At 44.3% G+C, this 60948-nt stretch overlaps 1 protein-coding gene across 2 annotated transcripts; it reads left to right on the top strand.

Moving 5' to 3' along the window:
- Window positions 1–22103: 22103 nt before the first annotated feature.
- On the top strand, window positions 22104–33939 carry LOC142564683 (uncharacterized). 2 transcript variants are annotated; one of them, XM_075675804.1, is made up of 4 exons: window positions 22104–22358; window positions 23955–24079; window positions 28813–29125; window positions 31548–33939. In XM_075675804.1, the coding sequence occupies exons 1-4, from the start codon at window positions 22165–22167 to the stop codon at window positions 33571–33573; spliced, it is 2658 nt and encodes an 885-aa protein (XP_075531919.1). In that variant the 5' UTR covers window positions 22104–22164; the 3' UTR covers window positions 33574–33939. The 2 variants fall into 2 exon arrangements, with proteins under 2 accessions (XP_075531919.1, XP_075531920.1); XM_075675805.1 differs by lacking the exon at window positions 23955–24079 and having other exon boundaries at window positions 22110–22358.
- The last annotated feature ends 27009 nt before the right edge of the window (window positions 33940–60948 follow it).

Here is a 60948-nt window from a genome sequence, read left to right as displayed (position 1 = left end):
CTCCCGTCTTGAACAGATACGTTGACGTAGCGAAAAGAAAAGCCAAGTCCGCTTTAATCAGTCCCTCTTCATTGCTCAATGCCTGTTCTTGGCATCGATCTCCGCGCAGTGTGGATCATTCGTTCGTAGTAGGTTTCACGGCACTAATGTCACGGCACGTGAGCTCAAAAGTTAGTCAATAATTGTCTGTATCTAGTTACCCAACCTCATCGTAAACAGACTTGCAGTTGCTTACGAGAACAGTTAACATTACTAAGGTGGTTGCGTTCCCATAAGCTGCACATGAATTTTATCATTTACGGTACCAGTGTCAAAATGGGGAAAAGTGTGTTTGAAGTGTGGGAAGCCGGCCACCTGGAAGAGATATATTCAGAGTGTTGCATATCGCAATTCAAGCTCTTGATCTAAATGACTCGGTGAGGCGGCTATTACTTCTAAGAAGAATGAAAATTCATAATCGAATAATTACAAGTATGCTAATTACATTTTTCAAATATTTCTTCAATTCACATATGTGAATTAAGGAATTGTAGCTAGTAATTATGCAAGAAACATCGACTTACATAGAATTTTCAGTACTACACTAGCTGTGAGATAATATTCAAATGCGTTCGTTCCAGCACTTTCGTGCTTTAATGCGTACTTTAGCGTTTTCTTAAAGGCAAGGGGATCAACAATACATTTTTACCAGAACTCTGGCGGCGCATATCTCCAAGCCGTACCATTCTCAGAATTCTAGGTACTGCAGAATGCCATGCATAGCCCCTAGCTACCATTTGTAGCTTGAAGTATGTGCCACAAAGTAAATAATTTATTCTTGAATTAGTCTAATTAGGTTATTATTTCAATCAGACATTTGGATTTCTCGTGCAAGTAATGCTCACATTATCGAGTGTTGTGATTAAGGACTAGAATTGTACTATCTGCCACAGGGGCTTTTCAATACTTTGGGGCTGCTAAAAGCACACACACACACACACACACACACACACACACACACATATATATATATATATATATATATATATATATATATATATATATATATATATATATATATATATATATATATATACATATATATATATATGTATATATATATCTTTGCGTGTGTGTGTGTGTTCAAGAGCTTGCGTGACACCCTCAAGAACATCTTGAAATGTGGCTAACGTGATATGAAAAAGCTGCGGCATAGTGCCGACAGAATTTTTCCCTTATTTGCTGCTAAATCGCCCGTTCTTTTATAGCCTCCAACGAGTTAGCTTAAAAACCCCGCCAATAGACAACATGGACCGCTTCTTATATGCTGGCTGCAGCCTTGAGAAGTTGAAAGCTCTGGCCTCTGGGTGTGGGCTGGAAGATACAACTTCTATTGCCCCTGGGTACGCGTCGCAGGGTGCACCCATTCCTGGCCAATCATCGAGAAAGAAGTTCGTCCCTGACACAAAGAGTATGACTCTCTAAATGCATTTAGCTCTGTGGTGGACTTCCCTGTGCTTAGCCATGTCCTCAACATTTTTCCGTCGACAAGTATCACACATCGCCTTCGCCCTTGCAACGGTGGCAGCTAACTGCTACAGGCGACGAAGCTGTGCTAGTTTTATACTGTTCTGCTGCTCCATCTCAACTCATACAAGGTTTTTTTATTCAGATATAGATTTAGATTCCTACATTGCGTTGGTAGTGTTAGTTTTCTTTTTACTTTAGGTTTCTATTGTTCTGCTAAACTCGGTCTTGCTTCGGAGTCCCTCGACTGAAGGTGGTGAGTGTATTCGTTATAATCCCACCATATTTCAGTTATATGGGAGTGAGTTATACAAACGCTGCCATGGGTAGTAGTTGTCCTGACGATCGAGAGGTCCTGTTGATAAAACATTGTCTTTAGTTTCAGAGATCTGTTATTTTGAATGTTTGTTGGTCACATCAACGACGCAGGATGTCGAATCAAAATTATTTCAGTTTCTATTTGGGTTGTGCTTCAAGCTTTTAATTTCGGTGCGGTTTCAGCTCAAGGGACAAAATAGTAACTGTTGCGGCTGCTTTGAGCCTTTGCAAGACGGTTGATTTGGGTTGAAACTGGTTACGAAAAAAACAATTGGGTGGCACCAATTCTCGGGAAAACGCGCGAGGGTCTTGTTGCAATATTCAAGTTCGCCTAGGTATTCTGGTATTCTGTAGAACTACTGTGAACCGGCTTCGTTTGTACAGGCATTGAATTGAAAAAAGAATGTAGATCGCGCGCACTTTGGAAATAGGGTTGAGCAAATCTTTCATTCGTGTGTGCAAAGAAGGGTGCTCTTATTTAGCGACAAAGTTGGACTTGTTTTCATCAGAAAATGCATAGCTCAACATATTTTTCCCGCTTCGAACACACGAATCCCATGCATGACGACGATTTATTAAAGATGATAACATCACAATGAAAGCGCGACGATGATGGCTTGAAGACAGTATGATGACAACAAAGTAATAATGACGATGAAAAGATTGCTACGGCATGACTATGACTATATGACGATGACGGCAAGAGAGCGGTTGCATGATGACGCAGAAAAAAGCTAGGACTGAATCAGGACGTTTCAACTACCATGAGGGTATGACGAGGACTGGATGTCGTAGACACCACGACGACGATGAGATGGCGAAGAAGAAATGACAAAAAATGGCATGACGATGAAGGTGTTCTTTCGGTGTTCTGCCTCGTAAAAAAAAAATCCGCTAAATACTTTCTTACTTTACAGCCAAGCGGCATATGGTTAGGGTTCCATGCGCTTTTGTCCTCCGTGTACAAAAACTAGCATCATCAATTGCTCAGACCCAGGTAAACATTCATGCCCCCATAAGCAAGCAAAAAATGCAGTGACCATAGCCCCGTGAGGCAGAGGCTACAAGCACTCAGCAAAGTGAAGGGAGCAGTGCTTAAATTCTTTCTAATCACTCATACAAGATACAGAACAGCATGTCGAAAACTATCATTATTATTGGCTCATAATTCCGTGAGCAATGGTTCAAGCCCCCATAAGCAATCAAAAATTTCAATGACTCATATTCCCGTAATGTTCATGACTGCTCACTTTGCGTGGATTAACGGCCATGACACTGCCCCTGCTTTCATTCTCGGTGATTTCAATACGAATGTGTCGGTACCGAGAAAGGAGTGTTTTACGCGTTCCGTGTTGCAGACAAATCTCTTGCAATGTCAGACGGATGCGGGCCAACTGACAATCCAGCGGAGTACATGTATCGATTTGACATCATCAAAGAATGTGATTGCAGTTGCAATTGAAAGAATGACCACTGACGAAGACAATAAATGAGTGTGCGTACCTCCGTCCCGATGACCACCCATCAAGACAATGAACGATTTGTATGTACCTTTGTTCAAAGTTTACTGTCAGCACCGTGTCATGTGCAGAACAGCTTCGCTGGTCAACCACATTCACAGAGTAGAATGGCTCAAACCTTTTTGTTCATTTTCGCTATTCTCAAAGTATTTTGCGCATTTCGAAGAAAAGAAATATTTCTGTGGGTATTGCCTTGTCGGCCTGGTGTCAGGACAAGACCTTCCGATACTAAAACACAATTCGCGTTCTTAACTTCATGGGAAACGCCTAGAAAGATAATTAATACAGGAATATTTGTTCACTTGCTTATGTCTAACAGAAATAAACATCTACACACCTGTGAATTTGTATTGTAAAGTGGTGGAGTAGGAAAATAAAAATAAAGAAATTTTACTGGACACACATTGCATTGCTTCCCGCAGTTTCATGCAAAAAGTTTTCTCTTTGTTGATTTACACAAACTTGATTTCAAACTTAAATATGATGTGGCTTACATGGGGTGAAATAGCATGAAAATACTTCGACCAATGTCAGCACAGATACGTACTTCCCAAAATTATAACGTGCCAAATCTCCTGGGAGCAACCAGGCTTACAGCATCGTCTCACATGCTTGGTGTCATCTTTTATAGTAAAAAAAATCGTGTTTTCAACGTTCGGGCTATTGTACTTGAAAGCGCCTATACAATATTTCTGCGGACGCCAGAACCGCCACCTTAATCACAGTTGTATATCAACCGAGTGACGATTTGAGAAGGCACTCAGCTATACACGCAAAAATGAGATTCACTCACAGTAGCTTAAATTGAAGCCATGTGCACCAAATTTATAAAATTCTTCTGCTTAATTTTATTATTGGCCAGTTAAAAACATCTTCAACGACTAGACCAATTGAAATGTCAGTCTGCGCCTTTCAATCTACCTTCCTTTTCTTTATGTGCTTAGTGAACAGTGGTGTTCACAAATATGCCCACCGTAAGCAGCAGCAGATGTTTTGGTGACGAAACCCGAAGATTTCGTCGGTTTCTTATCAGCGCAGGTTGCGGTAGTATTCTCGTCTATACTAAAACAGTTTTTTTGGTTGTTTGAGCAAACGTTTATGTTTTTTTTTGTCTGCTTAGAGGTGCATCTCAGAAACAGACATTGACTTTGTCAAAGAAGTTGCCAAAATACACTTTTGTATCATAGATTTACCTTTAACCAGCAGGTAAATAATATTCTTTGTTTTCTATTTTGCCTCGCTTGTGTTTTTTTAGAAAACCATTTTATTATATTCAGCGGTATGTATCTCAGCAACATAAATAAAGAAGGCAATAGATACGCCGCATTAAATATGCTGCAATAAATACCAAACATTTCTTATCGTGCCGTTAAAAAAAATTTAGGAGACGCTATGGTACAGTGCCAGTGTCCACCATTGCGCACTCATAGTTACCTTGTAGTAAATAGAAATGACGCAGTTGTGTCATGTACCTGCGATGGCCTTCGACTGTGACTCATTTGCATCAAGAACATATTGCAATGCATTAGGTTTTTCTGCGATGCGCCTGCAAAATATACTAGGTGCCATTCATGTCAGTTTCTGCCGTAAAACATGTTCATGTACCAGGATTTCTTTTCGGAATGACATCAGAAAGTTCTGCTACATCTTATTTAGCCCAAATTAAATCATGTAGCTGCACAGAGAGAGACAACAAGAAGTTAGAAGGAGGATAACGTAGGTCTCGCTGCTTTGACTACTCTAAGCGTGGTTAAGGGGAGAAGGGGAAAGAAACGTAAGAAGAAAGAAGGTGGGAATGCGAGTCATTGTGTGCGCACCTGCAAATGAGTGTTCCTGGCGTATGTGTTCAGCCACGCTGAATCTCACAAGCGCTTGTCTAGTCAAATTGCCTTCAAAAGGCGCATTAGCACTTTGGCAGTATCATGCATACTAGAGGTCTGCGGCTGATGGCCCCGAAACGTAGCTTCCGAGAACGGCCTGCCGTCTAAGTAGTTCAGACTCATACACAGAAGTTGTTGAGAGTTGTAAGTTGAGGAATAGACAACAATGTGTTTTAAAGTCGCATTCTGTCTGCAAGGGTTCTATAGGGGTCTCGTGGCCATTCGGATGAGGAGTCTATAAGCGTTCTTGAATGCAACGCCGAATAGAAGGCGGTGCACAACATACGAAGGAAATCTCGGGTGGCAGGCGAAGTTGCATGTACGGGTCCAGTGAATATATTCCTGAGCTAGTGAAATAAGGCGAATTGCACTGACGAAGCTTAATGCTACGTGCAAATCAATAAAGTTGCCATGCCGCATTGGCTCTCAACACCAATATTGGTACAAGTTGATAATCTTGGGGCTCAGTTGACCTCGCTGTTTAGTCTGTCCTGCCCTTGCCGACAGTTCCGCAGTGATTCGACAGAAACTGAAATATAACGTTGTTCTGTTTTTGTAAGAGTGGGTGTTGAGTATGACTAATTTCATATACCATCTGGCGGCAGCACAGCCTTCCCGAGAGCCATAAATTAGGCATTTATGGTGCTGAGCAGCGCTTTCTGCTGTCTGAAACTGTTTATAATATGTAGGATGGTGGACGCCGGTTCTCCGGAGGTTATGCTTCATCCTCAAAGAGAAAATCCCCGTGGAGCGACCACTGCCATTCTACTGCGATTGCTGAAGAAAAAGCTCGAAGCAAGAATAGCTGTGCCTATCTATACGTAGGTAGCTTCCGCTAAGTTGCCGCCGTTTGCACGTACTGATGTACTGATTGGATATGCCCCATATTTCCATGTTGTCTTGAGTATAGTTATATTTCTTGGGGAGAAGGAGCAAAAAAGGGCGGTATGCCAGTGCCTCAATAAAAGAAAAAATCCCCCGTAGTTCAGAAGGTGACATGACGCTACCAAGACGAGTTCGTCATTATAAGGTAAGCTATGATGTAACCGACCAGGTGATAAGTGGCACTACGTAGTCGTTGCTGTCCTGCTTTGAGTGCGTAGGCTATCGCGTATTAGAGGAAGGAAACGGCTTCCAGCCTCTAAGCTACTGACAACGTAATTGCAAACGAAGGAAAGGAAGATGTATGTACGTCACCCTTCTCTGAGGGTGACGTCTTTCACGAACCCTATTTTTATGGTTGTCATAATTGTTATAATAATAGATTCACAGTAGAGAGCTCCCTGGTGATATGCATAAGAGACGCTTAGCTCATGCACGCTTGTTCAAATGCTTGCAAACAAGAGAGGTTCGTGCCCACCTTAAACTTTATGCCATCTGTTTTCTATTTATGTCGAGGAAAAGATCTGTCATGTGAGTGGCAAGGTCGCGAATGACGAGTGTCTCCCTTGGAACAATGGGTATTTCAATCGAGTAAGTAAACCTACAATGCTCAGCCCTCTATGGATTTAGGCACGTTTGAAGTACTGTCCGGCTCAAATTATCTTTACCTGCATTATGGGGAGCTGTACGCGCGGTATTGGAATCGTTATTGCCGCGATTTGCATAGTTGCGGTAAACGGTCAGGAACAATGTAAGTGATTTTCTTGCAATGTTTATTATTCTTCGGCTTAAGCATTGACCACATGTACTATGTGAGTCTCGTGTTACGCGAAGATGATCAGAAAGTTGAACAATATAGATCTTTTACGGTGAAATGCTCGTCTGCGTAAAGGGGACTGAGCTTTGTAAACCACCTTCTAAACCCCTTGCAGTCTTTCCATATATGGCAGTCTTTCCATTACGCGGAGAATGCCTCATATAAACCTAACCTAAATATTCTGTAATTTAAGGAAGCCTCAGGAGAACGATGTGACGCTAATATTAATAGAATATTGGTTTCATATCAATAAATGAAAAAACAAATTATTTCGCATAAAAAGTTGTAAACATCGCATTATGCGCGATTGAACAAGTAGCCCAACTAAAAACGACGTTCTATAAGTTTTTCGCATCACTAAAAAAAGTCACAGGTGGTCCCGCTACATCTAAATGACTCTGACGTGAAAGTGTAAATGCCGAGCTGGTGTTAAGTGATGGTCGGAAACAACATGCCATGCGATATGCAATGTGAACCCGTGGTAGCTGTAGCCGTGGTGGCCGAAGATGTAGACAAATCAGTAAGGTGGCGTAGACCACACGCAAGGGACGCGTCAATTCTACGAGGTTCCAGTAAATGTGTTCAAAGGGCGTCTCAGTTATCGTGTCTGCCTCGACCTGTCAGAGCCAAAGTGGTGTGGAGAGCCTGCTTTGACCGCGCTTACTCAGATACCCGTCTTGTGCCGCCGCGTTGTGGTGGCTGTTGTTACCTGACCTATGTAGACCATTTAACTCGTTGGCCTGACGCAGATATCACTGATCATACCATCGCTTGGGGTTTCAAGCTTTCCTGAAATACCCAAAGCGGCATATCCGGAACTACAAGTGTTCTCGCTTACGATTTTCTCTGGCTATAATGGGAGAATGCTATGGGCGAATAACGCACAATTATATATGAGGGCTTCTGAGCAAATTCTAGCGTTTTACTTAGGGTGAGTTTAGGCGTGGAAAGAAAAAAGTCGCAGTTTCGCCCGAAAGGCGCTGCATCGATTGCAATAGGAAGCTAGTAGACCGCTATACGAAGCAAGGATAGTAGCTCTATCGGCAGTAGCAATTTGGAAACATTCTCTTAATGACTGAATTAACAAGCATGGTGTCAGCGTCCACAAGTAAACATGAACACGTCACGCTCGATGAGCGCTGACCCTCACTGTCAAAACGCTGGTGTGAGCAAGTGGAGCAGCAGCAGTGAGTGAAGTGACCTTCGTGCTGTCTATCCCTTCAGTGCAAGAGCGGCTAGAACACAGTGCAAGAAAAGGTATGAGCCGTCTCTGATCCTTTTCAAGATATGACGCGTGCGACTGCGCGAAGCCGTGCAAACTAAGCATATGGTGGAGTCGAAGCCTCCCCCCCCCCGCCCCTGTCCTTCGCAGCACTGTCTTTCCGGTTTCCTCCATATATGGCACGCGAGATTGAGCCGCGATCGTCAGTTCCCCTTGCGCCCGGTACCGAAATGCGCGTTTGCTTGTGTCTACGTGTTTTCCTTCTTGTGTTCGTCTGTTTTCGCTGTTACCTATATGCTTCGAGATGCACCAACTTCCCCAAAAAGAAGTATTGACGAAAAAAGCTGTTGCCCCTGTGACAAACAGAAGCCCTCTTCTCGAAATAGTGGCTCCATCAGGTAACCAGATGTTCGCCTACGGTTTCTAATATAGTCTCCATTCTTATGTGAAGCTCTTTGCCTTGTTTGTCCTTACATTGTGTTTTGTTATAGCTGCCATAAAGGAGCTACGCAATGGAGACCTGGCTTTGTAGAGAGAGTGATATCAGTAGCCACATATTTCTGTTATTGGGAATAAACCGCTGCTAAAAGACGCTAACCAAATTGATTACGTAGAGGAATCAGTAGGAAGGCATTGTTTTCAATAAAGCTTATTACAACGCTTGTGCATTTAAGAAATTTTGACGTTCGCCATACAGCATGCGCCGTACTGCCCCCAAATAAGAGAAGGTGCGTGCTAGTCATGCACCAGCGCGATAGCTTAGTGTAACAGAAATATTAAATCTGTCACGAATTCTGTGCAGTCGGGCCTCGGCAATGCGGCTGCCTTGAAGAACCAGTGAACGGCGCTCCAAGACGAGATAGGTTCTGCAGACCTAAGTGGACGCTGCCCTCAGAACTCAACAGAATTCGCCACTGCTTGTGCAGGCCGGGTCTTATTCGAAACTCCTGGGGTGACTGCATCACTGAGCAAGAGTGCAAGAGGTGCAAATGCTTCTGGGACAGAGACTTCAATGTATGCACTCGCGCGTGCCCCTTGATTTGCAACGAACCGATACGGTCGACATGTCCCCAACATTGTGTCTTCGGATGCGACTGCCCTCCTGGGTACATAAGGTGAGTAGCTCTACATGCCTTGGTTGTTACTTCCAGCACCTTCACCTCGTGCGTTAAGTCGTACTCAAGCTACGATCTCAATCTCAGCTTCACCTCTTACACGGGTCAGCCAGAAATAATCAGTACATGTGAACTTCAACCCTTTCCACTGATATGCACAGCTTTTTGCTAAGTATTCCTCCAACCTGGCCAAACGTAGATTGAGAAATTGAAATTTATCTCAAACCTAGGCAAATTGTAATTATTGAATTGCATGCTCTACAGCTTACAAAATGCGAACAGCTGACTCCTCTGGCGTCCCTACATTTTCCGTCCGCTAGAACTTCATTTAAACATAGTACGTCAGCAAACTATCGCATTCAAATGTAAATTACATTTGATAAAGCTTCTTCTTCGATGCCAATCATGGCTCCGGGACAGCAACGTGTCGGCGTAAACTATGTGCCTACATTTCTTTCCGAGCATTCATAGGAGCTAGGCGCTTTCTTTCAAAAACCTGCCATCGGGAAATCATGGCTGAAAAAGATACTAAGGGGCAGCAACGCTTGGCCATCATAAACAGAAATTTTCATCAAGCCCTGTATTTAAGTTAGCATGCAAACTAAAATTTGAAAAAATTCGAAGCACCTGATAACGGCCGCTAGCGAAAGTTTTCAATGACTTGTAAACGTTCAAACACCCATGATAAGAAATACGTTCTGCTTGAACCCGAAACGCAGACATATCCGTAAGGACTCGCACTGTGAAAGAACATCGTATTTTCCAACGCAGAAATGCGTTCAGTTCTTGTCTCGGTGTATAAAAGATACCCACCTGCAGTGAATGGATGGATGGAAAAACGTTATAGAGTCTTGAAACTATAAAAGCGTACAGAGACAACAAAAAAGATAGTATACAGAAAGAAGCGCTTACTTACAATCGAAACATTTTACTTAAACGAAACGAATATATGCGCACAAAGACGGAGTAGGATGGCTGAGCATGCGTTACAAGGCTTTCGTCTTAAATCATTTGAAAGGCAAGGTTAAAATTAAAGAAGTAACAAAGTTCTTACTATAAAGGGGTGGCTGACGCAGTTATCTCCTTTCTTCTTTATGTGGAAGGCCTCTGCCATTTCACGGGTTAACTGCTTAGTGCTTTTGAAGATAATCTGAGTATCTTCGAAGACAAGATAACAGCCGCAGTCTGTACAGTGGGCAGCTAGATGTGTCGTTCCTGATTAATTATATGCCGCCAGGTTCCTTCTTAACCTCTCGTTGATGGAATGCACAGACTGGCCTACGTGAACTTTACGGCACCTAAACGAGATCATATATACTATGCCCATCACACAATCTACATATTTTGTGGTATGTTTAATATTGCATTGCGATGGCTGCCTGCGAATATGCGAATAAATTGTTTGAAGTGTGTTTTTCGCTGAAAAAAAGAACCTCAAAACTTTTGCCTAGTGCCCATATGTCTTAATTCTTGTGATGTTCTATGTAGGTACAGGACGACAGTAATTTTATTATTTTTAGGACTGTGTTACCGGGTTATCTGACTGTTTCTTTCATTTTTATTTCTTTAACAGTGTTAGCGCACACTGATTTAATGACCGACTCAGGATAGCCTGCTTGTTTAAGCTTGCCGATCTGGTTGAGAAAACTCGCTTCTATCACGTGTAAACATGATTGTTTCAATGCGGAACCTAAGCTGGTCTTTATTATTATTTTTGTTACAATTTTTGAATGGTCTGACCTGTAGGTAAGTAACACGCTTAATAGACCTGGGTCGGTAGTACCAGTAGACATGGAGCGGTTCCAAGATTAGTCTTTGATCAAGAAACTTTAACTGGTTTTGTTGGGGCAATTCAAAAGAAAACCTTAATTTCGTGCAGTTTTCTTTGAAATCCTTTAAAATGTTTACAGCATCCCGGCTTAGATTACTGGAATTAGTTAAGATCAGAAAATCGTCTACGTATCTGAACACCTTTGTCACTAGTCCTGAAAGATGAGGCTGTAGCTCTCAATCGAGTTTGCTCAAAAATATTTCGCTTAATATTGGAGCAACTCGCGATCCATGTATATTCCTGAACGCCGAACAGAAAATTCTCCCTTTCTCCACGACACAAACGTAGAATTTAGGTAAAAGCTCAGCAACTCGAGAAAACTTGCAGCCGAGGTTCCACTTTTTAGACTAGAAGAAAGTTCGACATTATCGACTCAGATACATTCTTTCACGCAAGCCATTAAATCGTCATGAGGCATAGAGTAATACAGATCTTCAATGTCGATACTTAATGCACTGGAGCTATTGGTATTACCTGTTTTGAAATACTTTACCGCAGCTTAGGAATTGCTTACACGACAGGGATCAGGGATAGTTACACTCTCCACGCTTTTTTGGAGATACCTAGAGATTACTTTTTGCCAAGTTATGCCAATCTAGTAATCCTTGATGGCGGGGGGGGGCAGTCACCCGGTCGGAAACCACCGCTAGGTACGTGTTCACCAGCTTCCCTAGGACTTCGTCGTCCGAGGGTTCTTGCCTGGCTGCGTGAAAATTAAAACTGCAACAATAAAACTATTACTCGTCAACGGCGTTGGCGATACACGATGAACTCGTTCTGTCCAACACCCTATGAAAATGCGAGGTAATCACACGGTCGGGACTACACGGCAGGAAGTCGGCATGATGCAGGCGTTTTTTATCCGACTTCAAAAGAAGGCGTTTTCTATTCGTTCCTGCTTTTGGATCTTTCAGCTTCTGCGCGGTTTCTATGAGTTTCTATGCATGTTTTGGCTTTAAGCCTATTTTCAGGAAGAAATAGTGGTGATGTGAAAATTTTATTCCCTGGGGGAACAGTATAATTTATGCTCACTTTGCGTTTCTCGCAGGAGCTCAAGTGGAAGAAGGAAATCTTGCGTCAAGATCGATCGGTGCCCTCCAAGGTGCCCGCCAAACTCGATCTTTCAAACCTGCGTATCGACCTGTGCGCCAAAGTGCGGGAAACCTAGGCCAAATAACTGTGTCACCCTCTGTCAAAGGGGTGGCTGCGTCTGTAACCAGGGTTACGCCGAGGTAGAGCAGGACGGACAGACAATATGCGTGCCGGAACAAGAATGTGCGAGGTACGGTACGATGCCGACGCCGTTCCAACCTACAGGGCCTGGAAGTGTGGGCGACAGCGGTGGTTCCTTTGGCACATCATACCGTCCGGGTGGTGACACGGCACCACAAATTCCAGCGCCCATACCTGGTGCTGGAGTTCCCCCACGTGGAGCTGAAGGAATTTTCCCACAGGGTGGGCCGACGTATGGTTCCACCGGATATAGCCCGGGAGGGATTTCTATGTACCCACAGGGAACACCCCCGCAAGGTACTACGGCAAACAAGCCTGGTGGAGTGGTAACGTTCCCACAAACCGTGCCTTCAATGGGTGCAACGCAAGATCAGCCGTCCGGTAGTGTAACATACCAAGGTGGTTCAATCTCACCGATTAACACTGAGTATTTACCAATCGGTACTGCAGGAACAATATTATATCCCCCGATCAGCGTGGAAACTCGACCAGTTGCTTTGCCAGGCTCAAATTCGGGTTACCAAACAGGTAGCCCTTGCTTTAGCCAAGGTTCGCCATGTAATCAATTCTCCACAATTGGCGTCGGAGGATGCCGGCAGTGCCAGTGAGTTGCAGCGCTTAGAGTTGTGTTTCAACTTTCTACGATATTTGCTTTTAACCCGTTCTGGTATAAAGACATATAAAATAAACACAGGCCGTGGTCCACTTTTAAGATGCGTGGAACATTCCCTCGGGGCGGTGGCAACACCTATGTTTGAACCTCCACATGCGAAATTAAAGAAAAGGACTGCTATGTTTGATCGACATTTCGCAACGTACATCAAGCTCTCTACCATAAGCCAGAGCGTAGCAAGTGTTTTAATTTTCAGTTTTTTTTATTTCTGTTTGTCTGTTCCTAAAAAGTGATTATGGAGATTACTGATGCACGAAGGTGTTCGGAACTTGATGAAGGGTGATAATGCTGAAAAACTAAGCAAATTATTGTCGTGTACAACCAACGTTAACGCATTTAAGGGCCTTTGGTTTTACTGTTATTTGTGTAGTGTTGTTTTTTGTTTGTTCTCGAGCGGTACTGAAAGCCATCTTTGTTCGAATAAAACGCTGCGTCTCATTGCGCACCTGTTTGCGTCGAGTGTGTTGCTTTCTTCACCACCGTGCTCTCATTAGCGTGTTTGGAACTTTATGATGTGCAACGAGTGAGCAAGTGGCCCTTAGAAGACCAGAACGGCCCACAACGTATATTTCGGTAATTTTAATGACCAAGGAGAGGAGCTACGCAAAACATTATTGGTTCTCTGCAGGTAACAAATGTGGGAGCAAGGCGTAAACTTGAAAGAACCGTTGCTGCCTCTATTCTGATCGGCCCAACATACGACGACATTAACTCGAACATATCATCTATAGTCCTCATGTATGGCGTAGGCGGTGGGGACAAGTGTTTGAAACAGGAAAAAAAAAACATTGATATGTGCCTGTCGAGAAGCAAGAGCAAAGTCTTTCATGAAAAATGTCGCTACGAACCAAACTGGCTCTTCTGAGATCTGTCAGTCGTTTGGTGAACGCTGAATTTCCTCATGCGTATCTACAATTAAGTAGTATTGTTCTTTTCCGGCCTATTATTTCTAAAATACAAGTTCGTTGCAACAACAATCAAGAGAACCGATAAAGTAAGATATAGCGCACCGGGATTCCCTACGGGTAATTATAATTTAATTCGAGGTTAGGCAATGATTTCGCGCTTAGTAAGTGCATCCTTGAGGTTGCCTGCTGTCCTCAGGGACAGTTGCTTACTACTGGCACAAATGGACTTCGAATTTCTTCACCTCTTTATAAAGCGCGGAAGAGAACCACAGTGCCCGGAGATGCATTATATTTTAGCAATACCAAAGCCCACCTTCAATTCGACTTTGTAGAGTCATGAGAAGTTGGGACCATTATGCTGCCAGTGTGCGCTATGAGTGCCAACCACACCGACCACCTCAATTCGAAAAGATTGGAGGTGGGAGAAAAAGAGGGGGCAGCTTAGGGCACCAACGCCAAGGACAGAAATGACATTTTGCCAGTGCCTTCTTGCACGGCTGCCAACACGATACGTCCTGCGTTCGACAAAAAGTTCGTGACAAATAGCGGCAAACGCAATGTTTTTTTTTTCATTGCGATAGAAATTGTATGAGAATTCCAGGCGTATATCGGCCATCGTCGCCGTCGGTTTCGCCGTTAAGTTGCTACGCGGCGTATGCAGTGCGTGCAACTGAATGCGAGGAGGAGTGAGCGGAGGATGGTGACTCGATCTCGCGTGCACAAGGGAGAAAGGCGGACACTAAGCGAGCTGTCTTTCACCATGCGCAAGCCGAAGGGAGGTTGTACTCTTGTGTCGGTTGCTTATGGAGCGGCAGAGTGCGGCACTGTCTTCAAAGCGATGTGCAATAGGGACATATGTACCGAGGGCCTATAGCTTCGTGTGCGTGCTGTTCACGCCGCTTAGTTCGGGGTAAAGGGAGAGGCAGCGCAAAGGCCACGTCGCTCGATGCTGCTGCCGCGGTTCCTCACGCCAGTGTTTTGAAGCGAGCGTCCACGTTCATCGAATTAGGTGTGTTCATCTTTCCCCGTGCGCGCGTGACACCATGCTCGCTAATTTAGTTAGTAAGTGAATGTTTACATGTTTACACGGTCGATAAAATTACTATTCTTAATTTGCCGTCGTAATCGATGATTCAGCTGTCGGGCGAAACTGCGACCTTTGGTTGAAATCACAACGCTTCATAAGATTCGTTTAGGGAATTTAGGTCAGCGCAGAATTAAACAAGAAGCACATTATTGCATGATAGACATCGGCCGCACTGAGTGTTTACAGTTCAACGGTGCGTACCCAGGTGCGTGGAAACGCGAGGCAGTCCAAGCCAGATATGTCTCTGCAGCAGATATCGGTGGTCGCGCCTCGCTTCGACGCTTAAATTCTGTCCCGCAGATTCAGCGCATGCGTAAGCGCGCGTGTGGCTCAGCTTAAAGCCTGCAGCTCTCAAATTTACGCTTGCGACGCAGCTTTCTCGCACTGGTGAGCGCACGTGCGGTTTGGACATTACGTGCACCTTTTCGACGAATGCAAACCATTGAGAAAATCCCATGTTGCACAGTTTTGCTGGAATAAATTTTGTAGTTTTCCAATGCCCATGTCTCTGGATCTTTGCTCGCGAATGTACACTTTCCATTTGCTCGCGTGCAGTAAAGAAAGTACCGGAGCAGGAGAGACCACCAGTAGGTTTGCTCTAGAGTGCCTTAATTGCTGACGGTGTAATGTGGAAGTCATTTGCCTCGATTTCTTTGTGGGAACCAAAGACGAGGAAAATGCACGATCCTCCTCTTCAGTACCCTGTGGTGAGCACGCAAAGAGTGATGGAAAAAGTTACTTATTTATTTCTTTGTCTATTTATTGGGACTCATTCTAATGTACCCTATGTATTATAAGTGTGATAGTTTGGCGTGGTCCAGCATCAACACAAGACGTACATGGTTGTAAGCGAGAGCTCAAATGTTCCGTCAATCTGATAATACAAGAAAAATTGAAACTCTTGGTCCTTGCGTGCAGTCCGCTGCGTAGTGTGCCGTCTTACCAGTGAAAAGTATATACTGATGCACAAAATAAAACACCGCATTGCAATCACGCGCCATTAGGCAGGCACTCTCTCTTACATGCGGGCGTTTCCGAGCTCGAGGATAACTTTGTTGATTGAGTATATACTATTGCGCAAACATCGAGGTACCTACCTCGACCTTTCCCTCTGTGCCTTAGAAAGGTATTCTCAAAAGGTGGTAAATATCGGTACGTTGTTTACAGAATATTCGACATCAATTCAGAGGAAAGTGATAAAAACTAACCTCTTAACAAGGCAAGCTATGCTCATGCTGTGTATTTTTTTAGTGTATTTACTCTCGAACATCTTAAAACTGGTGCTAGTCGTACGCAAAGACTGCCAGCATCACCACTCACAATCTCGCCGCTGCATGAGGGATGCTCAAGTAGCACCTGTAAAGTGGCCTTCCGATCACGTGAGTCAATTATAAACGCTAGAAAGTGGCGCCAACTCCAACCAAGGCCAAGAATGTATAAAATAACATATACACCCAAAATCTCTACCTTTTGAATGAAGTCGCTTGCCACTTGCGGGATGACACTGATATGGACATGGGGTCGTACGCTTCAGTAGAAACATACTTGCAGCTGTGCTCTCCTTCAAGTTTCATCTTACCCTTCTTAACCCGCCGTGGTTGCTCAGTGGCTATGGTGTTGGGCTGCTGAGCACGAGGTCGCGGGATCGAATCCCGGCCACGGCGGCCGCATTTCGATGGGGGCGAAATGCGAAAACACCGGTGTGCTTAGATTTAGGTGCACGTTAAAGAACCCCAGGTGGTCAAAATTTCCGGAGTCCTCCACTACGGCGTGCCTCATAATCAGAAAGTGGTTTTGGCACGTAAAACCCCAAATATTATTATTATCTTACCCTTCTTACCCAGCATTTACGACGACTCCGTGCCTAGCCTAAAATTAATGATATAAAATGGCACTTCCATGATTGCTTAACGTATACTTCAAGTTCTCACACCACGAAGGAGCATCGCTAAAGAACAATATTTTTGTGACATGAACTACGATCTTTACCAAGTGTAGCATTCACGCAGGTATTAGGCCGGTTAGTTCCGATTGAAGGAAATGTTTTTCTCACAGCGAATGTTACATTTTATGGAGTGGGAGAAGAACATCAATGGTACAGCGGTGAAACCAAAGATGGGGTCCTCAAATTTTACCGCAATTGGCTATGCCAAATGCCAACTAATAGCTGATGCTCAAACTACCCTTCTGGTCAAAGCCAGTGGCGTTCCTGAATAAGGGATTTTGGAAAATGTGGTTTTGTTGGATTTTATCGAAAAATAAGAGACGTAGGCCAGAAGCATTAAGGCTCTGGCAACAATTACTCATACGCTAGCGCTTGCAAGCCCTGACAGGCAAACAAAAAATCGCTTCTGCCGCTCTGATCTTCTTGAAGCACTGCTTTTCAACGTAAATGTGAACTCAGTTGATGCACTGTGCGCTGTCAAACCAGACAGCGGACAATGCGATTATGCTTTTTCGAGCATGTGTCAAGCTTAAGAATAATTCCGAAGAATGCCATTTTATTCCGACGAAAGTTTTGAACTCTGCTTTAAATAACGATAAACAAACTTTTAGTGCACATTAACGTTCCATGAGCACGTCTTCTGTAGCCTAGCTCTGAAAGGTAAGGCAGAACTGACTTCTTTGATGGCGTGTGCAGGTCTCAATTTTTTTCATTTCATAGAAAGCCTCTTAAATACCATCATTCATGCTGCGTACTCACTTCCCAACGGCTTTGACGCTTTTACTAACCATACCTTTACAACTTATTTGGCTTGAAAGGACACTAACCAAGACATATCAGTTTAACGTGATGAAATATTTTTGGAAATCCGTAAGTTTGTCAAGTTCGTGATAAGAGGCTTAATACTAGAAGATAAAGTCACTGTCTTAGTTCCGTCCTGAAATTTTCGCCGATATTGCAACGCCGGCACATCAGTGTGACGTCCCGGATGTGAAAAGATTTCGTCGTGTTTCACTTGCATCGGCTCAATAAAACTCGAGGAAAGATTTCACGTTTTTTTTTTGCTTTGGCTTTTGCAGGACACGCGTCGTCATTGTCATGTTGCGCCTAAACCGAAGTCCGATAACATTACTGTCGAGCGCCGTAACGCTGTAGGTGCTAGGAAAAGCACGAGAGGTCTGAGCAGAGAAGAATGGTGGCTTGTATGGTGGCTTGGTTGAGCAGAGAAGAATGAGAAGCGGCGGCGTCTTCTCGAGCGCGCAAGGGAGGTGGGAGGATACGGTGCGTGCAAGGTTGGGGGAGAGATGCAAGAGCAGGGTGGGGGGCGCGTCTCTGCTTCTACGCTTGGTGCGTGTGAGCGAGGCCACGCGTGTCCCATCTTGAAAGTAATATGCAATGGGACGAACGCTGACATACCTGAGGGCTGCATAAGCGCTCTCTTCTCGCAAGCCAGGTTACACCTGGAGCGAGAGGCAGCGCGAAAAAAAAAATTCGCTCGCCTCTGCTGCCGGTGTTCATCATGGTCGTGTTCTGACAGCGTGTGTATGCGGTCGTTGAGTGAGATGCGTTTATGCTTACTTGTGCGCGCGTTACACCGTGCATGTTAATTTAGTTAGTAAGCGAATGTTTAGAGCAGTTTATACAGTAGTTAATGCTACGAACACTGCCGAGTACAGCTGTCTAATAATTTGCCAAAGCGTGTCGTTTCACTGAAATTAGGAGACTTGGATATAATGACGGATTCTGGGTTTTAAACACTTATAAATGTTTCGCCATTGATTATGCAGAATAATTTAATGAGCAAATAAGAAGTAAAGAAAGCCTTGGGAGTTATGAAAAGGGGGAAGGCAGCTGGGGAGGATCAGGTAACAGCAGATTTGTTGAAGGATGGTTGGCTGATTGTTCTAGAGAAACTCGCCACCCTGTATACGCAATGCCTCATGACCTCGAGCGTTCCGGAACCTTGGGAGAACGCTAACATAATCCTAATACAAAAGAAAGGGGACGCCAAAGACATGAAAAATTATGGACCGATCAGCTTACTGTCCGTTGCCTACAAAGTATTTACTAGGGTAATCGCAAATAGGATCAGGAACACTCTAGACTTCTGTCAACCAAAGGACCAGGCAGGATTCCGTAAAGGCTACTCAACAATAGACCATATTCACACTATCAATCAGGTGATAGAGAACTGTGAGGAATATAAGCAACCCTTACATATAGCTTTCATTGATTATGAGAAAGCATTTGATTCTGTCAAAATCTCAGCAATCATGGAGGCATTACGGAATCAGTCTGTAGACGAGCCGTATGTGAAAATACTGAAAGATATCCATAGCGGCTTCACCACCACCGTAGTCCTCCATAAGGAAAGCAACGAAATCCCAATAAAGAAAGGCGTCAGGCAGGGAGATACGATCTCTCCAATGCTATTCACCGCGTGTTTACAGGAGGTATTCAGAGACATGGACTGGGAAGAATTGGGGATAAAAGTTAATGGAGAATACCTTACTAACTTGCGATTCGCTGATGATATTGCCTTGCTTAGTAACTCAGGGGACCGATTGCAATGCATGCTCACTGACCTGGAGAGGCAAAGCAGAAGAAAGAATGGGTCTAAAAATTAATCTGCAGAAAACTAAAGTAATGTTTAACAGCCTCGGAAGAGAACAGCAATTTACAACAGGTAGCGAGGCACTGGAAGTGGAAAGGGAATACATCTATTTAGGGAAGGTAGTTACGGCGGATCCGGATCATGACACGGAAATAATCAGAATAAGAATGGGCTGCAGTGCATTTGGCAGGCATTTTCAGATCATGAACAGCAGGTTGCTATTATCCCTCAAGAGAAAAGTGTATAATAGCTGTGTCTTACCAGTACTCACCTATGGGGCAGAAACCTGGAGGCTTACGAAAAGGGTTATACTTAAATTGAGGACGACGCGACGAGCGATGGAAAGAAGAATGATGGGTGTAACGTTAAGCGATAAGAAAAGAGCAGATTGGGTGAGGGAACAAACGCGCGCTAATGACACCTTAGTTGAAATCAAGAGAAAGAAATGGGCATGGGCAGGACATGTAATGAGGAGGGAAGATAACCGATGGTCAATTAAGGGTTACGGAATGGATCCCAAGGGAAGGGAAGCGTAGCAGTTTGCAAGGACGACATGGCCACAATTAGTACATGACCGGGGTTGTTGGATCAGTATGGGAGAGGCCTTTGCCCTGCAGTGGGCGTAACCAGGCTTATGATGGTGATGATGAGGATGATTTTCTTAAGGTAAGATGCTGGTGATTATTGTGACGTCAAGCACAATAGCGCCTCTTCCTTCTCCATACAGCGTACGAAAATATCTCTTTGGGTCATTAAGTTCGAATATGTGTATACTGCGACTACGGATCCTAGATAGCGCAGTGTGAGGGCCACGGAAGAGACAACGCTGTGTATGAGCCAGATATTCTAAAGAAATGTATTAGAATTTGATCGGAGCAGTTGTATGGTGAAATGGTGGCACTAGTGTACGTGTGCATTGACTCCCATACCACAATGAAAGGGCAGTCATTGTAGAACAACACTTTGAAGCAGCCCACAGGCATTGGTGCGCAAATAGTTGTTGAGCTAATTATAAGCGCATGCTGAAGTCCTTGAATATAAGCTGGCACAATAGTCAGTAACGATGACCCAGGCGCTGGCTGGCTGCTTTAAGATGTAACTGAATGCTTCACGCAGTGCAGCCAGCTCTATTGAAGTGATGGAGGTCCTAAGGCTAAGTATACATATAGAGTTGCAGGTCATGTAATGCTACAGTATCCCCGTGGCTTAACACATATATTAACTCGGGGCTGCAGAGTCTTTGTTTTACTGTCATGAAATATTGGAAAAACTAAATGCAATTATACAGAGAAGTTCGGACTCAAGTGTACTGAGCTTTCGCCGGTATTGCTAAAATGTGTTTGTTTCATTTTATACACATTTTAGCGATTAATATGCAATCAGCGCATTGACTAAACGTCATATTTTTTAGCATCAGATACAGATGTAGAATTACGTTGCCAACTTCGTCCCATGGTGAGAAGGAACTGGGTTCCGGCAATGAATTATTATTCACCGCCGCATTCCTCGCTGATGCTTTCTTCCAGTAAAAAAGATGGATCTTTGCGACAAGAAATTAAATAAAAACAATTGCATGTTCTCAATTCTCAAATGCATACTCTTAATTCTGAGTGTGAATCACAATTCACAGAAAGGACAATGAGTCACTGAGCGGGCAAAGCACGAGTTCCGGTTTCGTTATAATTGATTATGTTACGATTCCCACTTTCACGAGTTTCGTAAATGCTTGCTGGCATTTTAGCGGTGAAGAGCAATGTAAGAATACGTACGGTCGAGCTAGTAGAGATTGGCAAGGTACGACGAACAGGAATGACGTACTGTCTAGCATTGTATTTCATTTGAAGAACAGAACCAATTATTTACTCTTTCCATAACTGGCATTGTTTCTAGCCATAATAAAATGAAGTGCACGATCCACCTAGCCAATGCCTTAGTGTAAAAGCTTGGTTTGGTAGCAGTCTCGTACACTGGGACAAATCACTAAACAATATAGCTACTTCTTTTTCTCAATTCCTTTTCTCACCAGGTAAACTGTGCTTAGGCATAGGAAAGTGAACCTACTTCTTTGGTGGCAAAGAGCCCCTAATCATTCACTTCAATACTGCTGAGTTTAACAGGCTATAGAGGCCTGTAGCAGCCTCACCACCACCACCACTATCATACCACCACAACACCCATGTGTTACTCCGCGGAAAATAACACTACCACTTATAGTTAGTAGAAGTGAGCTGTCGTCTACAGTAAGGTAATCTTGGGTCATCCTCTGCCATCTTTTAGTCAGTGTACTGGCTATATGTGCACGTGCTCTAATATAATAGCACGAAGCTTCCTGGCTTATTGTGGGAGAAAAGCCATTCAGCGAACAAAGTGACGTAGCTAGACAGAATGGCAGTGCAGGGGGGCACTCCTTTTGTAACTGTCATGATGACATCTCCAAAATAGACAATCCAACGCCACAGTATGGCTGCTAGTAACTTTTTTAACTATGCTTGAACCATCAGAAGAGCAAGCATTGAAATGCTCGATGAAGCAAGCATGAAGTCTAAATCGATGTAGTGACCAGACCCCCAAGAGAATACGCTGGCTGTCAAAAAATGGCACTCGAGTCAAATAATGCTCATCTCGGAAGAACAATGCTTATCACGATACGCAGAACACATGCGCTGTACTTGCAGCTGCATTGTTTTTAACGGTGAGAGCACGCAGAAAGCTCAAAATTTTTCAGTGAATCAAGAGAAACAGAATGAAGCCCATAGCAATAATTGTATCCGTCATTTTTTGTGCAGTGGCAAGTGGACAGGAATCTAGTAAGTATTTTTTATAACCGTTCCACATATGTAGACTATTTCACAAAAAAATAGCAAGAGTGTTTTCTCCATTTGTATTATGACAGCTATTTTATTACAAGGTGTTCATGGAATTGCAGAAGCATATTATGCAAGCCTAATGCGACCATTGCTTCATTCAGAAGACATTTGCTGGCCTTGACTACAGGGACCACTACTTCCTAATTATTGTAACCAAATCGAAAATCTGGGGACCTGATAATGTAAGAGTTCGATTGCCATTGAGGCGAATATTATGCACACTTCGTTCATTCACATTTAAAGAATGACGCTAACAGCTTGATATGGGACAGCAAAGAACACGAAAACAAAGGAACACGAAGAAAGTTCAAGCAGAATACATGCAGGTAAATTGAGTTGCAATTCGCGCTTGCGCTTGCAATTTCTTTCGTGTTATTTCTTTTTGTCTCGTTTGCTTTCCTTCAACGCACTGTTAGTGTCATTTCCCAAAAGCCCATTCCTACTGTTTTGGTTTTCACCCTTCGACAGTCGCGTGAGGGACTTCTCGCCAATATTGCTCGATTAAAACAAAAAAAATGCAATTGAGTGAAAGTAGTCGTTGCATTATACTGGCCTAGCACTCTCAGCACTGGAGGTTCCCCTAGGAAATATCTTTCTACATGGAACGAATAACATAGTATCAGTTACATTTACTAACATATATTTGGTTGCCGCATTTCTACGGCTGAATAACATTAACCCGGTAAGCGCAAATTTTGTTGTATAAGTCAATAAAATAAAAGCTGTCGCTAATCGAAGATAAATGAGATAACTCCTTGCTAGGAAAATTCTAGTGGGTGTGTTTTATTTTATTTATAGAAAAGAATCTTCACGTTGTCTTACGTGGCGACTGCCATATTTCTTGGTATTTTGTCGGCACAACGCAGATCGGCCGGGCTCCGGGACACACTGCCTGGACTTTATGAAAATGCAGAAAATGCATTTGAAAAGAAGGTGCACACTCTTAGGATACTACGCTATAAGATTACATTGACGAGCAATCAAGAAAAGAGAACACTCACCCGCTCGTTATTAGCACATTATCCCCTTTGTCAGTGTGTATTTCAACTGCTACAGCTTAAGTATGAAATACGTGCCTCTTGAGAACTGTTACCTGAATAAACCTGGCGAAAGCTTGCTGCATGCAGTGTCATTTCCCATTGCACAAATGAACGAGCGGCTAGTCATGCTGAGTAGGCCTCACGATCATTTCTGTTTCACATCTGTTTATGAAGCACTGGCCGAAAATTGGCACGTCTACATTGCTATCTTCAAATTAAAAACCTGTATGAGCTAGCCTGCCTTTCTTCGCGCAAATGTGTCTGTGCATGCTAGATTCTTTCTTGGCTAATGTGGCAGACTTCGGTTTATGAGGCAGTGAAAAAAGCTGGTAGCACCAGCAAAGGCCTCAGTGGGCGCGTCATCTCACAGTTTGGCAGTGTTCAATGGGTTCATTTGCCACTAGTGGCGCTGTTCGCAAAAACGACGGTAGTGATTGATAGCGATGTGCATAGAGTTGCTGTTTTTGATGCAGAGCCATTATAACTTTGTGCTTAGTCCAAAGGACGAACTTCTACGTGGCACAATAGCATTTCCAAACAACCTTGGCGAATACAATGGATTTTTCTGCAGACCTGGATACTACAAGCACAAGAAGGATATACCGCTATTTTGCCAGGCCAGTACGTAAAGTTTTAAGAATGAACAATAGCTTTTATAAGGAGAAGAATCAAATGCAGGGGTCTTCTCAAGCCTGCTGTCAGTCATTTCTTTCGAAAGTGACAACCCTATGCAGCCGTTCATATTACCCACCAATATAGAAAAAAAATCTTGCAGATATTTCAGGCTACTTTGGAGCAATCAAATGGAAAAACTTGCCTGAGAAATTTATCTGACCTTTACTAATTGCTTTCTCCAATTCATTTTGCCTCTCAAATTTGTGCGTATCCCCTCTTTTGACTTCGACTTAATTGAAGTACGTTTCTCTGTTTTTGTCTTCGGATGAAGGTTTGGTCAGGATAGCTTGCATAAGGGTTCATTTGCAGGCTGCTAGATTTGTTTCGCCAGTAGACAGTGCTGTACATTGTCACAGCTTCTAAAGTCCCTTTATTTATGTTAGAGGTTGCGGGTGAACTTTTATTGCGAGAATCAAAAAACCTATCTATGGCGCGAAAATTTTTACGGTGGACATGGGCAGTCTTTGCATTTTACCGATGCCCCAGTGCCGTTACTGCATTATCGTGATCTGATATATTATCATGTGATGATTATCATGATGTCAGCAACTTATAAAAGAAACGAAAACGCAGAATGAAGTTGGGCATGGCTTTGTGCCTGCTCCGAGAGAAGCATGTCACGAGTCCACACTAAATTCTTATAGGTACCTACGTTCGTGTGAGGTTCGTGTCCCCCATGTAACAGCCAATCGGGGAGCCGATGTATGCGGCGTAATGCTGTGTATCCAACTAATGTACTTTTCAGTGATCATTGTACAACGTTTGTCTAACTATGCACCTTCTCCACAATGAAAATCATGCTCTTTACGAACGGAAGCAAGCCAAAACAAATTGTGTTCTGCAGGTTAGAGGGTCACTTGAACATTAACCAACATACAGGTTACAGCTTACGTAGAGGCCATCGGTGGACACAACTAGGCCAGTGATGTATAGATATATGGGCTACGGTACCTCTATTTCGAGTACAGTTCACGTCGCTATTCGTCGGCGCCTGTTATTTCGAAAAAAAAAACACAAACCAAACCCTTATTCTACCCCATTTCGGGCCATCTGCACTGCAAAGATTGCGCACCACTTTAGCTTTGGCACGTTGTTGGCAAAGGTTGATCATGAGGTCGCCATATTTCGTCTCTCATGGGCTGCAATATATATACATACATACAGAAGATGTGGGAATGAGACTACGAACTAAATGGAGCTATATATATATATATATATATATATATATATATATATATATATATATATATATATATATATATATATATATATATGTCTTTTATAGGTCCTTGAGCTCTGCTTGTGATTATAGGCTGTAAATCAGCATATATAGTGCATCTTTTTTTTCAGCGAGAGCCCTCAGGGATACTTCATGTCGATTTTGTGGCGCCTCTCACGTAGACGACTCTTGACGTTTATTGGCATTACTTTCCTCTAAACTAAAATTATTTTTGTTCTTTTTGATCATTTCATCTCAGGCCCTCTGCCTTTAGTCCGCGACTTTCTGGGCCAATGACTTGTGAGCCCACGTCGGCGTCTTTGCCTTCCTTTTCGCTAGCACTTTGTTGTACGGCTGCAGTGCATACCGTTTGAGTGGCGCTTTGCATTTTCACATCACGTGCGTAAGCACTGAGAAAGCGATTGCAGGATACTACGACATCCATTGTAACTTAGCACGCACGCTTTGCCAACTGCGCTCGTCATGCCCCCGCCCCCCTCTCCCAACTGTGCCCTTAACTCAACACCGTTGTTTCTCGCGCAACACGAATAAATGAAAAAAGAGAAGAAAAGAACCGGTACATATTGGGCCCTGTGCCGTAAAACAATTCCAATATGTTTTTTATTCCAATCTCATGACAACTAGCGTGCTATAACCTAAAACTATTCCAAACCTTTTTATTCCAATTCTGCAATCAGCCCTACACGATTGGTCGAACACATTTTTGGACCACCCCCACTTCACCTGTCTGTCACCTGACGTCACGAAAACCGCAATAGCTTCCAGTCTGATATGGCCTGTATACGCTGATTATGAAGGATTAGACCAAGAAAAGAAAAAAAAATAGCTTTTTCCGATTTGACGCCTTTTCTCCATTAGTCCCCCGGCTATTGGTCAAAAGTTTTCGGGCTGCACCCACTTTACCTGCCTGTCACCTGCCTGCGACGTCACAAAACCGCAAGAGCTCACCGCCCGATGCTTGCGTCGGCGGTTACGTAAATGGGACGTCAGGAGATTGCAAAAAAAAAAACACATCGGAATACTTTAACCTCATAGGGCCCCGAATTTAAGTAACCGCCGACGCAAGCATCGGGCGTTGACCTGCAGGGTTGTCTGAAGAGACTAATCAAATGCTCTCTTCATTTATAGTAGATCATTTTTGCTTACCTTAAAAACAAATACCATTGCGTAAAATTAGCGGCTTTATTGATCTAACTGGCTGACAAGAGACGATGAGCGCGCTCAAGTGGAGAGGGATTCGACGGGGCCGAGCCAGTGCCCTGAAAATCGATAACCGGATGTAGAGGGTGATACAGGCGTCTGCGATTGGTCCGCTTCGCCTTAGCTTGCGGTGGTTGGTGGAAAATCGTGGGGGCATGCAACGGAAGTTTAACAATGTTGCTAAAAGGGATCCTTAGCGAAGAAGAGTTGTCAGAGCGAGGTCGTATCGTGCCAAAAGTGCTCGAGAGCGTTACACGGTGACGCAAAAAGTTTTATTGTACGCAAATATACCCATGCTGTCCGCAGGTGTGAGTAGCCAGTGCCTGAGTGATCGGCGGCAGCCATCTTCTTTTTGAAACGGAGCAGCCTGCGGCTATTAAGAAAAATTATTTGTTCAGCATAATAACGCATCTTGAACGCGTACACGTCATTTTTACGCGGTGAGTTTTTGGCAGTTTTGTTACGTCGCGTGACAGGCAGGTGAAATGGGCGCAGCCCAATATCTTTCGACCAATAGCCGAGATCTAATGGCGAAAAGGTGTAGAATCAGAGATAGCAATTTTTTGTCTGTTTGGTCCAATCAAGCATAATCAGTGTGCACATCATGTCAGATGAAGACCTATCGCCGTTTCCGTGACATCGTGTGACAGACAGGCGAAATGGGGGTGGTTCAAAAAAGTATTCGACCATTCGTGGAGCACTGATTGCAGAATTGGAATAGAAAAGTTTGGAATAGCTTTAAGTTACAGCATTCATTGTCCCGTTGTGAACTAGAAAACTTTGAGCCCCGAAACTAACTTTCTTTTATTGTGTGAACCTGTGCTCAGGAATACGAGCACAATGACTTTGGCGAGCACTGTCGGTGATGGTCTTAAATCTTAATGGCGGGTCAGGCACGTTCGGTTTATGTACATAAAGCTTCGCAAATTTCAGAGTAATCGGTCGCGTTGGCGGGTGTTCCGGAGTCCACAACACTAGTCACCTCGTGCATGCAATATTATTACACAAAGTTCCGCGGCAACATAGACAACAGTTGGAATCGGTCGCTCCAATCGAGATTCTCCTTATGCATGGGAGCTGCCTTGCGCCGAGCGATACCTTTAACAGTTGTTAGTAGTTGAATCAGCGGTCACCGAAAAAAAAACCTGCACACAATGTACAGTGCTCAGTGATTGAAACGCGATACCCGGTGAACATGGCGGCCGGTAATTCCTTGTGCCAGCGGAGAGTGCTGGTGAGAGTGAGACGATGAGTTTTGTGTGACATGAAAGCGAGAATACTTCTGGTGCATCCCAATTGCGTATTTGGCATCCTCCGCGTTCACCGGTGGCGCACAAAGCTCCGGCCGCCATGCTTTCTTAGTATTGCGTTTCAATTGCTGAGCAGTGTACACTTGTCAATATAGAGTATGACGACAAGTCAGTGGAGCAGCGTGCATGTTTCCTATATTTTATTCTTGACGAAAACTTTAAAAATTGATTGCATTGGATAGCATACAGCTTAAATAGATTTTGAGGTAAATCTCCAAGAAATCAGAGTAACATTCTTCCTACATTTCTAGTATAATATATAATATTATATTTATATATAATATTTGTATAATACATAATATATAATATAGTATAGTATATAATATTTCTAATTACTTTAGGAACATGATGCAATTGTATGAATGAAATCGCTAAATTTTTCCGGCACGTCCACTTAGAAAACAACACCATTTTTCAGATGAGCAACCTCGCAGGCGTCAGAATAAGTACTCGTTCCTTAGCTCCATGCTGATGCTTTCGTATTATGTCCGGCAGCGTTTATCAACTGCGAAACTGCCTCACTCCCAATGCCAGTCGTTATGAATCCCGTCGGAAATTGTTTACAAATAAATGTACTTTGGCTGGTAGTCTAAAGACAGTCAGACGATACCTATATGGGATTGCGGAGAGTAATTGAAATTTCTGAACATGTACCTATTAGCACGTACTAATTGCAGGAGGCAGCTTATTATGACGAAAGTGGTCAATTAATTATGTTACACAGTCGGTAGCAAAACGTTATGACGCTGAATAAACGCGCGTCCTTCAAATATAACTAACACATTGTCGCTTGTCTGTGAACGCATTGCGAAATGCATGTAGTTGAAAAACAGTGTAAAATGTCATCCTCTAGGCAACGAGAGGGTAATAAGTTTAACCAGGACAGACATCATGTGTAACAAATATCTATTTCTATTAATTCCACCCAGATGGATCTCTTCCGTGCGGTTGTCTTGAAGAGCCAGCGATTGGAAGCCACCGCCAAGAAAAATTTTGCAGACATCATTTGACACCGCTATCTGAACGGAACAAACCGCGCAGCTGTATCTGCAGACCAGGACTTGTCCGCAATTCCTGGGGCGACTGCATCACCATTCAGGAGTGCAAGCGCTGTAAATGCTTCCGGGACAAGGACTTCAACGTGTGCGCTCGTGTTTGCCCAGTGATGTGCAACGAGCCAATACGCGGATCGTGCTCTAAAAAGTGCGTCCTTCGATGCGACTGTCCTCCTGGCTATCTAAGGTGAGCTGCATACCTATGGTATACGTGCATTATATTTGGAACGCTTGCAATACCTCCTTTTGATGCACTTCTACAACGGTGAGTGCAATACTCACCGCTAGGAATAGTATTGCAACAGAAGTGCTCAAACTAACTCCCTCATATAAATCAGGATGCAAAGCGCGCTTCGAACAGTCTGCTACACTAAAGGCGTACAGGACACAATTTCTCCCAAGTTTACCTTGCTTGTGACGCGCCTGAGCGGTCTTAAGTCGTTTTGAACGCTGACATTGATTTTAATCTCAGAGAAACCACAAATGTGTTTTTATTTGGCACAGCATTATGTAGTTTCTGCACATTACTTAATAAGCGCTGCACTTTTAGCAAAAATTTGCCGAGATTGAATTGTACAACTGCCATGTGCTAAGAAAGTACTCTGGCATGCTGGAGTAAAATGCGCTACATTACACCGTTTTACTGCCAGCTGTAAACAACGTAATAAAGTTCTGTCATTAGGCGACTTTAAGACGCACGGAGTTTTAGATCACCTGAATAAAAACCATACATGGAAAGCTTAAAAACACGGGATCTAGAACCTTGCCGAAGGTCACGTGAATAAATTTTACCACTATACTCCGCAACCCCTGACATGCTCCGTCCATTCCAGTTAAGCCTAAACTCGGCGACAGGGACGGCCACGTTATCGCATAACACGGCGTGACGGCGCATTGGCAAAAATATTGCTGTGGTGACTTTAATGCGGGGGTCGAAGAGAAGTACGTACGGCAGTACGGATATTGTAAACACTCGCATGGACCCTTAACTGACCAAGTTATGATTGACAGTTGGGTGAGTAGTGAAAGCTGTCCGCGGAGCCTTGCTGTTTTGATTTGCTTACGCGGTGAATGTAAGCAGCACGCCTGTTTCACTTCCACTAAAGCTTCAGCTGCCCTAGCAAGCCAACCATCCAGCTGGCTTGCTACGCTTTCCTGCTTTTTATACTACGTACTAGTCAGGTTAAAAATTTTTAACCCTACTGGTACGTAGTATAAAAAACCGTGAACCCAATACGGGATGACGATTTTTCTCCCAGTTCGCGTTATTTTTGTGTAAAGTGATGTTCTCGCTTATCAAATGGAGGGCTGTTACATGAAATCTACCACTTCATCATTAAGTATTAAGAGGTCACTTACATGCGAACGGTCGCTGTATTCTTCCTGTCCCCTGGAGAGGAAGTGGTATGCTCCCATGCACATGTCTACAGTTCATGAACGAGTACGAGGTCCTTGCTCTGAGAGAACTCGCAACGACTCTACAAGGTAAAAATCTGAAGATAGCATTGCAAATTTAATCTCAAACTCTGCAAACAACTACATCGATATAATACGTTTATAATGTACCATGGCCTCGGACGCACATTAGTAGCAAAACGGGGCGACCATTTCGCTAGTTGCTACAAAATTATGCCAAAGGAAGAACTGATCTAGATTTACATTGTTCTTATAAATAATACTAATCAGATTATAATACCCAGTGCGAATCAGTATGAATACTTAAGTAGACGACAAACTTTGCAGTCATATTGTGTTACAAGTGGCAGACAAAATTATTGAAAGCACATCCATGAAGGCAGAAGCTGAACAGCTTGACCCAAGAATAAGCAGTAGGCGCTGTCTGAGTCAAGCTACTGGGGCATGTTCTTCCATGATCAGCCTCTTTGATGATCTCTGCAATATAATGGAAATCAGACCGATGTTCACACAAACGTTGAACGGCAAAATTGTTCGCCAGAAACAATTTCAACCCATCCGGGGGTTGGACATGTTATTAGCGAAACTGACCGGGCAGTGCCAGAAAGCACTTACGTAGGAAAAGCTTTGTAAATATAGCCACTGAAACTAAACTGTGGCGGCGCTACTTGGTGACACTGAAAAAAAGAAATACTTTAACCGAGCAGCTTTTCCTTTCTCCCTCAGAGGCGTTTAATAGGTGGTGCCAATCTCAGCGAGTATTCTTTTGAATAAAACCAGAGTTTTTCTTAAACAAGATTACCAAACTGTCTCAGCATTAGCGGATTTCCCCACCTTTCTGACAGGCAAGAGGATCTTTCATTTTGCACAGAATAATATTGTCATATCTTGAAACGCTAGAACTGCATCCACCTTTATTCTAGTACTTCTAAAACGGTTACTTTAGGTACATCGCAATCCAAATGCTCAGCAAAGGGGAGCATTTGTCGATATAGGTACGGCCAAGGACACAGGAAGTACATGTTATACAGAAAATGATTTTTGCTGATACAGGCTACTGAAGAGAACCAATATAAAACGTTGCACTTAAACACAGCAGCTTATTTTTCTCTAACAGCACTTCAAGTTTCTTTCTGTAGAGCTTGCAATTTCTGTCTTGGAACACAACTGATATTCCATTTTCTTGCTTGCAGGGACCCTAAGAAGAAGTATCGGTGCGTCAAGGCAGCGAAGTGTGTTCTCAAATGCCCACAATACTCGAAGTTCGAGTTCTGCGTGTCTACTTGTGCAGCGAAATGCGGCGCACGTCCGCCCAGAATTTGCGTCACACGTTGTCAAAGGGGCGGCTGTGTCTGCGATCAGGGCTACGCCGAGGTTGAGCACAACGGGGAGACTATCTGCGTTCCACAAGGGGAGTGTTCCCGGTACCTGGGACTGGCGGTACCACTCACGCCCAGTGGAGCTGGAAACATAGGTGGGGGGATAAGCTCTGGCGGAACCGCAGTACTTCCGGGTGGCGTTGTGGGAGGCGCAGTGGGTACAGCGTCAACTGCAGCAGGAGGGCTTACAACAGGATCTGTGGGCACTGTAGGTGTACCATCAATTTCCGGTGGCGGTGCGGGAGGCACAGTTGGTACAACCGCAACAGGGGCAGGAGGACATTTACCAGGATCTGTGGTCATTGTAGGTGTACCATCTATTTCGGGTGGCCGTGTGGGAGGCACAGTTGGTACAATTTCAACAGGGGCAGGAAGATTTTCACCAGGATCTGTGGCTACTGGAGGTGTACCATCTATTTCGGGTGGCACTGTGGGAGGCACCCTGGGTACTGTCTCAACAGGAGTGGGATTAATTCATCCAGTATCTGTGGGCTCTGGAGGTGTACCGCTTATCCCGGGTAACGTTATTGGAGGCACAATGGGTGCCGTCTCAACAGGAGCCGGAGTAAATCGACCTGGATCAGTGGACACTGATGGAGCACCTACTACGGGTACTTATGGATTTGGTGCGACCAGTAGTGCTATATACAGTGAAGGAATAGGACCAGATGATTCGATGGAGTCTGGCGAGAGCAGAGTAGGAGGTGGTGCCATAGGGTCTTCGACCATCCATCCTGGTATCGAAGGAACTGGAGCGGCTGGTGTTTCGGTAGGGGAGGAAGGTACCGCACCGCATGTTACTTCAGGAGTTGGTGGTGGGCTAATCGCAGGCAGTACAACACCATCCGTCATCGGAGGGCGTGGTAGACTCGGTGTGGCAGCGGTTACAGGCACCTATGGTCAGAATGGCGGTGAGTTTCCGCATCCAGCCAGTCCTGCAATAAACACAGCTGTCCCGTCATTATCTGGGTCGGCAGGAAGTGCGCCAAATGTTGGCTCAGCAGGCTCAGTGCTTACACCCTCGCACGGTGTTACTGGAGTTGGAATTTTAAGCAGCGGTATAGCCACAACAAGCACACATACAGGTAATCCCGTGCTGCCCACCACGACTGTTACTGGAGTCAGTGCACAGGGTGCTGGCGTGAGCGGTGCGGGAGGGCTTGCCCCGGTCGTTTCCGGACCAAGTATACCGTTTGCGCCAATCACTAATGCCATAGGCGCCACGCCAGGCTTTGCTTCAACAGGCACACTGGGTACACCCTCGCTCGGTATTTCTTCAAGCGGCAGAGTAGGCACTGGTCTGGCAACTACACTAACATCAGTAGCGGTTCCCGCAATATCTGGCGGTGCAACTGGCGGAATGAGCGCCACAGGTAGTGGCCTACCCGCCACAGGAGCGCCTGGCCCACTCTTTGCCGGAACTTCCGTCACTGGTACATCCTCATCTGCTGCCGCAGGAGTCGGTTCTAGTGTTGGAGTACCCAGCAGGGGCACAGAAATAGGTGGCACTGTAGTAGGGTCTGGTGGCAGTAATACCGGTGTAGTAAGTGGAGGTACCACAGTGACTAGTGGAACCGCTGTCGGAACCCACCATGGGGGCAGTGGCTCAACTGTAGATTCAGGTCGGACATCAACCAACAGTGCCGGGAGCATAGCCGGTGCAGTCCTAGGAGCAGCCGCCATTCCCGCGCTGATGGCTGGTGTGGGTGCGGCAGCCGCAGGACTCACAGGGTTGAGTAACACAGGTCACCACGTGGGTACACCTTGCATAGGTCGCAATTCCGCCTGCGTGCACAGAACACATTCGACCACTGGCAGAGTGGGATGTCAAAATTGTTAGCTACCACGTTTATATACAAAAAAACGTCATACATGGATGAAAATATTTGTTGTGCAAAACTTTTCAGACCGAAACAGCGAATACATTATGCGACCGATGGCTGTGACCTTGCTAACCAATCGAACCGCTCCCCCTTCGTAGTAACGATAGCAAACTCTAGTATGTCTAAATTACAGTGAAATAAAGCGATATGAAAACTTTGTGCGCTTCGGTATAGCGAGAATGGTTATGGCGCCTGGGTGCTCTCAGGTATTGTTTTTTGTCAGTGTATTTCTCGTTACTTTACATTGAAAAACAATATTCGAAGCGAAGGTTTCGTCTAATAAACTTACCCGTAGATGACACTATTTGTGTTCGTGCTAATTTGAATTTCTTGTCTATTTTGCTCTCTTCAACACATAAACGTTAGATATACTCACAAGAAGACATCAATATAAGGGGAAATGCAAGCTTTTGGAAGCAAAAGTAGACTGTTTGAAATCATTGCACAATTAGAAACGCATTGCTTTTGCGAAAGTCATCACAATAAGGGGATCACGGCTTTCAATAAAGAAGGAAGGGCAGAAAGCCCCGAGGAAAGTATGAGAGCTTGTTAAAGAGAACGTTCGTGATTTAAAGTGAGCAAAGTGGTTGCGGGGCCGAGTGCGGGAGGCATCCTCGAGGGTGTAAAGCGCAACGACAACAGCGACAAAAAAGTAGACATGAACATGAAGATTCATGTTTAACGCCTTGAAAGAAAGGAAGCAAAACGTGAGCAGAAATAAAAAAGTACGGGGTTCTGCATGCCAAACCATGATCTGATTACGAAGCACGCTGTAATGAGGGCCTCTGAGAATATGCACCACCTGGAGTTCTTTAAGATGCAGCTACAATTAAGTAAACGGATGTTTTCGCATTTTCCCCCGTTGAAAGGCGACCGCTCTGCCCAGAATGCGATCCCACCACCTCACGGTTTGCAGCGGAACACCACAACCACTAAGCAGCCATGCCTATATATATATATATATATATATATATATATATATATATAGACACACAGGAAAGAGACGACGAACCTTCTTCCAAAATGTTCGTCGTCTCTTTTCTGTATATCTTAAGTCGGGTCCTGCATGCTGAACTTTGAAGAAACCCTATATATATATAGATATATACATATACGTAAACCTGGAGCGGATGAAACAGCGGTCCTTACGTCTGTAAAAAAACATCCTTGATAACGTTGCGGTCGCAGGCATAAATGTCAAATAGATATTTGTTGTGTTTTTCATCATGCACTTCTTGAATTGTCTATACAGGGTGTTCTTTTTTTTAGCCGCACCAAATTGTTGAACATTGCCAAAGGCAGATAGCACAATTCCAACCCTTCATGCAAATTACTCGATGATGCAGTCATGACTTATACGAGAAATAAGAATGCCCAATTGAATAATTAACATAAGTATGCCAATTAGTTTTCCCTTTTGTTATTCTACGGCACACATTTTAGTCTACGAATTGTAGCCAGCTAGTTGGGAAGGCGCATCCTCTTGTAACGATTCCTCTAGACTGCACCAGTTCGGTTATATTTATTTTCCAAGTGTCGCTTGAAATTCATTGATATTCCAGTTGCTTTCGTGCTTGAATGCATCAAACAGGGCTTCCTAAAAAAAGAAAACTGAAACACCAATGCATCTCGCGTTAACTTTGAAAATTAATATCTCTAAACCGGTGCAGTTTAGTGAACTATTTCCAAGTGCATATGCCTAGCGACCTTACCGGCTATAATTCTTTTATTGTAATTTGTGCTTCAACGTAATAATTTCAAAATGTGATTAGCCTATATATGACTATTATTCAATTAAGGATTTCGGCTGCTCTTAGACGGAATGGCCAGCTCACCATTTAATTCAGCATATGGGTTAGGATTGTGTTATCTGCTACCAGCTATTTTAGAAATGTACAGAAAGCATAGAGGCGGGTAATTAGTATCGTTTATAGAACAGTTGAAATATATCAGTAGAAATGCAAGTGGACGAAAAATTAACTAGCAGTAGGTGGGCACTGAAAGCTCGTGCCCCACATTACGCGTCGGGTGCTTTAGGAATCGGGCTACCGTAACGTAACTTCTCCGGCCAATGTTCCGGGTATTTCTGTACACCATTAGCCCTGGCAGCGTTGGACAATGCCATTCGCGGCCAACGTGTCGAACGTGGGACGTCCGTCTAAACTGCAGACGTCGCTTTGTTCGTGATGTAGGAGTAAGCGATCAATCAACCAAGCCTTCATGGCATCAAGACTGCAATGTTTGACAAGCCCCGCCATGTAATGTGCAAGGAGAAGAAGAGAAACCGAGGGCTAAAAATGGTAATAAAGGTAAAGTTATCGTTCACTTGCGATTTTCCTTGCCTGAATATTTCAACTTTTCAAATAAACCTGGCAATCGATTTGCCCTATGATTTATCTCGTTTCATTGTACGTGTGGTTATGGCTATATACCGGGTGTCCCAGCTAAATGTAATCAACGTTTGAGAATCCACGGCGAGCGCTATTGGGGCTGAAATGAGCTCAGTGGGGTTGAAGATAGCGTGAGTTTGACAGCGGGGTATTCTTGGTTTTTGAAGGTTAGTAATTAGCATAAAAAATGACAAACTTTTTAAATACTGGATTCATCAAGAAATAGCCAATGTTAAAGTTGTTAAACTTGCCCTTAAAGAAAATCCGCGCAGTAGAAAAAAAATATTCGTCAGCCCTTCCATTCAGTGAAGAAGGACGAGCAGCGAAGCTGTGGTGTTTTACCACAATCGACGCATTTGATTTCAATATAGGTATTATTATTATTATTATTATTATTATTATTATTATAGGGTCCCCTAGGCGACTATGACGTAACGACAACACACAACGCCCACTGGTGATAACAGTGTGTATAGGGCGCCCGTTAAAACGAGTCTCTACGGGAGCGACGATAGGCATTGACCGTTACGCAGTCAAAGAAGTGCGAAACAAAACAGGCTTGTTTGTAATTTGTGATTGAGCATACTTCCTTGTTAATTGGCTGAATAAAACTTGGAAGGACTAAAGATTTATTCTAGCGGGCAAAGATTGGGCTGTCCCTTTTGCCGCCCTTAGAAGGCCATGTATTAAGAACATATGGAAATTCTACAATATTTACAGCTTCTCTGTGAACTACTTAAATGTGAAAAATGGATGAAACTCGGCGTAATGTTAGAGCCATCCTAGCGGCTAATTGTCACATATTTTGTTTCGGAATAGTTTCGATAAAACAAGAGTTACAGCCGTTTTTTTTTGTAGCTACACTTCCTTCGTAGACGATCACGCGTCGACAGTAGGCAGGAATTCTGTAACGTTTAAAACTTCACTGTGAACAAATTATGACAAGTAAATGAAACTCGGCGTAACGATAGAGTCGTCTTAGTGGCCAATTCAGTTCAATTTTTTTTCAAGATACCTACATTAGCTTGAGGGCTACAAAGAATTCGCCAGAAGCTGTACAGACAGACTGGAGACGAAATGTTTTCCGTGTCAAAACGACGCGTAGACGGACGGACATCGACCACAGCCGAAGGGTATCTATATGCAGCTTCAATCTAATAGCAACCGCGTGGTAGCGCCACGATCAGGAAAGGACATCCGCTTGTGTCCGCAGCTGTGTCCGAGACAGGCTTGGATTTTCCGGCCACCGCAAGCAATGCGCCAGCTACTGCTGATGCGTCATAAAAACCACGAGCGCACCGCTTTTCTAGGAAGCAAAGCCTCACCCATATGGAGACTTGTTGATCGCGAAAACCCCTGTGACGGGGCACCTCAGGATGGGGTGAAGAGAGCGTGCGATGGCGATGAAAGTGTGTCGCGCTTCGACGTGATGTAGCGTAGACATATCTCTTTGCTCCACTTGTGGAATGAAGCCCGAACCAACAACGCAACAACAACAAAAATGACTGACGAGTACGATACTCCCCAATGCTAAATTTGTGCTCAGCTCTATACACGTTTTGATTTCGCGATATATTGGCTTGCGCGCACAATGTATCTCTCGAGCGGCACGTTTAAAATGGAACGAAGTGTGGTGCGTCCGCCGAGATCGCGAGAGGCATCGCGTGGATTACGCGTGGATGCGATTTACGGCCGCCGCCGCAGACAGGCATCGGCTCATGCAGCGCTTTGCTTCCATAGAGACGATGCGCGCTACTCTGACGCCATATCATAGACATCGTCGCCGTGCAGCCCGCCTTGCGTGGCACTACTCTTTTCTTCACCCATTTTTGTGAAACAAAAATGGGTGAACACCAACAACGAGAGTGGGCCTTCGTCACGGCGAAGCCGTGACACGAGTGTCAGCGGCGACAGCACCCTAGGGGGCGTCACATCAAGCCGCACTCGTAGCCGCTCGTCATGGCCTGTTCCAAGAATACTTATCCCTGTCACACACGCTGGTACCGCTGGCTTACCTCAGTAGTTGACGTCGCGGACGAGTCTAGCATATATGAAGTGTGTGTATGTGTGTGTGTGTGTGGGAAAAACAGCGCTAAAATAGAGATAGAAGGAACAACACAGGGCGAGCGCTGTACTGCATTGTTCTTTCTGTACGTGTTTTTAGCGCTGCTTTTCTATCATGGATGCGTTGGGAACTCGGATCGAGGCTCGTCTCGTCGGAACCCGCCGTTACCATGCGTGCGGACTGTGGAGGCCTTGCAAGAACACCTCGCGCAAGATTGAAAGCTTGCTCTCGTTCGCGTATTGCTCACCCAAAAAATGACGCAGCCGGTAGAGGAGTTCTGACGGTCGTTGGTCACCGCGTACTTTGGAGAGGAGGTGCTGGATCCTAGTCTGTCACGATGGCTCGAGGCGGTGCAGGACCACGCGTTTCAGGTCGTCGTATGCTGTGGCCGAAGGCGTACCCGCTAGCAAATCGTCTATGGCATCGGCGATGTCGGTGGGTAGCGCGGCGGCGACACGCAGGTACTTTGTTGTCTGTGAAGTGATGTGCCGGTGTTGAAAATGGGCCTCTACTTGCATAAAATAAACTCGGGGATTTTTAGGCCAACAGCTGGAAAGCTGAAGCTCTGCAGCGATCACATGAGACGTAATCGGGGCGTCATCTCTGTTAGCAGGAGTAGAATCAGTGCCGTCCATGGCTAGTGTTCAAAAAATAAACATAAATGTCCTGGGTAATCACTTGTTGGGCGCTCAGTTTGGCTAAGGCAAGTAACCCCACGGCGAGGCATGACGAAGTGGCGGACGGTCACTACAGATACGTAACGACGTTCTCGCCTTCAAGCACTTTCAAACGCCTCAAACACACACGCACACGCACACGCGTATATATATATATATATATATATATATATATATATATATATATATATATATATATATATATATATATATATATATATATATATATCCTTCTCTTTCTTCAAGTATCCTATGTTTTATAAAGTGCCGTATCTTGTTTTATTTATCGTTTTCTTTATTTGTATTTAATACTCTCAGTGCGGCAAGGTACTCGAATGGGAAGTGGCCAAACGGGAGGCATAAGTCTAAAGCATTACAAGTACAGTAAACATAAAATACTATTATTTCCTAATTACAAAAATTTGCGGCAATTCTGAATCGCTTGCATTTACAATAAATAAAGCAAACTATCTAATTTATTATTATTTCTAAATCATAAAGTGTTAGATAATGGCTTGCGAAAGTCCTTTTTATTGACAATGGCGGGAATGCAAGTAGGGAGGTAATTCCATTGTTATGGTTATCTGGGAAAAGGGACGTATTAAAATTTTGGTGTTGCATGTTTAAAGTCAGACACTACCAATGGCGATCGTGGATATGGTGCCATACGTAATGAGGAGAGAAAATTAGGTTACCTTGAAGAGAATGCTGGTTACGAATGTTTTGAATCAGTGTCGAATGCGTTTTCATCGTACGTGATTGAGATAATGGAGGGGGTAGATTACCTTCTGTTGGCTCGTGGCTATTTTCTGTAATTGTCCATATTTCATCAATTCCAGTGGCACAATCGTAATTTCAAAATACTTATTGCGTAGATTCGTCTCAGTCAACTTGACAGAAAAAAGCAAGGCTATCATGGTGTGGGTGCCACACAGCTGTAGCCTATTAGGTTATGTTATGACTTGTAAAGTTGTACCAATAAATTGCAAGGGGCCTTGCAAAACATGTGACGTGGGTAAATGTGCTTTCTATCAGATTGTGCACACGGCGTGAGGTGTCTAGGTTAGGTTTGCAGTTATAGGGACACCAGTATACCTGTATGGGTTACAGCAACGAAGCCCCACCATCGTCGCAGCCAATTCGTTAGTTTGCCCCATGAAACTCAGACTTACGTCCTCATAGTGCCCTTCCCTGCACTTCCTTACTTAATATGTTGCATATTGAGTTGTTGAAGACCTTTAACCTCGACAGGCTACCCTGGCATGCTCCTACACAATATAGTATGTGTATACGACGTACGCTGGCACATATACAATAGCTGTGGCAGAAGGTCCAGGTCCGTATTAGGGCCTCCACACACATGCTCAGACCATGCCTCCGGATGATTCCAGACATTCTTCTGAACGCGATCACCAAAATAAATTCACCAGTGGGCATATGTTTCGTAGGTAAATGAGCAGGGTGCTCTATTGCAACTAAAGCGATGTGAAGATACAGGCAAAGAGTTTCCCAGCGAACAAGTCTTAAAGGGGTGGAGACATCAAAATTTTCGTTCATGCGTTTGTTGATTCAAACGTGGCGTCATGCTTCAGGGAGCACGATACACACAGCGGGATTCATATATATCCGATAAATAATTTAATAATAGCATTATTATACCGAGCGATTTCGGTTTCGGTTTCTGGGCTCCGGGGGATGCTATGACGTCACAGAGGAGGAAACGCAACATGGCTTGCTCACGTGGGCCACAAAAAATAGTGACGTAAAACTATGCTACGTCGTCTGCTCGCGCATACGCGTGCTCTGCTAGCAGAGGTCAACAATTGGTGATTCGAAGTGCATGTCACGATTATTATAATTATTGCGAAGAGCGACAACAACGGTAAGAAATTATTGCGGCTTGTGAGAGTCGGTGATTCATTCCGAAGCGCCGTTTAGCTTTGAGTGAACCGGAAAAGGCCTAGCGACGATATCGGCGGCGCTGAACGATGAGAGGCGGTGAAGCTGCCGTCGGTGTCAGATTGACCACTCCTCGGTCGCTGATTGGCCGCTTCGCCGTACGGCTGCCGCACAAATGGGTCCCGGGCCCGTCCTCTCTACGGCGATGAAATCTCGCCGTTCGCGAGCAAAACCGCTGTCGCACGGGCGCCCGCGAACGGCAAACGGCGTGCGGCGAATTTCCGTGCCTGCAACGTGGACGGGCCCTCACATAGGAAAGGCCAAGCGAACAACAGACCGCTCCGAGCTGCCGAACTATGCGACTATGCGAGGAGAGAAGCGGACAACACGAACGCCGCTGGTCGCTTTCGGAGTCGGCCGGTTAGTGTTACACTCACGCACGGCAACTCGCCGCACGCAGTTTGCCATTCGCGGGCCGCCGTGCGGCGTTCGTGTTGTCCACTTCTCTCCTCTTGTGTCCGTGTCTGCACGCTTTCTTTGCATTAAGAAAGGATTTCTATATGCCTGTAGCTCGGTCATAGTGGAGGCTATGCTCGGTCGCTCGGCTCAGCAGGCTCCGTAATCGGCATTTCATCGCTACTCATCATACGTCATGTTTTTGTGCTAGTGTGCTATGACGTCAATATTTTCGTTCCTCCTCTGTGACGTAATAACTGCCGCGCTAGCGATGGGTCTCGACTACGAGAAGGAGTTTTTAACGACTTTTTGGAGCTGAATTAAAATTATTTTGAAATGTTCGCAGAGTCCAATACCTCGTTCTGGGTGTCCTTGCATACGGAAGCAGCCTACAACATGCTTTTTATAGCCTCAAAATTTGGTGTCCCAACCCCTTTAAATGTTTCACCGCTTGAAACCTTGCAATTGTGCAGCTACCGCTACGAAAAAAAAATGAGCGTCATTTCATTCTGTGAAGGTGGAGGACCAGGGAAGCTTTATATGTGCTCTCCCGCTAATGGCGAATTGTCTATTACCGTGCGTCAAACTCTGTATGCACATCATGGAAGGCGAGGCACGGCTAGTCGCTCCTCCCCAATTTTGAGCCCAGGAGGATGATGAGGCACCGGGGGGTATACATACCCATGCACGGTTGAAAAACGTGGACCGACGCTTTTTACTAACGAATCTCTGCATGCCTGCATGAGTCACAGTTCTCGCATGAGATTTTCGCGTGGCGTAAAAATACAGAATACTGCTGTTCATCAAGACATTACATTGCTGTGCCGTCGTGTTTCACTCTTAAAGCGAAAACGAAGCAATGCCTCTATAGTCAGCTCCCAATTCGCATGTTGTGAGCGCTGACGTAGAATGGTCGGTCTCCGATTGTAGGCATTGCAACTGTGAAGGAATTTTGCATCGTTTACTTCTGTCAGCGAGCACACTCTCTCTTTAATGCGATGAACGCTCTTAGGAAACTTCACTTAATTAGAGCTACGTCTGTCCGTGTCGAACCTCTTTGACGCCAACTTGGGTCACTGGGCAGTCCATGCTCTAATGGGTAGAAACTCGGGCTGCTGTGATGAGGGAACCGGGGTCGTAACCAACCGTCGGTTCAGTCGTGGCAGCCGGTTATGTGCTACTCGTTATGTAGCGCTCTTCACTCAGCCTACTTGCCGCCAACTTGGCTCACCGCCTATACGCCACAAAGTACGCACTACTCTTTAATGAACCCTTTTGATGCAGCTTGAGTTATTGGTAGGTGCTGCTCGTCAACTGGAAGAAAAAATAATGCTTTCAAATTTGTATGGCACTGTACGACCTCAAGCCGGCGTCATACACTTCGTGGTCATCTTGTCTGAATATACGTATATTCCCACACGCACCACGTGCAGACCTCACAGAAGCGGCGTAGGTGGTGCGACGTGTGCAGAGGGAAGAGGGAGAGATGAGCGCTTCTCTCTGTACGCGCCTGATGCATGGCACCTTTCGGCGGGGGTAATAGGGTGTGGCGCTAAATTGCTCCAATTCGAATTTCCCTAACGCCAACAGTACTCCTGAGATGGCTTCTGCGGCAACGTTGGGCACGAAAAACAAGGGGAAAGGTAGATCCCTTACTCATGTAAATACATGTTTATTCATTGTTGTGCAACATTTACAGCCCTATTTATTTTCTTTATATGTAACTGAAGCAAATCATAGTAAATCATATCCTTTAGGGAGCCGCTTCTCAAAAAGAAACCCTTAAATGATCTGAATTTATTCAGACTTCAAATTACTAATTCAATTTTTTTGTGGTTTAAACAGCGCGCCCTGTCCTCGCACTACCGTCTCAAGATCACTTTCAAGCGTGCGCCTGTTTTTTATAAGGATATGCGAGCTGTCTATCGGTTCGGGAAAAGCAAATGACATGTGACTGGCAAGAACAATAGATACGTGTAGTTGCAGGCAGTTCTTACGGGCGGATGGCTTTGTGTCATTGTGAAAAAATTGTCCTACTCAAAATTTTTACGGAGGCACCACGGAAGGCGGTATGCATCCATCTGCCGTCGCTGTAGCCAGCATATGGTTCTTGCTGGTAAACGGGCAAGAATATCGTAAGTCTTTATCGTAAGATTACAAATGTAGTATTCGAATGCACCCGGTGTCGTCTGCTGGCGATGTTTTGTGCTACTGAGTGCATCTTTGGTGCATAGCAGAGAGAATATTTTACAGGTTTAAGAACGGTGAACATTGTTTCTAGTTGTGCATTTATTGTTCTAATCTGTAATTTTTAATATTTTAATTCCAAGAAAAACTAATAATACCATAAGTCACATCCTTGCAACGTTTAATTATACAATACTAAATAAATTCAGACAAGGAGAATATGTGACCATTCACAGACACCTAAGCTCTAAACTGGCAGGCGCAAACAAAATAACCACATCATTAGGTGTGCACATTATCAGAAAGTTGTTTCGAGCAGCTTTGACTGCAGACTGGACTTCCAAGCTAAAGAAGGGACAGGACGCACGTTCAAGCATGTTTCCCAGGTTTTACTTTGTACGTCTATGCTTTAATGCCTTCGCCACGGTGGCGTCTCAAGTTCATGAATCCATATTGTATTTTAAAACTCCGCACAGCAAAGCTTTATCAACTTCGGAAGCTAGGTATAACACTATATCTGATGCGATAGCAAAGTGTTTGCGTGTTAAAATATCTGTAGATGAATCTGTGGCCCCAAATTTCATTACGTTTGTGGAAACAGCTGAAGTTATCAACGAAAGGAACAGTACAGCGAGCACGAATTCTCCCGTTCGTTACTTCGATCTGCTGGTGCACTGGTGGAAATTTACTCTGTGGTCCGTAAAAAGGCTCGTCATGATAATATAAAAGTTATCTTACCTGAAATCATACTTGCTGCTCAATATCTATCGCTACTTTCCTAGATATAACAAAACTATTTAACACGATAGTTGCGCTTCACCATGGCATGGGACTTTAAGTTTATGCAGGCTAAGATCAGTAGTTACCTCAATTCTGTTTCTGGGAGCTTTCCATCGGTAATTTATTTGTGCAGTTGCGTTTACCCGAAGTGTCGTGTCCTCTAAATAACCGGGATGTTGGTGCGTGATCGATCTTCATTCTTCTCAACCCACAAATTCAAGCTACTTGATAGAAACAATATTTCTTGCCTTCAGATTCTAAGCATAAAGTCAAAGAACACATTTAATTGTGAGGCAAAGCCGGGCATGCTGTCGCTCACCTTTAATCTAAAGCCACGTTCGTAATGAATCGAAAGTAACGCTACTGACACCACAATGATAACTTCTTTAATTTATTTCAGAAATGTCCAGGTAGATTTAAAACTTTTATTTGTATGCCTTACAAAATAAGCGGTATACGTAATTGAGGTGTTTTACTCCAAAGAATAAACTCAATCATATATTTACGAAGTTCAAATGCCATTAAAATCGAGAACTAGAGTTCACGCGAACAAAACTGATAGCTTCTTTCTATCCAATCAATTTTCTTCACTTTACAAAGTGGACTCTCAAACGATCTGGTACAGGTCTACGCTTCCTTTGCCCAGCCTACGTCTACAAATGAAGGTTGCTTGCCTAAATACAACGCTCTTCGGTTTATAGACCCAAGAGGTTTCATCTTTTATTTTTCATTTTATTTTTTCATTTTACTCTTTTCCACTGGACACTCCTGTATGAGAATATTTTAAAACATCTCGCTTTTTGCAGGTAGAAGAAAGACTCATTTTTGCCCAGCTAGAGTTGAATGACTCATACAGACTGCAGGATGGGTTGCGAATGGTAGTTTCTAGCAGACAAATGCGCTGTATCGCTTATGTCACTCATTTGGTCGAAAGATTGTTAATGAAGAAACTAATTTTCTTGTAAAACATTCTGTCTTGAAGGTGCTTTATCATGACCCTATAATATACAGCTCAGTTTTATGCTGGCTCCTCTAAGGATTGAGAATTGTAAGAAATCTATGTGGCATTGAGATGCTTTGCCAACTCGGCTAATCGCAGCTTCGAAGTTTGTGGGATGTGCGATTGAATAGCAGCAACTGAGAATAAACGTGCTCCTAGAGCTCAAACACTTTGTATGGCGAAGCCTACGTCAAGGACTGAGAAACTTTTCCATAGAATATATTTCCGTACGCAAGCTTTCAGACCAGTTCTAAAGAATGAACAATATGTTTCTAGCTCTGATACATTCGAACCTCGGATTTCCAAGGATTTCTCCGAAATAATGTGAAGAACATTTATGAATATTGCGAGACAGTTGAACTGGAAGGGAAGATTCTTAGAAGGTCGGCAAAATAATATGGAACAAAGCAGCGCCTTTGTAATGCTGTCAGAAATGAAAGGCTTGGAGACTCCCTCCATTTGTGAGCGGACAAAATGCCACGGCAATAGTGGATTGTCGCAAAAGTTTTCCCGATAAGTACACTAACACAATCGCGTCAAACGTGCCTGTAAGATTCAGTCTGTTAACGCCATACCACGACGATATGAAACTGCTTATTCTGAGAGAGTCAATATGATATGTGTTCCAGGTTTATTATTCGTCATGCCGGTAATGTGGCAGCACGTTTTTAGAGACCTGCAAGCACTTTCGAATAGCGCACAGAGCACCTCACTGCTTGCAAAACGCCGCTCTAATTCATGAAGGACACACAAAATGGCTTGTTTTGGATGGAAGCACAAAATGGATGGAAGCACAAATCTCATGTTTCGAGGTGAATGTTATTCTCTGACTGTTCCTCTATATCCGCCATCCCTTGTGATGTAAAGAAAGGAAGCAAATGATACGGCCATGGTGCTGCGGTTACTGCTCATGGCCTGCAAACAGAAATCCGTGAGTTCGGATGGGTTCGGACCCTTCTCTCGGACCTGAGAGAAGGGTTCTATTTCTGCTTGCCTATATTAGTGACGAAAAAAGAAAACAGACGCAAACGTCTTCAGCGTAAAACATATTTAAGATTTCATAAATGGGTACATAAAACAAATGTGGAAAGTACAGCCAGCGAGAGGACTCGTTGGGCGTAGTAGGCAAAGGAAAAAACTTATTTATGGTCTTGACAACGCGGGCAAGCTGCCTGTGATCAGGGTCCCTGCTTACTACTCGCGTGTTTTCTCGTTAACTCGATGAGATTCTTAATGAAAACGAAAATATGTGTTAGTACTAAATGCGGAAGAAAAGCTTGCCTATTCAGTTACTCTTCCCACAGAAAACAAATGCTTGCGTTTGTGATGGACTTTATACATTTCGAGTAACAATGGTTCCCTTCGGAATAAGATATTCTGGTTAAAATTGGTTATACTTCGGTAAATTTGCAAGGGGCGCCTACGTAAAATGGAGCAGCCGGCGCCCTTTAAATGCGCCAACGTGCGCTGAATATGTTGCAATACGAAAAGAGACTTGTAAATACCATGGAAGAGAGTACCGGTTAACGGATGTTGGTGTTGAAAATGTTCATTTCCCATCAGGTAAATTTTTTTTCGAGATATTCGGCGGCACTAATATACACCGACGTGGTTTTCTTAAGAAGTTTGGGTGCGAACTCGGAAGGCAACGGCTATATTCTGGACACATAAGATACCGGAGCTCACTACAGACACATTACACGCGCACGCAGCAGGACAAGTAATGTATGGGGGCAAAAGGATAAGTGCACTAGTACATGTGAAAGGTAACACCTTTGTTCATAATCACACGTTATCACAGAGCTGTGTAAATATACCAGTTCAGAGATTCAACAAGGCTCGAGGTTCCAAAACTTGTACACACCGATTGTTTAATAGTATAATTGGTGTGCTGACCTTCTTGACGCATGTGCATGTACAAAACTGGCCTAGTTTATCGGCCAGTTTTGTACCACAAGAACGTCATAACATCTTGGTGCGTAGTGCATTCCAAGGCAGGTGAATACGATTTTCCGTCAGCATCTTGTCGTGCGTCATATTAGCCATTTGAAACACATTTAATTAACTTATGAGTAACGACAAGTCTAATATCGTCGTTCGCCGGAGGCGCGACGGTAAATTAACCCTGCAACAAAAAGGAAGCAACGAAAGTAAGGGGACTTAGTGTGGTTTGAAATGGGTGTGATTGAAACACACTGTTTGTAATCAGTTACCTTCAAGATCAAAGAAAACTAGGACTTGTTCCAGCAATCTAGAGTGTCTTGCTTTTCCTTAAAATACGTACTATACCGGCGTGTCCCCTTAACACAGATCCAGATTTTAAAGAAGCACTTCTTGCAAGGAATAAATCGAGTACAGGTTACTGGAAAGATTCCTAGAAGACTCTAGTATGGTTTGTTTTGCAGGAGGTGGTGGTGGGGGTGGTGTTGCAACAGGCAGGGTTAGCCTGGCATACAAAGCCGGCAATTGTTCCGCCTGAGCCTCCTGTGAGTATCAGAGTGTGTGTCACCAGGTGTGGAAAAGCCCTGCATCTCGAATGAAGGCAATCAGTAGTCGTTGCGCCCTTTTCCTGATTGCCGCAGGTCCTCCGAGTAAAACGACGTCTTCAGTGGTGCTGTGCGTAATACCATTCTTTTTCAGGTTGTCGACCATCGCTTTCCTTTCTGTGTTGAACTGCGGGCATATTCAAATGAAATGTTCGGTGTCGGCGATCTCCCCACAGAAGGCACAGAACGGGGAAGCGCATCGTCCAGTCTTGAATAACCAAGCCCGGGTGTACGCGTAGTAGGTTCGGATGCGGTACAACAGCATTGCTTCTTCCCGAGTAAGTCTATGGATCACACAGGCTGGCTAAAGAGCCTGGTAGATCGTTTTACAGTGATTGCGGATTACAGTTTTAGAGTTCTGAAAAATCTTTGGCGCTCTTACTTTTGAGACACATGTCAGTGCCCGGCGTGCAAGAGCGTCAGCTTTTGCATTTCCTTCAATTCCTAAGTGGGATAGGATCCACTGCAATTTTATGGTAAATCCCTTGCTCATGAAAACATTGATCAGTGCTAGAGATTGCCTTGTAAACTTGTCTCGAGAGAGGCGATGGTGTAATCGTTGTAACGATGGTTTTGAGTCCGTCAGTACCACGACGTCACGTGCGGAACAAGTACGTAGTTTTGGCGAGGCCGCGGTAATGGCGGCACTTTCTGCAGTTGTAGACGACACTTCGCGTTCCAGGCGGCCAGACCAGGACACATCAAGGGAGGGTATGCAAAATGCCCCTGCGCCGCTGTCTGTATGGACACACACCGACCCTTCTGTGCATACTTGTAGGTGGCTTTGAAACGGCGTGCTCAAGTGGTCTAGCGCAAGAAAATTTGCTTCGCCAGTTGGAATGGGGCAATTCGCCGGCAGATGGGGTACACTGAGGCTGCACGTAACGTCCAATAAAGACCATGGCGGCTCGAGGCAACTACGTTTAGGATATTCCAATCCAAAAATGGAAAAATATTCAGCACCGCATGGAAATCAGAGCGAGTTCTTGCTCTTAGCCGCCGGACAGGCGCCGCGCCTGCGGGGACTTGCCCAGCGTGAAAGCTGCGTCAGCAAGGCCTGAGATGCCAAAAGGCGGAGTGGAAGAGACTCCACTTCATTATTGACCTTCTTGTTTGAAACCGCCTGAGGAACGCCAATCGCCAAGTGAAGTTCCTTTCTGTTCCCTGCCTCCAAGCACTCGAATTGGCTGGGTGATGGTGATATAGCTGATAAAGGATGCGGCTCGTTATTAGTACAGCGTTCAGTATAAGCATAGACATAGGATTGCTCCCCCAACGTACACCTGCCATTAGACGAAGTGCGTTGACTCTCTGCACTGATTCAGCCACAACACCTCCAACTGCGGCTCGCCAGAGTAGCGTACTGTCGATTGTGATGCCCAGGAATCAAAGACTAGTTGCACGACGAATCGGATGGCCTTTAATATTCAGCGACAGGCGAGCTGACTTGCCCCTCACTCCTGGGAAAAGCATGAAGGCATATTTTTCCGCTGATAAAAATAGGCCAAGCGGCAATAAGTCATGATCGATGACGAAAATTGCGACCTGGGCTATCCGGGCCAAACTTTTGTGCTGGTACTCCGAGATCCAAATGCAGATGTCATCTGCATAGATGGACATTTTAACAGCTGTCCAGCCGACCTTCAGTGCGTCTGGAAGGGTGGCCATGGCAACATTGAAAAGCAAGGGAGATAGGACACTTCCTTGTGAGACGCCGATGGAAATGCATCGCTTTTCACTCATTATATCTCCGAGCTTAACCTGAACATGTCGCTCTCTGACAAATTCATGGACGAAGCGAAGAGCATTTCCAGAGACACCCAGGGCTGGGGTCCGCTGATGATGCCAGTATGAAGCACGCAGTCGTATGCTTTCGCAACGTCCATAAAGATGGCGAGTGTCGAAAGGCCGTCGACGTGATGGTGCTCGATGCCACTTAGTAAGTCCAAGAGACTACACTGTCCTGGGCACTCAACCGTGGGCGAAAGTCGGTCATACACGATGGCAGTTTATTTCCATGCTCAAGATACCAAGTTATCCATGTACATATTAGTCCTTCCATCGACTTTGATACGCATGATCTTAGCGATACTGACCGATATGAAGGAAGTTTCTCACGATCCTTTTCAGACTTGAGCACTGGCACCACCCATGCTGTCTTCCACGTTACACAGATCTCTCCTGTACTCCAGGCGCGATTAAATATGCCCAGAAGAGTTCGCCTTCGATCGTATGGCAGATTTGGCAGCATTTGCTTACTGATCAAATCCGGACCGACAGCACAGCGTCTTTTTAATCTGCCAAGCGCCAAGTCTAACTAACGAAAGGTGATCGGCATATCCACTTCATGCAATGATTGAGAATACAGAGGAGTCGCCATTCTCGCTGATCTGCCAGATGTGTAAACATATGCAAAATCTTCTGCAAGGGTTGGTAAATATCTTCGTTGATTTAAAGCATGTGCTTCGAATGGCCTGTGTGGGCGAATCTTTCCGGATAGGTCATTGATAACTTCCCATATTCTTGTCATGGGAGTAAATACCGACAAGTTCTCACAGAAACTAGCCCTTCAACTCGTCTTAACCTTTGCGTGTGACGACTTATGACCATGTTTATCCTGTTACATTCAGTTTTCCGAAAAACCTTGAACACGATGCATTCTTCCGCAGTCCTGGAAACTACGAGCATGTATAGGATATACGCCTATCTTGCCAGGCCACTAGGCAAAGTTTTAAAGAATGAACAATACCTTTTCTAAGGAGAAGAATTAAATGCAAGGATCTTCTCAAGCCTGCTGTCAGTAATTTCTTTCGGACGTAACAACCCTATGCATCCGTTCATATTTGCCACCAATATGTAAAAAAAAAAATCTAGCAGATATTTCAAGCCTTGTTGTGCAATGGAATGAAAAAAACTTGCCTCAGCAATTTTTGTGACCTTCACTTGTTTTGTTGCTTTCTCTATTTCATTTTACCTCTAAAATTTGTGCGTATGCGTATCACCAGTTTCGACTTGGGCTTCATCGCAGTACATTTCTAAATTTCTTGTTTTCGGATGAAAGTTTCGCCTGGGTAGCCTACATTAGGCATAACTTGCAGGCAGCTAGACTTGTTTCGCCAGTAAACAGCGCTGTAAATTGTCACAGTTAGCGTTTCATGTCCGTTCATTTGCGTTAGAGGTTGCCAGTGTGTTTTTTTTTAATGGCGAGAATCAGTAAACTTTTTTACCACCCCAGAATTTTTTTTAAGGTGAACATGGGCCGTATTTACATTTTACCAATGCCGCAATACCGCGGCTGGTATTATCATAATCTTTGTCAGCAACTGATAAGAAAAAAACAAAAACGAAGAATGAAGGTGGGCCTGGCATTGTGGCCTGCTCCGAGAGGAGCATGTCACGAAACAAGATGGAATTCTTACAGATGGCTTAGATTTAGGTGCACGTTAAAGAACCCCAGGTGGTCAAAATTTCCGGAGTCCTCCACTACGGCGTGCCTCATAATCAGAAAGTGGTTTTGGCACGTAAAACCCCAAATATTATTATTATTACAGATGGCTACGTTCCTGTGAGGTTCGTCTCCCCAATGTAACAGCCACTCGGGGAGTTCATGTGCGCGGCGTAATGCCAACTAATGTCCTTTTCAGTGATCATTGTGCAACTTTTGTCTAATCATGCACCTTCTCCAGAATAACAATGATGCTCTTTACGAATGGAAGCAAGCCAAAACAAATTGTCTTCTCTAGGTCAGAGGGCCGCTTGAGACTTCGATGTGAACTATAAAGAACATACACATTACATCGCACGTAGAGGCCATTGCTGGGCACAACTAGCCCAGGGAGATATAGACATATGGGCTACGGTACATCTAGGTCTACCGCATTTCACGTCGTTTTGTTGTCGTCGTCAAGGTCTCTTATTGTGGGTAAAAACAGAAACAGAACCTTTATTTTAACTCAATTTCGCGCCCTCTGCACTAGAACGATTTCGCACCACTTTAGCTTTGGCACAAATTGGCAGATTGATCATGAGACCGCCACAATCATCCCTGATTTGCGGCAATGTATGTATGTATGTATGTATGTATGTATGTATGTATGTATGTATGTATGTATGTATGTATGTATGTATGTATGTATGTATGTATGTATGTATGTATGTATGTATGTATGTATGTATGTATGTATGTATGTATGTATGTATGTATGTGTATGTATGTATGTATGTATGTATGCCAACCGTAGCAATTGCTACGGTTCGGTGATTAGTTTCGGCCGGAACATGTCCCAACATTGTTAAATTTTGAAGTGTACCTCTCTTGACACGATTGATCTGGCTGTACTGCCGCGACTACTGAATGTATGTCAACTATTTCTAATGTTTAATGTCCTATCACTTACCGTATGACGAACTTCTCCGGTGGTATCGTTATATTTATGTTGGTTTTCTCTTTTTTATTATTGCGCACAGCTCTATCTCCTGTATCACGGGTTTATAAGGAAACCCAAGGGTATGTGCTTGTTACTATAACAAAGGTTGGTTCACCAGCCGCAGCGTCAGTACAATGTATGGTGCAAATCCAACGTACGTCGCACTCTCGTTTTCTTAAACTACTGGGGGCAGCGTGTTTTCATGAGTCACATATATATATATATATACATATATATATATATATATATATATATATATATATATATATATATATATATATATATATATATATATATATATGTATATATATAGCGGGGGGCGGTTCTTGACATTTATGTACTTACGTCACCGATGCAGGTAAGGGACGACTAACTTCTTGGAACTAAAACGTATTTACATAATGCTTTTGGCAGGCCAACCTGCCGCAAATGTCCAGTAACGACGTCTTGTTTTCAGAAAGTTTGTCGTGTTCAGAAAGGTATAGAGTCGAGTAGGTTCTGCAGGTATGCATGCGATTATAGGCTCTAAATCAGCATAGTGTATGTTTCTTTGTTTTACTGCGAAAGCTCTTAAGGACACTTCACACAAATTTTCTGTCACCTGTCATAGATACGACTCTTGACGTTTCTTGGCATTACTTTCCGATAAACGAAAATTAATTTGTTATTTTTCAACATTTGATCTCATGAGCATGACCTGTGGCTTCACGACTTGCGAGCCAACTTCTGACCTCACATGGGCGCCACTGCCTCCCTGTTCTTGTGTTTTGTGGCTGCAGCGCATTCTATTTGAGTGACGCTTTGCATTTTATAATCATGTGCTTAAGCACTGAGAAAGTGATTGCGGGGTCCTAAGGCGTCCATTGTAACCTAGCACGCGCTCTCTGCCAACTGTGCTCGCCACGCCGCCCTCCCCCAAACGCTCCCCCAATTGTGCGCTCGCTTAACTAAAGACGGTATTTTCTCGCCCGAAACGAAAAAAAAGAAAAAAAAAGAACTGGTAGATATGGTCCCGTTGTGAGCCTGAAAACTGTGAGCCCCAAAACTAACTTTTTTTCTATTTCACAAAAAAGGAGCACAACGACAGCGGCGAGCACTGTCGGCGATGGTCTTAAATCTTAACGGCAGGTCAAGCACGTTGCATTTGTGTACATGAACCTTAGGAGATTTCAGAGTGCACAACATTAGCCACGACGTGCGTGCAATATTACTACAAAATATACCGCGGCAAGATAACAGATGGAATCGGCCGCAGCAATCGAGATTCTTTTTATGCACGCAGGCTGCCTTGAACCGAGAGATAACTTTAACAGTTGTAGGTGAATGCGCGGTCACCAAGAAAATGAGAAGTGTACACAATGTACACTGCTCAGTGATTGAAACGGGGTACCAGCACAACATGGCAGCCGGTACTTTCTTGCACCAGCGGAGGGTGCTGGAGAGACTGAGACGATGCATTTTTGTATCACATTAAAGCGAGAATCTTTCTGGTGCCTCGCCATTGCCTTCGGCCTCCTCAGCTATCAATGCTGGCGCAAAAAGCGCCGGCCGCCAGGCTGTCCGAGTATCGCGTTTCAATCGCTGAGCACAGCACGCTTGTCGACATAGAGTATGACGACAAATCAGCAGAGCAGCAGACATGTTTTCTATAATTTATTTTTGACAATATCTTCAAAAATTGATTGCGTTGGATAGTACATAGCTTAGCCAGATTACTGCGGTGTCTCTGCAAGAAATTGGGGTAAGATTATTTCTGCAACATTTCCAGCAAGATATCCTTAAACGATTACTTTAGGAACATCACGCAATCGTATAAATGACATCGCTAAATTTTCCGGCTTGTCTACTTAGAAATAACCTTGAAAATAACACTATTTTAACGATGAGCAACCTCACAGGCGTCAGATTAAGTACTCGTTCACTGGTTCCAGGCTGAGCCTTCCGTATTATGTGCGGCAGCGTTTATCAACTGCGAAACTGCCTCACTCCTAATGTCAGTCATACTGAACCCCGTCGACGATAGTTTACAAATAAACGTTCTTTGGCTGGTAGTCTAAAGACAGTCAGAAGATACGGATATTGGACTGCGGAAAGTAATTGAAATTGGCAAACCTGTACCTATTAGCAAGTACTGGTTGATGGGGCCAGCTCATCATGAAAAAAGTGGTGAATAAGTTATGCTACTCATCGACGGTAGCAAAACGTTATAAAGCGCAATAAATGCGCCTGCCCATAAAAAATAATTAACACAGAGACGCTTGTCTGTGTACACATCGAGAAATGCATGGGGTTCAAAAACAAAATAAAATATCAACCTCAAGTCAACGAGAGGGTAATAAGTTTAACCAGGACATCCACCATGTATAACAACTAGCTTTCTCTTTTAATTCCACAAAGATGGATCTCCTCGGTGCGGTTGCCTGGAAGAGCCGGCGATTGGAAGCCACCGCAAAGAAAAATTTTGCAGACAGCGTTTGACACCCCTTTCTGAACGGAACAAACCGCGCAGCTGTATCTGCAGACCAGGACTCGTCCGCAATTCTTGGGGCGACTGCATCACCATTCAGGAGTGCAAGCACTGTAGATGCTTCCGGGACAAGGACTTCAACGTGTGCGCTCGTGTTTGCCCAGTGATGTGCAACGAGCCAATACGCGGATCCTGCTCTAAAAAGTGCGTCCTTCGATGCGACTGTCCTCCTGACTACCTAAGGTGAGCTGCATACCTATATGTATACGCGCAATATATTTGCAAGTCTTCCTATACCCACTTTTGTAGCGCTTGTACGACGGTGAGCGGAATATTATTGTATCAAGTACTGACAGTACATCATTAATATAATTCAGCATAGAAGGCGCGCTTCGAAAAGTTTTCTATGCCGAAGTCGTGCTTGGCAATATTTCTTCCATGGTGACCTTGGTCGTGTTGTGCCTGAGTGGTCTTAAGACCTTTTGAACACTGACATTGATTTGAATCTCATAGAACTCACAAATGGGCTTTCATTTGGCACAGTATTATGTAGTTTCAGCACATTACTCAATTAGTACTAAAAAATTCGCGGAGATGGCGGTTTTCACCACTCGCGTGCTCTCGAAATCCCCATGTACTAAGAAATTACTTTGACATGCTGGAGTAAAATGCGCTACACTACACCATTTTGCTACAACTTCGAAGAAACTTAGTAAAAGGATGTCATTAGCCGACGTTACGACGTATGGAATTTTAGACCACACAAATTGAAACCACCCATAGGGAGTTTAAAACCACGTGATCTAGAACCTTGCCCAAGATCGCCTGGTTAAATGCTACCACTATACTCAGCAAGCCCTGACATGCTCCGTCCATTCCAGTTAAGCCTATACTCGGCGACAGGCACGGCCACGCTATCGGATAACATGGCGTCGCGGTGCATCGGCCAGAATATTGCTGTGTTGACAATAGTGCGGGGGTCGTAGAGAAGTACGTACGGCAGCGAGGATACCGAAAGCGCTTGCGGGCGCCGTAATTGACCAATTTATAATTGTCCGTTGGCTGAGTAGTGAAATCTGTGCGCGGCGCATGGCCCCACAGGTTTATTTGCGCGAGCATGCAGGCAGTACGGCTGTTTCACATCCACCGAAGCTCCACCTGCCGTAGCAAGCCAGCCATGGCGACGTTTTGTCGTCTTTGTTTCCTACACTACAAAGAAATATCATCATCATCATCATAATCATCATTATCATCATCACCATCAGTCTGGTTACGCCCACTGCAGGGTAAAGGCCTCTCCCATACTTCTCCAAGTACTCCGGCCATGTACTTACTGGGGCCACGTTGTCCCTGCAAACTTCTGAATCTCATCCGCCCACCTAACTTCCTACCGCCCAGTGCTACGCTTCCCTTCCCTTGGAATCCTGTCCGTAACCCTTAATGACCATCGGTTACCTTCCCTCCTCATTACATGTCCTGCCCATGCCCATTTCTTTTTCTTGATTTCAACTAAGATGTCATTAACTCGCGTTTGTTCCCTCACCCAATCTGCTCTTTTCTTATCTCTTAACGTTACCCCCATCATTCTTCTTTCCAGCAGTAGCAAGCAGCAAGAACTACGTCGAGGGAGTAACAAAGAAGTCCGACTATCATCCCAACAATCGTCACAAGCATGAAAAAAACACTACCGTTTTTAGATGTAAAAACACGGTTATCATGGGGGTAAATTTTTAATCCGACTAGTACGCAGTTCAAAAATTCAGAAACGGAAATGCCATACGGGAAACGGTTTTTCTCCAATTTAGCGTTGTTTTTGTTTGCAGTGCAATTTTCACTTCCCAAGTGGTGGGCTGTTACATGGATTCAACCACTTCGTCATTAAGTAATGAGAGCCAATTTGCATGCGAACAGTGCGATGGAGTGTTCTTATCCCATGGACAGGAAGTGGTATGCTGCCATGCACCTGCGGTAATAGATACAGTATATGAAAGAATACGAGGTCGTTGCTTTCAGTGAACTCGCATCGACACTATAAGGTGAAAATATAAACTTCACTGTGCAAACCATATCTCGAACACTCCAAACAAACACATCACTATAATGCGTTTATAATGTACCATGTGCTCACATGTGTTTTAATAACAAAAGGGAGAGCATGTTTCGCTAGTTGCTACAAAATTATTCAAAAGAAAGAACTGATCTAAATTTACATTGTTCTTGTAATATGAATTAGATAATAAAACCAGTGTGGATTCGTATGAATACTTATGTAGACGACAAGCTTTGCAGTTGTATTGGGGTTACTACGGGCAGGCAACAACGAGACGAGTCGCTCATCATTCCAAAGCACTTCAGTGAATTGAGAAGCTGAACAGTTAGACCAAAGAATAAGCAGTATGTTTAGTTTGAGTCAAGCTACTAGGGCATGTGCTCCGATGATCACCCTCCTTGACGATCTCCATCGCTTAGTGCGAATCACGGCCCGTATTCACAATACGACTAACGGCAAAATTGTTCCTAAGAAAAAAATTCAGCCGATCCGGGTACTGGGCATTTTATTAATAAAACTGGCCAGGCAGTGACAAAAAGCAGCTACAAAGGAAAAGCTATGTAGCCCGTGAAACCTAAACAGCGGCGGCGCGACATCGTGACACTGTAGAAATTCTTTAACTAAGTAGTTTTTGCTTTCTCCCTGAGTGACGTTTAATAGGTGGTAACAATCTGAGCAAGTATTGGCTTAAATACAACAACGCTTTTTTCGTTACCATGGTTACCAAGCTCTCGCAGGATTAGCGGTTTGCTGCCAGTTTCCTGACATGCAAGAGGCTCTTCAATTTTACACACAGTATTATTGTCATCCACCTTTATTCTAGTACTTCTAAAACGGTTACTTTAGGCACAGCGCAATCCAAATCCTCAGCAAAGGGGAGAATTTGTCGATATACCGGTACGACCAAGCACACAGGAAGTACATGTCATACAAAAATGATTTTTGCTGATACAGGCTACTGAAGAGAATCAATATCAAACGTTGCACTTGAACACAGCAGCTTATTTTTCTCTAACAGCACGTCAAGTTTCTTTCTGTAGAACTTGCAATTTCTTTCTTGGAACACAACTGATATTCCATTTTCTTGCTTGCAGGGACCCTAAGAAGAAGTATCGGTGCGTCAAGGCAACGAAGTGTGTTCTCAAATGCCCGCAATACTCGAAGTTCGAGTTCTGCGTGTCTACTTGTGCAGCGAAATGCGGCGCACGTCCGCCCAGAATTTGCGTCACACGTTGTCAAAGGGGCGGCTGTGTCTGCGATCAGGGCTACGCCGAGGTTGAGCACAACGGGGAGTCTATCTGCGTTCCACAAGGGGAGTGTTACCGATACTTGGGACCGGCGGTACCGGTCATGCCAGGGGTACATGGAAACGTAGGTGGCGGAATAAGTTCTTCCGCAACTACGGTACTTCCGGGTGGCGTTGTGGGAGGCGCAGTGGGTACTGCGTCAACAGCTGCAGGACGGCTTACGCCAGGAGCTGTGGGCACTGCAGGTGTAGCATCTATTTCGGGGAGTGGTGCGGGAGGCACCGTTGGGACAGTCTCAACAGGACCGGGAGGATTTTTACCAGGATCTGCGAGCATTGTAGGTGTACCATCTATTTCGGGTAGCGGTGTGGTAGGCACAGTGGGTACACCTTCAACAGGAGCAGGGGTAAGTCAACCGGGATCGGTAAACATTGAGGGAGCATCTTCTAATGACATTTACGGATTTGGCGTGACTATTGGCGGTATTTACAGCGATGGTATAAGACCAGAGGATTCGATGGAATCGGGTGAGGGCAATGTACGCGGTGGTACCACAGAGGCTTCCCCTACCTATCCTGGAACAAACGGTGTTAACGAACTATTGCCTAGTGTCGAAGGAACTGAATCGGTTGGTTCTGTAATAGGTAAAGAAGGTACCTCACCACACATTACTTCTAGAGTTGGTGGTCCGGTAATCACAGAAGGTATAACACCACCCACTGTCGGAAGACCCGCGCTTAATCCAGTACAACCTGGCACGACTGTTACCGGAATCAGTGCAGGGGGTGCTGGCGTGCATGATAGGGGAGGGCTTGCCCCGGTCCCTTCCAGAACAAACGTACCGGTTGCATCAATCACTGATGCCATAAGAGGTCAACCAAGCGTTGTTGGTACAGACACGCTGGACACTTCTCTAAATAGCGAAGTAGGCACTAGTCTAGCAATAGCAGGCACATCACCAGTGGTTCCAGTATTACCTGGCAAGGTAGCTGTAGGAACTGGTGCCGTAGGTAATGGTTTACAACCCACAGGAGCACCTGGCCCTGTCTCTGCCGCGACGCACATCCCTGGTCTGTCCTCATCTGTTACCACAGGATTCGGTTCTAGTGGTGTCGGAGTAACGGCTGGGGGCACAGAAAGAGGTAGCAGCACTGTAGCAGGGGTTGGTGGTAGTAATATTGGTGTAGTTCGCAGAAGTATCGCAGCGATTGGTGGAGCCACGGTCGCAGGCCACCAAGGGAGCAATGGCTTAACTGAAGGCTCAGGTCGGAGATCAATTAGGAGTGTCGGGAACATAGCCGGTAAAGTAATAGGCGCTACTGTCCTTCCTGTGTTGATGGCTGGAGTGGGTGCCGCTGCAGCAGGGCCTACAGGGTTGAATAACACAGGTCACCACACGGCTATGCCATGAGTAGGCTCAAGTTCCGGCTGTTCGCACAAAGCACATTCACGTACCAGCAGTCGGGGATGTGAAACATGTTATCTGCTATATTTAGGTGCCGATGCACTTAATTCATGCATGAAAATATTTGTTGTGCGGTACTTTTTGCGCAAGAACTGCAAACACCCTACGTGGCTGATATCTCTCACCTTGCTAACCAATCGAGCCTTCCCTTCCCTCCCGAGAAGAATAAAAGCAAACTCTTGTAAGCAAACCTTATGCTTAATTCGTAATATGTAGGCTGTACAGCGATTTAGTACGGCTGCAATTGTTATGGCGCCTGGGAGCTCTAAGTGATTATTTTTTATGTCCACGTATTTCTCGGTATTTCACATGTAAAAGCGGTATTCGAATACAAGGTTTCCTTAAATAAAATGATTACAACAAGGCTTCAATTGCTTTCGCATCAGGTAATTTAAAATTGTCTTCTGCGCAGTCTTCAACATGTTATAGATAATTATACATACAAGAAAACTTGGATATACAGAAATTGCAAGCTTTGAACGAAAAGAGCTTGAACTTATTCCGTAATTAGAGAAGCATTGCTTTTGAGATTGTTATGCCAATAAGCGGTCCAGGACCTTTTAATAAAGTAAGCAGGGCAGAAAGCCCGCAGGAATCTGTCACTGGTTGTTCAAGAAAGCATTATTTATTTTATTTATCTATATATACTGCAGCCTCAATGAAGCTTTTGCAGGAGAGGATTGACAGACATAAAAGAAGGGAGCCAAGCCTGCACTGAAATAAAACTGTTTATTTCTTCATAAATCAATATATTCAGTATCAATATACGCGTGCCATGCTCTACTTTTAATTTACTCTACTAAATTTATGATTTATGTTTTGTTTTCTTTTTCTAGTAAGCACACGTAATCTCCCCTAAGTTGTCCTTGGTGTCCGTGTTTGTTGGTTTCGTATGATATGCTAATATATATATATATATATATATATATATATATATATATATATATGCGTGCGTGTGTGTGTTGATTTATGCAGAAATAAACAGTTTTATTTCAGTGCAGGCTTGGCTCCCTTCTTTTATGGCTTTAAATCCTCTCCTGCAAAAGCCTCATTGAGGCTGCAGTATGTATAAATAAATAAAATAAATAATGCTTTATTGAATAACCAGTGACAGATTCCTGTGGTTACGCGTGCCATGCTCTACCAATTGAGCTGCCGCGGCGCCGTTTTCCCTTCCACTTTCTCGGGTATTTATGTTTCTTATTAGAACCCTGGGAGGGTTAGGCAGCGCCACCACTCCCAAGCAATGGCGGCGGATATGGAACATCTTTTCTGCCGCAAGCGTCACAAGTACATGACATTTTCGGGTAAGGCGAACTGCTCAATAAACCCACGCATGTTACCTGAAGGCATCAGTGTTGCCGGATTCGAGACCCTCGTTATGTTATAAACGAAAAGAAAGGGGGTTGATCGAGGGCCCCGATTTTTTATTAATCACATAGGGGAAATTACCTGTACCTAATTAATTAAAGATTATAAATAAATGGAAATGAAAGTGGATGAAAACAGAACTTGCCGGAGAAGGGGAACGAACCCATGTGATCGCATTACGCGGGCCATATTCTACAATTTGAGTTACCGCGGTGCCGTTTTCCCATCACTTTGTTGGCTAACCTACAGGTGTAACATGCTGACCGGCCACCACGTCGAACGTTGTCAGGAGAGGGCGCGAGCCC

Source organism: Dermacentor variabilis, chromosome 11, assembly GCF_050947875.1.
Source record: "Dermacentor variabilis isolate Ectoservices chromosome 11, ASM5094787v1, whole genome shotgun sequence".
NCBI classification, from domain to species: domain Eukaryota; kingdom Metazoa; phylum Arthropoda; class Arachnida; order Ixodida; family Ixodidae; genus Dermacentor; species Dermacentor variabilis.
The sequence above is the reverse complement of the archived record's forward strand: the minus strand, read 5'-3'. Positions and strand labels throughout refer to the sequence as shown.

Excerpts from the sequence above, each read along its gene's own strand:
- LOC142564683 (XM_075675804.1), top strand. The coding sequence starts at position 22,165 with ATGCTCATCTCGGAAGAACAATGCTTATCACGATACGCAGAACACATG. Across the intron at positions 24,080-28,812 it reads ACCGCTATTTTGCCAGGCCA|ATGGATCTCTTCCGTGCGGT; the intron begins GTACGTAAAGTT and ends AATTCCACCCAG. Across the intron at positions 29,126-31,547 it reads TGTCCTCCTGGCTATCTAAG|GGACCCTAAGAAGAAGTATC; the intron begins GTGAGCTGCATA and ends TCTTGCTTGCAG.